This window comes from Gadus macrocephalus, chromosome 2 (assembly GCF_031168955.1).
Source record: "Gadus macrocephalus chromosome 2, ASM3116895v1".
NCBI lineage: Eukaryota > Metazoa > Chordata > Actinopteri > Gadiformes > Gadidae > Gadus > Gadus macrocephalus.
In genome coordinates, this window is record NC_082383.1 from 23084869 (window position 1) to 23142364 (window position 57496).

A 57496-nucleotide genomic window follows, 5' to 3' on the forward strand; every position below is an offset into this window, starting at 1 on the left:
ATCTAATCAAATCGGGGGAGGTATCGATTAACAAAGCAAGTTACAGCTATCAACATTAGAAAGCTCCATTAGCTAGCGTGTCAAGTGTGTACACACAAAGTAAGCTAGCCAACGTTAGCTTCAGAGGAACCAAAATGTGTTGTTCTTGCTTTCATGTGGTCAGACTAAGACGCAAAGACGATTTTAAACACGTGTAATCCTGAGGATATTGCTTTTTGTCACGTTTATGAATACACACATCTGCTAGCTGGACTGCAAATGCTAGATAACTTAGGACGCCTGTGGTAGCCTAACGTTAGCGTTCTAGGCAACTCAACGACAGCTAAACTGCTATGTATGAGTCAGGCTACGAGGCACGGGTTATTTGGTGTGAATGCACAGTGCACCATTACCTATTGATTTAAAATCTGTGTCTCACGATAGACATGAAAATAATAATACATTTTGACAACTACCTGAAAGTTGAAGACCTGCACAGGCAACGGCATCTCCGGGATTTGCGACTTTTGTCCACCAGGTGGCGTTGTGCTGCAGTATTATAATAAGGAGGCGGTCGTTGTGATTTATTGAAGCATATATGTAGCAACATTCAAATGGCAATGCAATTTACAATCACATTATGCAATTGACAATTCATTATGCAATTTGATAATGTAATTTGTAAATACGTTATTCAAAGTGTATTTTAATATGCAAAGGGACAATGCAATCCTCAATTAAATTTTCAAAAGTTATAACAATGAAAATATTATAACATTTCGTGAAATTCTTTGAGTTCCTTTATTCAAATTGAAAAGCTATAGCGTCCCCGTGATTGCAATCCACTTCGCCACGCTCCGTGGGGAGCGATATTCAAATGACATTTCAATCCGCAAAACGCTTTGCAAAAGATTTGGCAAAACGTAATCCAAAACGTAATCCAAAACGTTTTCCAAAAAGTAAATATGCAAAGTGGCAAACGTATCAGCCATCAGCGTCTGGGCGGGAACTACGTCACTTCCTATTGCCTCCAAGGGTATCTCCACGGGGCGTCTCCCGACCATAGATATATTATTTAAGCAATAGATCACGCCAGGCTGTGGTATGTGCTCATTATACCACTGTTAAGGGGCGTTGTCCGGCCCCGACGCGCAGCGGAGGGCCGGCGACCCCCTTCACAGTGGTATAATGTGAGCACATACCACTGACTGAAGTGATCTATTGCTTTTATACAATGGTTACTGTTATTGCGAAACGAAAGTCATAGACACACTACATTTAAAAAGAAACAAAGAAAGTCAAAGTAGCCGTTTTGTTAAAGAATCCAAAAAAGTAGTCCCTCCTGGCTGCCTTCAAAATGCACGACTGTCGCTATGCAACACACTTTAGCGTCCCTCCGAGAGAACGGTTGTAAATAACGGTTTCCACTTCAAGGCGCGGAGTGATACTATCACAAAATTATCGGGCGTCATCGCAGTTATGTATACGCTCATTATACAACAGTTAGGAACCAATCAGATCGCTGGATTTAGGCCCCGTTGTATAAATGTTAACCACGGTCTGCAGGAATACTCGATTCTGATTGGATGCAGGGTGTGCATTAACTCCTGATATACGGACACCTGAAGTAGTTCCGTCAAATTGTCTGTTTACCGTTCTCAATTAATGCGCTAGCTGGCGTATCGTCTCTAAAATAGTAGTAACCATAGCAACGGGAAACAAAACAAAGCTCAGCGGACTATAATACCTCCCGCTACCTCCCGTTCTAAAGTCGTAGCTATGGTCCGTCCTAATTACTGGAGGAGTGAACCACGTTTCCGTTGCATGAGAACCCAACGGGCGTGTAATGGTGGTTCCGGGTATTAGTCGGACCCTCAGGCGTAACCAGGGAAACAAATGTATGTTTTGTGGAAAACTTTATATTCAGATTGCAAAACGCATGAAAATGCGTCACGCCTCCACGTCGTCCATTAATTCCTGATAATGGACACCTCGTCGGGCATTATCCCTTACTTATACAACGGGGGACCTAAATCCAGCGATCTGATTGGTTCCCAACTGTTGTATAATGAGCGTATACATAACTGCTATGACGCCCGATCATTTTGTGAAAGTTTGCATATCACTCCGCGCCTGGAAGTAGAAACAGTTACAAAGTAAAACATATGTTGGATGATGGAGAGGGTGTAAATGTTGTTACTCCGGGAGTGAGCAAGGCGATGGAGAGACTAACGAAAGCTTAGGCACACGGCGAGTGAACTGCTGCATAGGATAAATTGCCGGCGAACCGCTCTATCGGAGCCTTCTCTCGGAGGGACGCTAAAGTGTGTTGCATAGCGACCGTCGATGCATAGCGGCAGCCAGGAGGGACTACTTTTTGGTAGTCTTTAATAAAACGGCTACTTTGACTTTCTTGGTTTCTTTTTAAATGTAGTGTGTCCATGACTTTCGTTTCGCCATAACAGTAACCGTTGTATAAAAGCAATAGATCACTTCAGTCAGTGGCATGTGCTCATTATACCACTGTGAAGGAGTGACTTCCCCTCCCTGGGTAGTCTTTGTAGACACTGCTGTGATACTCAATCATGTATGAAAAGGCAGGCCAGAATACTGGGTGTGAATCCCCTGGGTCGCCCTCTAGTGGACGGGTGTTAGGAGAGAGTGAAGGGAGTGTCTGACGCTGCATCTCTAGATCCGTGTTGTAGACGTTCACTCCTCTCCTCCTTGTTTCTTCAGGTTCAGTGATGCCCACAGAGGAGGAGGAGGAGGAGGCCCCCAGCATCACAGAGTTCCACTCCTCTACCCACGTGTTGCCCGTGGGCCAAACGGCCCGCTACACCTGCCACGCCGGCGGCACGCCGGAGCCCACAGTAGAGTGGCTCCACAACGGCAGGCCCCTGGAGAGGGACGGCACAGACGACCAATCAGAGGCCTGGGTGGAGAGGGGCTTCCTCTTCGTCAGAGGTGGGAGGTACGGCGTGAACACGGTCTGCTGCGTGGCGAGTAACAGCGCTGGCACGGCCAATCACAGCGCTGAGCTGCTTGTCTTTGGTAAGTCCTGGATCCAAGGAGAGACGTTTGTTGATGTATTCATCCTATTTTTAATTGATCACTTATGTCCCTGCTTGTTTATATTGTGTTATATATCTATCACTGTTTGTTCATTGTTCATTGTTATTGTCTTAATGTATGCACCTTACTCACCAAGCCAGATTCCTGGTTGGTGTAAAACCCTTCTATAAACGATGAAAAGGCTTTTAAGATCTCCCATAGTTAGATAAGCACATTTATTACTTTAAATGTACATAAAATACCTATTGATGGTCAATCTTTATATATTTTCAGACTTCACCAGTTTAAGTCTTAAGGGCTCTTATATCATCATTTTTGTCATAATCCTGATTCGCGACCTGATTTAAAGCAGATCTTATGTTTTATTCATAATAATGGGATAATGTTGCATGTTGTAAATTACTTTAAACTGAATCTTGATTTTTTGTGTTCTGTTGGGAACCAAGCGGTCGCAGAACATGTTCAGTTATTAAAGATACGTGCTCACCTGTTGATGATTTGTAAAGTCTGCTGCTTCTATTGTTTTAGTCCTCGTGTTTATTGTGTACATGTAAGGGACTATTTTTTGTCTTTTTTGTTAATGAAGCATAATTGTAATAAACAACTCAGTGGATCCAACTGAATGTTCTCGTGTGTTCAGCCAATGATTTCTTGTTTTATAAGTGAATAATGCTTCCATAAGTGCCTTAATAATAATATATTAATCAGAAATTCTAAAAAAAACAATAAATGTTATTCCGATTTTATTCTGGGACCTCCTCCCTGGGTTTTGGTTGGGGGGGGGGGGGTGCCTCAGTGTCTCTGTGTCGGATGTAGAAAGAAACCACAGACAGACGGCCGGACACTCTCTCACTGCCCTTCTTCCTCTTCTGTTGGGTAATATCCTACCCATGATGCTTTGCGCGAAAATATAGACCTGATTGGATGAGGCTATCCTCTGTGAAATGAACAAGAATGCTAAAATCAATACATATCAAAATAATTTCACACAAAGAAAAACGCAAAAGGCATATCCATATTTGACTGTCAAATGTTTTTTGGCTTTCAGACTGACCCTCTGTCTATCTGACCCCGGATCTGCCGGTACCAGAACATTACATCGCAGCAGCCAGGGACTATGGAAGCATATGGAGCAAAATACAAATGGCAATACAATGTGCAATTACATTATGCAATTGACAATTCATTATGCAATTTGATAATGTAATTTGTAAACACGTGATTCAAAGTGTATTTTAATATGCAAAGGGAACCTGCAATCCTCAATTAAATTTGCAAAAGTTATAACAATGAAAATAGAATAACACTTCAAATTCAAAAGCTATAGCGTCCCCGTGATTGCAATCCACTTCGCCACGCTCCGTGGGGAGCGATATTCAAATGACATTTCAATCCGCAAAACGCTTTGCAAAAGATTTGGCAAAACGTAATCCAAAACGTTTTCCAAAAAGTCAATATGCAAAGTGGCAAACGTATCAGCCAATCAGCGTCTGGGCGGGAACTACGTCACTTCCTATTGCCTCCAAGGGTATCTCCACGGAGGGTCTCCCGACCCTATGTTTTGCACCCAGTGCCTGTAGCACTTGGGAAATCTTTGTGTTTACCACACTGGCCTCAAAACGTACCAGTGAGGATAAGTCGTCTATCCTATCTCCCAGAACACGCCCTCTATCGACTGCATCTGTGTCTTCAACACGATTGTTCTCCACATCATCGGCCAAACAAACTTCGGAGCGTATCAATAATCTCCTCCATTGGTGACCACGGACCAGGGGTCCCGTTTCCCGATATCGATGGATCTTCGATCGTAAGATCATTCTCTCGATGGATCTTTCGAACCATCGATAATTTCTTTGGAGCGTTTTCCGAAACTCCTCTTAACGTGAACGCGGATTCGCTGCACTCACGACGATCGTAGGATTGTACCTGTCCACTGACATGGTGCTGAAACGGGCTATGACGCAGGGGGAGACGCAGGAATGTCGCAGGAAAATGGGGTTAAAAAGGGTTCAAATATCTCCCCATCAAGGCCAACCGCAGAGTAGCCTACGAAAAGAATAGATTGCAATAATATGAATACTAAAGATATTAAAACACAATTGATTGAGCCTAGGCCGACATATATATCAGTCCTAATGCGTGACGGTACAATCCGGCCCCAACATGAACCCGGCCGACTCAGATTCTTTCCAGAAGGAACTACAGGCGCAAGGCAGCGTCCTGCGACGCCATGACCAACAACTGACCTCCATGGCGGAGGGTCTGCAGACGCTGGTCGCTCGCCACCAGAGCAGCATGGCATCGGTCCGGGATCACTTGCGGAGGTTACCCGTCGCCGCTCCTCATCCCGGGTCCTCTTCGACGTCTGAGGCTCGTGTGCCTCCTCCGGAGCGCTGCCCCGGGGCTCCTGGTTCTTGCCGCCCCTTCCTGGTGCAGTGCTCCCTCTCCTTTGAGCTCCAACCCTCAGCCTTTCCCTCTGAGCGGTCCCGGGTGGCTTACATTGTCTCTCTGCTCACCGGAAGAGCCAGGGACTGGGGAACCGCCGAACGGGAGAGGGACTCGCCTGTCTGCGCTTGGGTTAGTGCTTTCTCTACGGAGCTCCGTAAGGTTTTTGATCATGAGACTCCGGGTAGGGAGGCAGCTCGGGGGTTGCTGAATCTGACCCAGGGTGGGAGAACCGACGCGGACTACGCTATCGAGTTCCGCACCATCGCGGCTGATAGTAGCTGGAACGCCCCCTCCCTCCTTGACGCTTTCTACCATGGGCTCTCCGGCCGCATCAAGGATGAGCTGTTAACCCGGGACCTCCCTGCTGACCTGGACCACCTGGTAGCCCTTGCCGTTCGCATCGACGGATGTCTCAGGGAACGGTGGAGGGAGAGAGCCCAGGTTTCAGTCTCTCTGCCGACACACCTGGAGGCAGGCTCGTTTGGTTCTTCTCCGCACCTCCGACCGCTACCGGCGGTCCGCCAACCGACGTCGCACTCCGGCCCCCCGTTATACCCCAGGACAACGTGTCTGGCTGTCCACTCGTGATCTCCCCCGCTCCGTGTGGAGTCCAGGAAGTTGGCGCCAAGGTCTGTGGGCCCGTTTCCCGTCTCCAGAATAATCAATCCTGTGGCCGTCCGTCTACGCCTACCACGATCCATGAAGATTCACCCCACATTTCATGTCTCCAAGCTGAAACCTGTTTGTGAAAGCCCGCTTCAGCCCTCCTCCAGACCCCCTCCACCCCCCCCGGCTCATCGACGGGGCGCCAGCCTACACCGTCCGTAGACTCATCAGGTCCCGACGCCGTGGAAGAGGCTTTCAGTATCTTGTGGACTGGAGGGGCTATGGCATCGAGGAGCGCTCCTGGGTGGCCGCCCGCAACATCTTAGACCCGTCCCTTATCAGGGACTTCCACCGGGCCCATCCTGACCAACCTGGTGGGACGTCAGGAGCCGTCCCTTGAGGGGGGGGGGTCCTGTCACGGTCTGTCCGCCACGCACCCTTTCACCCTCGCAGCTGGGCTGCGTCAGGTGGTTAGTGGAGCCTTTAAGTTGGCTGACCACTGTTCACCTGTCGCCAGATTGTCTTCGCTGTTGGGTTCATGCAAGTCTCTCCAGCTATTCGCCTGTCCCCTGTTCCCGGTTTACCGATCCTGCCTGTCCCCGACTACGTTCCCCGTCTCGTCCCTCTGGATCCTCGTTCGCCTGTCTCCTGTCCCGGCTTCCCGATCCTGCCTGCCCCCGACTACGTTCTCCGCCCCGTCCCCGTTGATTTGCTTGACGAAGTAAAGATCGGAATTTCATTGTGTTTGCTTGTCTCTGAGGCGTGCTTTTGGGTTCCAATCTGCCAGTCTCCTCAGTGGAGCGTGACACATTTCCTGGACTGTCTCTCTCAAACTAAGAACATAATGGCCCACATTAGGCTCAGACGCACGTGATATAATAAAACGCATCCAATACTAGGAATGTCCGCTGGTTACGCCACTGAGGCTATAGTAGGCTAACGAGGCTCTTAGCGTCCTACGAGTACCCTGGAGCACTCGTTAGCTACGAGCGTTTTCAAGACGTTCGTTACCAAAGATGCTTTCGGGAAACGGTGTGAAAACTGTACGATGCTCGTACGACCCACTCTGCGATCCACTTAGGCTAAAGATGCTTTCGGGAAACGGGGCTGACACATATCGTTAGTTATTTTTATTTTTTTAATAAATTTTATTGACAATTAGCAGCCAGGGGGTACAGAAATGGCAGACATAAAATACGGACACAAAAAATACAAAATGCAGCATTAAATAAAATAAAAATATTATAAAGAGCACACACACTAAGTGTTTTAATAGCTTTCCCATTTCTAGAACATAGAATATTCCCCATGTATTGCCTGGTTTCATTCTCAAACACAACAAAAGGGGTTTCTGATTCGAGTATTTACATTTATGAACATGCCATTTAGCTAATAAAATAATAAGGTTTATAATAAAATATTGGTTTGCTTGACTAGAGGTGTAATTGAAGAAACCAAACAATACATGTTCAATACAACAAACAATACATGTTCAATACAAAAACAATACATGTTCAATACAAGACACATACGACGTGAACAAGGAAATTACGAGCAAGTGACGTAGTTCACGCCCAGACACTGATTGGCTGATACGTTTGCCACTTTGCAAATTGACTTTTTGTCAGAAATAGAATGACAAAATGTCATTCTATTTTTATTGTAATAACTTTTGCAAATTTAATTGAGGATTGTATTGTCCCTTTGCATATTAAAATACACTTTGAATAACGTATTTACAAATTACATTATAAAATTGCATAATGAATTGCCAATTGCATTGCCATTTGAATTTTGCTACATATATGCTTCCATAGTTGTCTTCTTTTAAGCAGTCAAGTGCACCACATCAGTTTGTTTATTTAAAAAAACATTTCTGACTGCAAACATGGAAGATAATGATTCAATAGCCAAACTCAGACATTTCTCAAACATTTCTCTGATAAGAGTGTCAACTGTCACTTCCTGACACTGATGATATCAGATTTGCAGGCTGACGACTGCTCAGAATTAAAACATGCAACGTGTTTTTTCCAGCTGATATAGCTGATATATAAAATAATATTTTTTGTGTTTGCATGCGTGAGTCTGTGTGTCAACTGAAGACATCTGATAAGAGTGTCTTCACTCTAATAAGAGTGTCAACTGTCACTTCCTGACACTGATGATATCAGATTTGCAGGCTGACGACTGCTCGGAATTAAAACATGCGACGTGTTTTTTCCAGCTGATATATCAGAGCCGACTCCTGAGAGCAGACGTATCTGAAGCTGTCAGGGAGGAACCATGGCGACCATCTCTGAACCGGACCCTGGACTCTCTGAGGAACCTGGGGACGCGTCTTTGGACCGGAGGGAGCGCAGGAAGAGAAGATTTGGTAGGTGCCCTTTAGAGAGGATTTAAAATAAATAATCCAGTAAAAAAAAAATCTTTTCATCTGCATACGTTTAAAATGTACTTTTAGAAAAAGTTTTAAGTCAAATAGGCCGATCTGATGAACCAGTGACCATATAGACAGATTTATTCTCCTAAATAACGACATGTGTGTGTTTGAGACAAAAAGCTCGTATTTACCTTACTAGACGTGAGATTACGCCCATGAGTTACGGACTATTGATAGGCATCTCAAGTAGTTGTGTGTTTCCTGTTATATGTCCGTTATATACGTGGAACAGAGTGCAGAGTAACTTTAGGGAGCAGAACACAAGTTTAGTTGTTTCATTACTTATTATTAATGGTAGTGCAGCGTGACATTAGATTGACAATGGTTTATTTAATCAACAATTTTGTGTTTTAATAATGGCTGCTCATTTAACTGAAGCGATATCAGGTGAACTTATGAATTTAACATAATTCTATAACGTTTGTCATTAATATGACCATATCTCAAATTATCCCACAATAAATGTCCTCATATTTTCTGCGTGGGCCGATGTGAAAGACCCTGGTGACACGCAGGCCACATGTTGTCCCCCCTCCATTACTGTGTGTGTACGTATGTGATTCTGTGTGTATTACTGTATGCCTATGTGTGCGTATATGATAATAATGAGGGAATAATAACATGTATGCTAGAGACCAATACTTGCTCTGCTTAAGTGTGTTCTAAACACGAGAGCCACAGTACCAGTCATCACTTACTGAGGTGTTCTCAGTAGAGGTCTTCAGGTGTTTCTTCAAGACGGGGAGGGATTCTGCAGACCGTAGGGAGTCTGGACTGTGAATGACAGCCACGCAGTATGAATATATCAGCGTGAAAATTACTCTGTGTGCGTGTGCTTGAGTGCGTTCGTGAGTCTGTGTGCAGTAGAAGAAAAACATTTCCTTACAATGATGGTATCGGAGTGCACGCTGATAATTGGCCAGAATGAAATCAAGTGACGTTGTTTTTCAGCTGGTAGAGCAAAGAAGAAGGCTAAGTCCAGACGCCGTGGAAGCCATCAGAGAGTAACAATGGTCACTGAGGACATGTCTTTGGACCGGGAGGAGACCAGGAAGAGAAGATTTGGTAGGTGCCCCTTTATACAGAATTTAAAAGAAAAAATCCAGTCCAAAACAATGATCCAAAAAAGTATGATTTCCTCCAAATACATTTAAGATTTATGTTTATAAAACTTTTTTAGCCGAAGTGACCGTATGTGTGTGTGTGTGTGTGTGTGTGTGTGTGTGTGTGTGTGTGTGTGTGTGTGTGTGTGTGTGTGTGTGTGTGTGTGTGTGTGTGTGTGTGTGTGCGTGTGTGTGTCCTACTCCTGAACAGCCCTATGGTTTCACATCACTGTCATTGTGAGCATCGGACTGCTGAGTATTCTCCTCATCTCCCTGCGCTTCAGTGAGTCTCAATCATATCCTCCTAAATAGAATTACAATACAGTATAATCATATCATTGATTGTATTAATAGCAATGATAATGTTAGATATTGTTTTTGTTAGATTTAGTGATAATAATAGGGTTAGCAGCACACATACACCGCACGCACACACATAAGCACAGCATACACACACACAAACAATCCACACGCACTTGCATGAACACACACGCACATGCACACACACTGCACACACGGGCGTGCTGATGCAGACGTTTCAAGACAAGGGCAGCGCAGGACACCGCATACACACACACACCACACACACGCACGCACACACATGCACGTGCATACACACACTGCACACACGCGGATGCAGATGTTTCAAGACAACGGCAAGATTGAGATAACAGCCCCGCCGTCGACACACTCTCCCACCTGAGCCTTATGTCCATCATAGACACTTTTTTGCAAAACGTTATTTTTCTTTAAACATTATCCACCACATTGAGCCTCCCGAAATGTCGTGAAATCCCCCCTGCCCCCTGCCGACTGTATCAGTTGTTTTATTTTTCTTATGTTTTATGTGTAGGCTATGTGTGACTGTAGGCTACTGCTAACTCTCTTGGCCAGATCACTTGAAGAGATGTTTAATCTCAATGACGCATTCTTCTGTTAACCAATGTACAATCTGCAATCTTGCCCTCACAATCTTGCCAATCAGTGTTCAGGAGCGTGGCCACTGAGGGACGTAACGTAACGTAACAGCCAATCGGCGTTCTTCAGCGTGGCCACTGAGGGACGTAACGTAACAGCCAATCAGCGTTCATCAGCGTGGCCACTGAGTGACGTAACAGCCAATCAGCGTTCAACCGGCCAACCGTTCCCCGCAGTGCCGTCCGGGGTGAACCGCAGCATGGAGGAAAAAGGGATTGTTGCCGTTTGCACTCCCGGAGCTCTATATCTAATAGTGTATAATATTATATAATTTAATGTGTTATATTACGACCAAAAGCTGCGTGAGCCTCCGGACGGCCGTAGCGCGTAGGGACTGGGCTTCGAGGGGTTTGTTTACTGGCGTTGCTATGGTTACCGGTCTTGTGCGTTCCAACGGTTTAGCGGTTGGTATCTAATAAATCGCTGTCTGATCAATACTTCATTCACTGCCTCTTCCGTGGTCGTTACGATATTATGGACCGACTGCGTCTGGTTCTCCGCCGTCCCTCCCTCTTCCACAACAGGTAGAGACATGCTACGGTTGTTATCTCGGCCGTGGTTGAGAATGAATTGGCATGAAGCTCCGTTGGCGGGCAAAAGATGCTTGCTTCATGACGCAGAGAGGAAATTATTATGCTTGCTTCATTACGTCATAGCTGAACTTAAATGTTATACGTTGTAACATTACAGGCAAAAGTTATTGCTATTTTAATTAGTATTAATATTATGGACTTTGTGTTTGGTTGGCTGTGGGTCCTGTGATGCTTAGAGACGATGTCGTTCTGTTTTAGAGCTCATATCTTCTGTATTCCTCTGTCCTGTCCTAGACTCACCGTCAACCTGGATAGAGGGGAGAGAGAACTTACTGGATGAACTCGGTGAGGGTTTTATCAAAGTTATTAAATCAATCGCGTCATCAACATTCATTTCAAAAACACCCTCTGCTTCTGTGATTCATATTGTGGTCTACTAAGGTCAGGTTTCTATTGTCGTCTATTAAGGTCATGCATCTATGTGGTCTGTTAAGGTCAGGTCTCAGGGTTGTGTGTCCGTAACCAAGACCGTAAGATAAGCAGTTCTCTGTTTGTTCAGGATGTTCTTTTACATTCAACAGATGAATTGACACTTCAGGGCTGGATGCTTCACGACAAGAGTCTCTACCGTGTTTCTACTACTAAGAAGGGCTGGAGGGCCAGTAGAGAAGACTGTCAGAAGAGAAAGGCAGACCTGGTGGTCATCAACAGCAGAGAAGAACTGGTGTGTGTGTGTGTGTGTGTGTGTGTGTGTGTGTGTGTGTGTGTGTGTGTGTGTGTGTGTGTGTGTGTGTGTGTGTGTGTGTGTGTGTGTGTGTGTGTGTGTGTGTGTGTGTGTGTGTGTGTGTGTGTGTTGTCATAACAACAGATGCTATTACCTTTGGAAACAGGCGTTTGTCAGCAGATTGATGGATACTTCCTGGATTGGACTGAGTGATCGAGAGAAGGAGGGGACCCACAAGTGGGTGGATGGTACCCCCATGACCTCAAGGTAAGACTGAAGACTCTGTTCAGCAGCATCTCTTCTCTGAGAGTGACAGACTGACCTCCACTGTCTCCTCCTCGTGGTTCTCAGTTGGAGACACGTTAAACCACGCGATGACGGCGGAGCAAGAGACTGCGTCGTAGCAGGGGAGGACGGCTGGTCTGAAGAGCCGTGTAACAGACTGCACCACTGGATCTGTGAGAAGGTCCTAGACCTGGATCATCTGGAGGCTGAGCGGAACAAAGAGGGTCCGTAGACTTTGTTTGTGTTCATGAGTGGAGAACGGTTCCTCCTTTCTGTTCTCTGTGCCGTAGATACAGTAAATACACTCTTTAAGAGTTGAAAGGTTGTTGGATGTGCTTAGGTCTACCAAGGTCTGGGTTTATATTGTGGTCTACTAAATTCAGGTTTCTATGGTGGTCTACTGAGGTCAGGTTTCTATTGTGGTCTACTGAGGTCAGGTCACAAGGGTCAACCCTTTCTGGGTTCACCTGCACTAGTTTCTATTGGAGCTGCTGAACGGTTTTGCGTTCTCCTCCACAAGCTCCGCCCCCGACTCGTTAATCTCTTCGTGGAGTGACTTCCCCTCCCTGGGTAATCTTTGTAGACACTGCTGTGATACTCAATCATGTATGAAAAGGCAGGCCAGAATACTGGGTGTGAATCCCCTGGGTCGCCCTCTAGTGGACGGGTGTTAGGAGAGAGTGAAGGGAGTGTCTGACGCTGCATCTCTAGATCCGTGTTGTAGACGTTCACTCCTCTCCTCCTGGTTTCTTCAGGTTCAGTGATGCCCACGGAGGAGGAGGAGGAGGCCCCCAGCATCACAGAGTTCCACTCCTCTACCCACGTGTTGCCCGTGGGCCAAACGGCCCGCTACACCTGCCACGCCGGCGGCACGCCGGAGCCCACAGTAGAGTGGCTCCACAACGGCAGGCCCCTGGAGAGGGACGGCACAGACGACCAATCAGAGGCCTGGGTGGAGAGGGGCTTCCTCTTCGTCAGAGGTGGGAGGTACGGCGTGAACACGGTCTGCTGCATGGCGAGCAACAGCGCTGGCACGGCCAATCACAGCGCTGAGCTGCTTGTCTTTGGTAAGTCCTGGATCCAAGGAGAGACGTTTGTTGATATATTCATCCTATTTTTAATTGATCACTTATGTCCCTGCTTGTTTATATTGTGTTATATATCTATCACTGTTTGTTCATTGTTCATTGTTATTGTCTTAATGTATGCACCTTACTCACCAAGCCAAATTCCTGGTTGGTGTAAAACCCTTCTTGGCAATTAAATCCTTTCTGATTCTGATTCTGATTGTTTTCATAACAGTGTTGTTGATGTATTCATAATATTGTTGTTGATGTTTTCATAACGTTATTGTTGAGGTGTGTGTATCTATGAATGTGTACATATGTATATGTATGTATGTGTTCATATCTATGTATATGTACACAGAGCGCAGGAGAACAGTACTAGTGATGATGATGATGATGAGGATGAAGAGCGGTTCAGCAGCTCATCATGTCTGGTTCTCCCTCAGATGCCTGTGACCTCACACTGGACCCCAACACGGCCAACCGATACCTCTCTCTGTCTGAGGACAACAGGAAGGTGACGCGGGTTAGAGAGGACCAGTCGTATCCGGATCACCCAGACAGATTTGACTCCCAGTACCAGGTGTTGGGTAGAGAGGCTCTGACTGGCCGCTGTTACTGGGAGGTAGAGTGGGGAGGAGTGGTTGATATAGGAGTGACATACAGAGGAATCACAAGGAGAGGACGGGGTGGTGACAGCCTGCTTGGACGGAACAACAAGTCCTGGAGTCTTCTTTGTTATGATGATCATTACTCTGCCTGGTACAACGGTATAGAGACAGCCCTCCGTCTCCGCCCCGCTGGCTCCACCAGAGTAGGAGTGTATCTGGACCGGCCTGCTGGCTCTCTGTCCTTCTACAGAGTGTCCCCAGGTGGAGGAGGGTCCTCAGACACACTGACACACATCCACACCTTCTGGTCCTCCTTCACCCAGGAGGACCTCCTCCCGGGGGTGGGGCTCTGGCGGTGGCGGGCCCCAGGGGGGTCCCCAGGGCGGTCCTCAGCCTCTCTGTGTCGGTTGTAGAAAGAGAGCGGGGGCAGCAGGAGCCTCCCGGGGCTCTGGGGGGCGTCTCGGTGGTCCCTCAGTTGTAGAGAAATGGGGGACGGGGGGACGGGGGGACGGGGGGGGGGGAGGACGGGAGGACGGGAGGACGGGGGGACGGGGGGACGGAGGGACGGGAGGACGGGAGGACGGGGGGACGGGAGGACGGGAGGACGGGGGGACGGGAGGACGGGAGGACGGGGGGACGGGAGGACGGGAGGACGGGAGGACGGGAGGCCTCAGCGGCCGCAGAACATGTTCAGTTATTAAAGATACATGCTCACCTGTTGATGAGTTGTAAAGTCTGCTGCTTCTATTGTTTTAGTCCTCGTGTTTATTGTGTTCATGTAAGGGACTATTTTTCTGTCTTTTTTGTTAATGAAGCATAATTGTAATAAACAACTCAGTGGATCCAACTGAATGTTCTCGTGTGTTCAGCCGATGATTTCTTGTTTTATTAGTGAATAATGCTTCCTTAAGCGCCTTATTATAAATAAAATAATAAATGTTATTCCGATTTTATTCTGGGACCTCCTCCCTGGGTTTTGGTTGGGTGGGGGGGGGGGGTGCCTCAGTGTCGGTTGTAGAAAGAAACCACAGACAGACGGCCGGACACACTCTCACTGCCCTTCTTCCTCTTCTGTTGGGTAATATCCTACCCATGATGCTTTGCGCGAGAATATAGACCTGATTGGATGAGGCTATTCTATTCTATTGCAAATTTAATTGAGGATTGCATTGTCCCTCTGCATATTAAAACCCACTTTGAATAACGTATTTACAAATTACATTTTGAAATTGCATAATGCATTGTCAATTGCATAATGTAATTACTTATTGAATTGCATTGCCATTTTAATTTTGCTCCATATATGCTTCCATCGTGATTTTCCATCGTGAGTCCTTCCCAGTGTCAGCGACCATCGCCACAAGGGTTCCTAAAGAGGCAACATATGATATTGCAAATAGTAGAAGCACCTTGCATCTGAATGCTTCTACTGTGTGTGTGTGTGTGTGTGTGTGTGTGTGTGTGTGTGTGTGTGTGTGTATATAGATATTAATGTATTATTATTTATATATATGTATCAATGAGTTTCATTACTATTATTACTATACAAAGTAGGCTACATGGGCCACAAACAATATTGCGTACTGCCTCCTCCTGGTAGAATTAGGATCAGATTAGGCCCCTGCAGAACGTTTCTTTGTTTTAAAGCTGCTTATATCACTGATATTCCAGTATGTGAAAACCCTACCTTAACCGCTGGTTTGAATGACAGTGCTCTAAAGATGGAAACAGAGCGGCTCTTGCAAATCAGAGACTTTCTTAGAAAGCTTAAGCCACATTTTGAAAATATATCTATAAATGCCACCCTTAGAGGCACGTGGTGGGGGTCAGACTCTTATTGGTAATGATTGTATGCTTCCAACAAGCGTGTGCAAGTGAACAGGATTACATGATAAATGATGGGCTGCCAAGAGCTTTCAAATGAAATACATAAGTTATATACGTACGTAACTTCAAACCTTTGATGTTGTTGGATGCTTCCTTCAATATGTAAGCATGTCCTTTCCTCTTCCGTTCCTAGTCAATGTTTCTGTGATGCTTCTGAAGGATTCGCTGATATAACGTTCCCTCCAGCTGGCTGCGTTATAAACCCTCTTTTAATGGATATTATCATACAAACATGAATCCTGAGTGATTGCTGGGCCTGATCGTCATCTTGACACAATTCACCACCGGGTTTGTAGGAAATTTAAAATGATAGTGTCTGTAGTATATTCTGAATCTAACAGAAACTAGGCAGTGGGAGGTATCTTTAACAAAAATAATTTTGCTGAATTATTAATTCTACATTGGAAATTGATCAATTGACATGTTAACAGCGGTTTATTAAGTGACACAGCTAGCCCAACATTATGGCGAGGGAAAATAAACAAATGTACAAGTATTCCACACAAAGTAAAACCAAAGACGCCTGGTAACATAATAAAATATTTAATGATTTAATTTAGTAGGATAATCTTTGCTGATATTAGATTTTACAGAAACATAATGTGTTTAATAGAAGAAGACAGAATGTTCCTAAACCACTTCATCATCCCGCACCAACTGTTACAAAAGAGAAGGTCGACTGGTTAGGGTTGAAAACAGAATACACCAAATAGATGACATATTTGAAATTGTTCCTTCAAAGTCCGTAACGATGTCCACGGGGACAGACCTATTTGGCCATGCCAGAGAGCCAGCTGAGCTTGAATAAGGAAGGGGCGGCGGGCTCCTCCTCTTGGTGGGCCAGCTGTCTGAAGAGGTTGCCCGGGCGGAAGCTGTGGTCTATGGCTGAGTTGGTGGGCGTCGCCTGGAGATGGACAGGGAGAAATAAACATCATGGATCCTTGAAGAGTTATCTTAACTAAGCATTGCCCTTTCAATAGTGTTCATGATTCAGACACCCAATCAGCCAAACATCTAAGAGTAAATACTAACATTTATATGATTGGTTCTTTAAACTACTATACTACGAATTTGTATTAAAACGTTGAAAAATAGTGGAATGACGGATAAATCAGACTCAAAATGGCCGTTGGTTTCTTGAACGTCTCACCATAAACACCTCAACAAGTGTGAAGTAGTGAAGAAACAACAACATCATGAGGTAAGTAGCTAAACACAGCAAATTGTTGATTGGCACCAAAAATGTTAATTGTTAAATGAATATTTGACCCATTTTGCATGTATGCTGTGGGGGGGAAAGATGTTACCGCGCTTGGTAAGGAATCAACCGAAGCAATTCTGATGATGCATGAAAAACTGAAAAATAAATCTTTTACTCAGAATAAAAAGGGACTTTCTGCATGATTTCACGACCCTCTGTTCATTAATTCACAATCATTTTAGACTTTTTCTCATTCTTGTGCATCGAAACAGAGTACAAACTTATAAAGAAGTTTGAGGGAACCAGGCATACCCCCGGCCACACGCGGTCATAGAGTGCATGCAACACAGGGCTCACTCCATCCGTTTCATGACTCTGGTTCGACTAGCTGGTCCACCCACCAGCTTGCTCACACAAGTTGCTAGGAAATGGTTGCTAATCACTCACAGCCTTTTCTTATTAGCCTCATTTTTCAAGAGAGAAGTTCCAACAATCATGCAATTATTGTTGCAAGTCCATGGGTGGTAAAACATGTACTGCTTCATATTCAACGGGGGGTCAAAATAATTTGGTCATTTTTGCACGGGGTTGATGGTGCGTATGGATATATGCAAAAGTAGGTGAAATATTAAACCGTTAACTTATGCACCCATTCAAAATGTAAGGAGGATGAAGAAAACTAACTAGTCACACTGCATGTTAAAATACATCCCGCAGGGTAGGGAGACCAGCACAGCACACCAAGAACGAGAAACACAGACAAACACAACGTCACTGCAACGACACAGGGCACAGATGAACTTGCCTTGGTCTCCGGCTATTCAAAATACTGGAAAGGCAGAGTGCAACAGACAGTGTTTACCCAGGGTGAGGCAACAAGACGTGAAAACAAAAAAAGAATGAAGGCAGCAATGTCGACATGTCAATTGAGAACACTTTGAATCCCACCACACAAACGCACACTTAAACCTTTTCTGCAACTCACCCGTGACACTGGATCGACGGCCTGTCGGCCCGACTTGGTGAGCCTCGTGTTGGACATGCTCAGAGGCAGCAGACCAAACCTGAAGAGGACAACAGAGACGCTTAGACCCACACTCACACCCACTGACTGTGCTTCTGGGTAGCTTAGATTGAAGTTATTATGCATACATTTCCATTCGTTTCTTTTAATTAATTAAGCTGTGATGCTGATTTCCTTTCCAACTACATAACATATATTCATAATGAGGAGAAAACGGGGCAGGTTAGAACAGGTCCCAAAAGCATTTTTTTTCCCATCAGTCAATACACCTGTATTCAGAATCCCAGTAATACACTTCTTTGATAGATACCTGCCATTTGTTCTATGTTAACTCATTCTAGCATGTCTTTCATAACAAGGATTGCGCAAACACACACACACACACACACCCCTTTGTGCTTAGTCATTCTACCATGGCTTTCGTAATAAGGACCCTTTGCAGACAATGCTTCCAGTATTACCTGATCTGGCTGCTGGCCAGAGGCAGGATGTTGTATTGCTCCTGGGAGCTCGCAGCGCTGTTTCGCTGCACAAATTGTTTCTCTGTGTCTGTTAAGAACCCCAAAAGCACCTGCGAATAAAAAATACAATTTCCGGTTCAATTTGTGAAGAATATTAACATATTTCTGCAAGGCCAAAGCCAGTAATGCACGGACAAAAGTGCACGTCCACAATGCTTCACAATCAAAGGCCGAATTGATCTCATACAACAAGACACTAGCAAGGATCTCGATCGCCCTTTCACAGGTTCCCTCCGTTCTGTGGGCCATGTTGGGTCCGTACCGAGGTCCTCTGGGACAGGCGGTTGAGGTGGGTGCTGAGTGGTGCCGTGAACACGTCAAGATCAAAGGGATCTATGAAGCCCTCCAACCAATCGCAGACCTGTTGGATCCTGGAAGACCAGAGGGAACAGAGACGTCCATTTGGGGGGTGAGACCGTCGGCAGAAGAGGAGATGTTTACAGACACGCTGCGGTAAGACACTCGAGAGCTTTGAATGCAACAGACAACCAAAGTGTTGCAATTCTATTTCAGCAGTATTAATATAAAACACCTGAAGCACACAACAACGTTGACACACTGATCGCTTCTTGGTAAAACAAATCTATTTTATTTTTTGTGGTACTGCAGGACAGTAGGTGCTCGAATACCACTTCTGACCCGTTATGTACAACACCTTTTCTTTAACGATTTACTTAAGGACTTCAAGCTCTGCAATTTGTTGTCCTGGTGCCTTTAGTTTTCAACGGTGGTTCTGCAGTAATGGGCCGGAATGTCCTCAGACCGATATATGATCACTCATCCTCTCATGACCTCGTGCGTTCATTTACAAACCGGTGGAATGCAGCTTTGTACACGCAGCATTAAGGAACCTTTCCTGTACTTTGGTTTCTCATTTGACCAACGTGCATGAGATGCACGCACGCACAAAACATCAAGTTGGAGGAGAATATGCAAATGTGTTTGCACGAGGCTCTGATGATCTATCGCCATGGTAACATTTAAAAAAAAGTCTTGGTAAGAAGACATCTTTTATTTTGCCCAATATGTACACAACCATGGTTCTTGCACCATTTTTAAAGTCAAATTTAAGACTTTTTAAGACTTTTTAAGACCAACACATACATAAATTAAGACCCAAAAAATTTCTGAAAAATTATTTGATAGAAAAGGTGTGTATAATTGAGTCACTTATACACATCAACCGTAGCCGTAGTACTAGCAGTAGTAGTACTCTTACAAAGTTATCGCGGAAGCGCGCAGACACGACGATACGCGAACACATTAACCCACCCGTGTCACCCATAGTCACCCATGACCCGTCGCTTAGCAACCGGACATGCTGGGGTTGATATGTTACCGGACTACTGTAACTACTACGGAGTGATAACCAAGACATGAATCAGGCAATAAATCCACCGTCCTTGACAGCGGTCAAGTTTGGAGTGCGGAGTGGACCAAATGCGAACTACTGCAGCTTTCCTAAGTTAAACCCCAAACTATCGGAATAAGTGTATGCATGTCGATTATAGCAGACTACACCACCTCTTCTGTAGCTGAATAGAATTATATTACGAACAGATAATTGTATTCCGATTGAGGCGTATTATATGATCCTTTTCTATTCTGATTGAGCTGTTCTTCCACATCTATGCGGATCAGATGTGTCCATGTAAACACGGCTGACAGTTATGGAGTTAGATTCATGCCAAAACCCCTCACACACGCAAAACGTGTTTTGCTCACGCAAAACGTGTTTTGCTCACGCATAACGTGTTTTGCTCACGCATAACGATTCACACGCACACAAAACGTGTTTTACTCACGCAAAATGATTCACACACACGCTCAGTGTGGTTTGCAAATGCAAAACATCATTCACAAACTAAAGCATTTTGCTTCAGAAACAAATACAGTATGTTTTACACAAAGTACAAAAAAAAATCCTTCAAGTACACAAAACAATTCTACAAGTACGGAACACGAAAGCTGCGCGTGGATCGGAATGCATTTGCGCACGGATCGGATTGCATTTGTGTGAGGAACAGCAAGGCGGAAAATTAGTGCCAAAAGTCACGTGACAAATAAATGTCCTGTTATTCACACTACACAACAGCAGGTGGCGGTGTTGAGTCAGTTTAAGGCCGCCAGGACGATCTTTTTTCTCCCCAAAATCTTTATTTGATTCCAAAACAGAGTGGCGACAATTCCATTGGACTCACCTGTTGGCCGCTCATTTTGTTCAATTTAATCTCCCAAACTAGCTTTTCTCCGTGTCGTACGATTCCGTGACAAAGGGGCGGCAAGTCGCATAGTATGGAGTTGAATCCACACACGTTTGGCCGGCATCAAATAAAGATTTTGGGGAGAAAAAAGATCGTCCTGGCGTCCTTAAACTGACTCAACACCGCCACCTGCTGTTGTGTAGTGTGAATAACAGGACATTTATTTGTCACGTGACTTTTGGCACTAATTTTCCGCCTTGCTGTTCCTCACACAAATGCAATCCGATCCGTGCGCAAATGCATTCCGATCCACGCGCAGCTTTCGTGTTCCGTACTTGTAGAATTGTTTTGTGTACTTGAAGGATTTTTTTTTGTACTTTGTGTAAAACATACTGTATTTGTTTCTGAAGCAAAATGCTTTAGTTTGTGAATGATGTTTTGCATTTGCAAACCACACTGAGCGTGTGTGTGAATCATTTTGCGTGAGTAAAACACGTTTTGTGTGCGTGTGAATCGTTATGCGTGAGCAAAAACACGTTTTGCGTGTGTGAGGGGTTTTGGCATGAATCTAACTCCATAATTAAATTGAACAAAATGAGCGGCCAACAGGTGAGTCCAATGGAAGTGTCGCCACTCTGTTTTGGAATCAAATAAAGATTTTGGGGAGAAAAAAGATCGTCCTGGCGGCCTTAAACTGACTCAACACCGCCACCTGCTGTTGTGTAGTGTGAATAACAGGACATTTATTTGTCACGTGACTTTTGGCACTAATTTTCCGCCTTGCTGTTCCTCACACAAATGCAATCCGATCCGTGCGCAAATGCATTCCGATCCACGCGCAGCTTTCGTGTTCCGTACTTGTAGAATTGTTTTTCTGAAGCAAAATGCTTTAGTTTGTGAATGATGTTTTGCATTTGCAAACCACACTGAGCGTGTGTGTGAATCATTTTCCGTGAGTAAAACACGTTTTGTGTGCGGGTGAATCGTTATGCGAGCAAAACACGTTTTGCGTGTGTGAGGGGTTTTGGCATGAATCTAACTCCATAGACAGTGAACACACACACACACACACACACACACACACACACACACACACACACACACACACACACACACACACACACACACACACACACACACACACACACACACACACACACACACACACACACACACACACACACACACACACACTTTGAAGCCGAACTTCCTTATTCGAATATAATGCGAATATCAAAAAATAAATCAAAATTCAAACAAATATTAGGCAGCCCTTAATATTCGAACCTGTTATGGCAGGCCAAGAGGGAGAGCGTCGGAGAACCCGACGCAGTCTACTCATAATATTGTAATGACCACGGAAGAGGCATTGAATGAAGTATTGATTAGACAGCGATTTATTAGATACCAAATAAACCGTCGGAACACGCAGGACCGGTAACCATAGCAACGCCGGTAAACAAACCCCTCAAAGCCCAAAAATTAAGGAATTGAATGGTCATAATAAAATTTTCACCGCAGGTGAACGACTTCGCAAACTCAGAATCTGGGAACATAGCAGCCAAGACGTTACTAATGTCCTCGTTCGATTTGAAGGAATTATGTCTGCTCACCGTGTGGAGAACCCACAATACCTCCGCCTTCTGGGTTTCTGGTGGCGACACAAAGCCGGTTAACGCCGTCTGATGTGAACTACTAGCCACGGATGCTGAACTTTTCAGTCCACTTCTTTCAAATAATACGGGCATCGCTGTAGTCCCGCTAGCTGCCACAGAGTATCGGATATATTTCTGCGACCTCATGTGGGACTCAAGAGCTTTTGCTCCCATGGTCCCTAGTATGAATGCCTTTCGGGATAAACAACACCTTGCCTCGTAGTCACCTTCTCCAACCACCCCCGAAACGTATCTTCCTCAAACCATTTCTCATTGAACCGTCACTAGCTAAAAGTAGCGCCAGCAAGTTAGCCTACAGACGCGGCTGCAGGCTGCAGATGCAACCGGCCCCCCGATGACTGATGTCAACGTTAACGTAACGTAAAACTCCTGAAAATGCCGTAATTAAAAGACGCACTAGGTGATTTGTTGTGCGCGACAATTTCCCATAGTCTTAAAAAACCCTCTGCAAAATTTAATACCTAGAGCAAATTTACAGTAAACATAAGACAATTAATGGCCTTCATTTTACACAAAAAAAATTAAGACTTTTTAAGACTTTTTAAGGACCCGCGGGAACCATGACAACAGAGGAATGAGACCGAAGCCAGTCTCCAACAGAGGAGCCGGGTGCTGACCTGGGGTCCTGAGACCAGCGCCCGCCCTGGCCCCCCTCCGCCCGGGGGGTCAGCGTGGTGCAGAGGTACCGCAGGTCGAACAGCAGCTGCAGCGCTCTGGTCTGGGTCACGGGGAAGTCGTGGTCCTGGGAGGCAGACGCACACAAGCAGGACACGGTTACGGCCCCGTGTCGCTCTGGTTCCTTCCCCCACCACCCGATGCGTGCACGTTCACCCCCTGCCCTGCCCATCACCACGGCAAGGCCCTTCACCTGGCGTTGGTTCCCGGAGCTACCCAGCTCCCACGTTCAGCAGCTCTTCAGCCATCAGATACAGAGTGCTCAATGATTAGATTATTTAAAAATAATAGAATCACAACACACCATGTGCTCTACTCTCACACATTTTAGCCCGCTCATGTGCGGGTGCACACGACGTGTGCGGTGGTGTGTCCCGCCCTCACCTTGTCCTGGGTCTGCTGCGTGATGCTGTGGTAGTGATGGAGGACCTGGTCCAGGCAGGACTTCAGCAGCTCATGCAAGGTGGGTCTCGGCAAGGCGTGGCCACCGACTCTGTTCACCTCCAGGCACAGCTGGAACAGCAGAGCCTGGACGAACCAGGAGGGCTGGAGGAGACCCGGCCACAAAGGGATTCACACACAATGGTCAACTGAACACCTGTTTGCTTGGAAAGAGTTCCAGAACGTTGGCGGCGAGTGACTCACCTGCACAGGAAGTCTTATTTTGGACGTGACGCTGCTGCCCGACTCCGCCTCCTCCTGGATCTCTAGCTCCTCCCAGCTCGTGGCCGTTTTCAGGATGGCACCCGGAGTATCGGCATTGAGCGCCGTTGCAAAATTATCCACCAGTGCCTGTACAGAACATCATCGCCCCCAGTCAGACGGTACCTGGAACGCCGATAATCCCCGGCCCGTCCTTATAGGGATCAAAGGTGACCTATTATACCACCTCTAGGTGGACACGCCCGATCGAGATGTCAGAAGAGGGAGATTTCAAAACGGCTTGTAACGGCCAATCCCCCTCACACCTGGTGGTAGAATACGACACCTTTAACGATTTAAGGCCCCAACAAACGGAATAAAGACCACAGGGACCACACGGAGGTTTCTGTGGTCTGTGCTCCTGAACCCTAAACGTAATGATCCGACCCGTGTGAGGGGGCTCTACCTTGGACAGGGCGCTGCTCCAGATGCGGTAGGCGTCCATGCTGCAGGCCCCGAGGTCCTGCCTCAGGCCGACCCACCTGGCCTGGGCGGGCCCCACCTGGGCCGGAGCCTTGGCCTTGCCCAGCTTCCTCCCCGGTCTGGGGGTCTCCCTGGGGGCCTCTGAGCTGCCCTCCCTCCCCAAGACGCAGTGCCTGAGGTTCGTGCACAGGTCCCCCATGGACTGGCACAGGCGGGCCACAAAGAGGACCGTGCCGAGGTCGGGGTGGGGCTCGCCGGAGGACAGCTCGGCGCGGATGTGAGACAGGATCTGTTGGACGCAGGCCAAGCAGGAGTCCCGTAAGCTCTGCTCCACGTCGGCGGCGTCTTTGAAGCGATCGAAGGCTGATGCGGCGAGGCCATTGGCCGGCCTGGTGCCTTGGAGAGCCGGGCTGGGGTAGGAGGTCCCTGGCGATCGGGGAAGGGAGAGACGTTCGTCATGAGGGGGGGACAGAGGTTCAGGAAGCCTTGCTGAGGCTGACATGTACTGCACTTGAGAGGGTTGGTTCATCCTATAGACAATAATACATGCAAGCGTTGCGTGCTCTCTAGTGTTGAATGATTTCAGAATATGTTTATATTCAACTGTACAAGTTTACAAATGCCTAACATTGACATTCAGCATACTTGAGCCACGCGTTAGGGCTGGGCGATTAATCGAAATTTGCTCGCGATTAGAGTCAAACGATCACAAAATTAACAGTCGAGTTTTTTTATTTTTATTAATATTTCTTTTAAATGATTTATAGAAAGGGCAGAACAACTGGATACATATCTGTATATTATTTTAGATCGGAACATTTTCTTTTTGACCATTTTGTGTATTTTTGAAATCGTATTAATCAAAGTTATTTTTGGGAGGGACATTGAATAACGGTGATTCTGATTGGTCCCACAATGCAGCAGCCCGACCACGCACCTGGTTCCTGTACGGGGAGGTAGTGCTGCAGGTCGTCCAGCCGGGTGCGGAGCTTGGCGTCCAGAGCGGTGCAGAAGCTCTGCACGCAGGGCGTGAGCGCCAGCGTCTTCATGGCCAGCCCGCTGTGGTGCTGCGGGTCGCGCTGGGCCACGCTCACCCAGGCGCTGTCGCTCAGCAGGTCCCCCGGCGCCTCGGACCACAGGAAGGAGGCGACGTCCGACTCAAAGCGCCCGCCGTGGCCTTTAGGGGGCGCTGCGGCCTGGGGGGCGGGGCTCTCTAGATCCCGGAGGGCCGAGGTGAGGAGCTGGGTGGAGCTGTCGGAGATGGTGTCCATTTCGTCTTTAGTGATGGCCTTGAGAGAGAACGGGCCGATGGAAAGCAGACGGGAGGATCTACAGCGACCTGCCAACACCCGACTACTACTTCTGATGGACTGTGTGTAAAACGACAGCACCCTCCCCTGAGGAAAGGCTACAGCTCACCTGCAGGCGCTGGAGGAAGAGACGCTGCAGGAAGTCCTCCCAAACATCCAGGGGGCGCTCCAGCAGGCACTGACACACACTGCCCCAGTGCAGGCTGATGGAGTCAGTGGAGAGGAGGTCCCAGATAGCGTCTCTGATGGCCGCCAGGGCCTTCAGGCTGGTCACATACACCAGCAAGCTACTGATGCCGCTGCAGATGTCCTCCTTACACCTTGAGAAGACGAAGAGACGTTTTGGTCACAAAGTGGGGAAACACCCAACAAGCAATCTGGATTAATTGGCAACATCCAAATCAATCTAAATCGTCACAAAGAATTGTAAAGAAATTCAATAAATAGATGATAAAACTAATCTGTTAAATATGTTTTTTACAAGTCGAGAAGAGTGTGCCCTTCTAGTTCCATCACACACAGCTCAGCAAAATCATGTCAAGAATGATTGGCTGCCATTCGACAACATATATTTAAAAACCTCACAATGTTGTAAAATAAAAGAGACACACCCGAGCTTGGCTCGCATTTCTAAGCCGATCCCCAACTCGTTCTTCAGTCCGCTCCTAAACACCTCCTAATGCTCTCACTGTGGACCCCACTGCCCCTGCCCCATAGGGGGGGCCTAAAGCCCTTCTGAAGAGTCGTGCAGAGTGGTAACGCCGTACGTGGTGATCCACTGCTGCAGCGTGTCGCGGAGCTGCTCCCTCTGGATGGGACGCGCCAGCGTCCGCAGCACCGGCTGGAACTCAGAGACCGACGACGGGAGGTACTTGAACACGCTTCCTGTGCTTATCTCCTCCTGCAATATCCTTTTTTCTTTACCTGTAAGATCAAAAGGGGTTTACATGGACATGTTGAACACGCCTTACTCAAACGGTACCACACTGACACGCCATTCTTTCCTCTTTTAATCGGACTCTCACCTGCGGGGACCGTGGAGGTGACGTTCTCCAGGGTGGAGAAGAGTATGCCGCAGGTCAGTGCACCCTCCCCAGGCCTATGGCCTCCTTCAGGGGGCATGTAGAAGACAGCGTAGGCCTGGAAGAGAGTGGTAACCAGCAGCTCCACCAAGCTGCACACCTGGGCTTTGATCCCTGCCCCTGAGGAACAACATCCTTTATTACATCTGCTTGGCTGTTAATTCCCCTGTCAATGTAAAATAATATTAAAAACAGGTGTTCTGTGATAAAAGGTGAAATGACATTTGCGCCGTGAATCCCTCAGGCATACCTTGCTGTGGCTGGTTCAGCAGCTGGTAGATGCTGGACTTCCTGGCCAGCAGGAAGTCAGCGAGCGCCTGGCGAGGTGAGCTGTCCTCCAGCAGCATGGTGGACACCAAGGCCTCGGCGATGGCCTGGTCCGACACGGCCCGGCCCCGGAGCAGAGACCTACTGTGGAGCAGGATGGCCGACCTGCGCGCGTGTGTGTGTGTGTGTGTGTGTGTGTGTGTGTGTGTGTGTGTGTGTGTGTGTGTGTGTGTGTGTGTGTGTGTGTGTGTGTGTGTGTGTGTGTGTGTGTGTGTGTGTGTGTGTGACAGAGAGAAAGAGTAGGGAGAAATCTTTGTTCACATCTTTGTTGAAAGTTGAGCTTTCAACAAAGATCACAATAATATCACAACACCTTTTAGCATCCGATTTACTGCGCAATAAAACCATGTAATTAGTAGCTTAATAAAGTTCATGGACCTTCAAACAATTACCTCTCTATCTATAATCCCTTTTTATGTTCATAATATGAATATTTTATATACCAGGACACACGTTCCAAGGTCAGTGTGTTCTGGTTTAGACTTCTACCCCATGCCCTGGCTGGTACATCCAAATAATGTTCCGTCTTATATTAATGCCTTTGTTATTAAGAGTCTATAACTCAATTCTAACCTTCTGTCCAATAGCATTATTATTGGCTGTCGTTTGGGGAATCCCTCCCGGAGTTTTCCCTGCCCCTTTGTGATCCACGAGCCGTGGCACTAACACACAGCTGTAGGCTGCTGGGAAATGGCTGGACCGAAATGGGCTAATGCTCGTCGCAGCTGGTAGCTTTGAGTTTACTCATCTTGCACATAAATGATGCAAGAATGTGAAATCAAACATGTATGTTCTTGAAAACCACGGTTAACTTACCACAGCTCACTTTCTATAAGAATCCATCTTAATTCATATCAATGATGGTGTAAGTATTCTATGGTAAACAAATAATCAATGATAATGACGTGGGGTTACCTGAAGTGTCCCGTTGTTGCCACTTGACGAACGAGTATGGGGAAGCGGGCGAGGATGGGGCTGCAGTGAGGGCCGGCGGCGGTCTCCAGCTTCAGCATCCCGTGTAGGTGGCAGCAGAGCAGGTAGAGCTGGGTGGCCCTGAGGTACTGCAGCGTCTCCATGGCGCCCCAGATACACTCGGGGATCTCCAGGAGGAGCCGGATCTGTGCTGCCATGTTGTAGAACTTTCCCTGACATTTCAACTGGGTCTGAAACATTCGTTTTGGGGTAACAATAAAAAAAGGTAAAACGATTACAACGTGGATACCAGCTATGCAAATGCTAGACAGATACACAGATCTCTCACATACAAATACAGCCATTTTCGTGACATGAACAATTTAATATATGGGTACAAGTTGTGAAAGTTTGACGTTCCCCACTATTTACATGTCATGTAAATGTAATAACCCCATTCTGAGCCACACTTTTGACACCCCACTTAGTGGGGCGTGTTTGCATCTACATAGAAGCTTGCACATGAAGGGCATGAACGCAACAGCAAATATAAAGAAACGTACCTCCTGTTTAGCTATTGTTTCTCTATTGGGCTTCCCTTGTTTCAACTTTTGACAGTAGTGGTTCATATCCTGGATAGACAGGACGACGCTCTGCGAGCACTGTCTCATCTCTCCGATAGTGTCCGCCGCGTCGATCAGATCCCGGTAGCGCTCGCCTACCATCTGCCTGAGCTCTTCCTTCTTCTGTTCAATTTCGCCGCGGACCTTGCGCTCTATTCGGCGAATTTCTTCAGTGTTGTAGCGCTCAAACAAGACCCAAGGGTCTTTAATCTCCGAGACACGGAGGGACTCCGCCGTACTGACAGTCATCTTGGTAGCAGGCTCATTGACGCCACTGAATCCCATTGGCTGACACAACCCGGAAAACAGTAGAAATAAACTTCCGGACACAACCACGTAAGCAGGTTTATGGCCATGTTATTTTTTTTTATTTAAATATTATTTATAGTATTGTTTTGGTAATAGAATGAAATACGTTGTTTTTTTCTATTTTACATCCGCCTCATATTTACCTTTTTAAATTAAATACCGCACAGTTTGCGTGAGCGATTGACTGCGCACGCGCGCGTGCGTCCAAGACACCGACGTGCAAGCAAGCATGCGTGCGACACCAAGTAGCGCACGTTGACGAGCAATACTCGTCTTTCATTAATCTTTCTTATAGTTTTCGTGAAATCAAAGTTCTGGAGTTTTGCAGATCTGATCTGGTCACCAGTACAAGGATCACAAATACCCTTGTTTGCAAGTAATAAATAGGCCTAATAGCGCTTTACTGATCAATGAGGCTATCATCAATGTTACATTCATTATAATAATAATAATAATAATAATAATAATAATAATAATACATTTAATTTAGAGGCGCCTTTCAAGAAACCCAAGGTCACCTTACAGATCATATAGTCATCATAAATCGAAAAAAAAAAAACATTGTGGAAAAAATAAATAAATAAACATAATAAATTATAAATAAATAAAACAAAAACAAGACAAAACAAAACAAACAATCAAAACAGTGATCAGTTAGACGTTGTTAGGCCTATATCCAAAACTATTCGATTAAGTGATACTTTTCTTTCTGCGTTATCTTTATTACATATTTGTAACCATGTACCAGAGTTTCGAAACCGTAAGCCAGTTTGTTTATTTTACTTAATTACGTATTTAAATAATATAAACTAGAATTTAAGCACTACACAAGTCACACCAACAGGCATCAATAAAAAGGGAAATGCATTAGGATATGAATGTGTGAACTGATATATCCAACATTAGGAAGGGCCGAAGCTGTTGCAGGCGGTCGCAGTTTAATTAAATTAGATAAGTAAAATTGTTTTTGCTTTTACCTGTTCAATTTTTTTTTTATTAAATGTTATGCATCGTAAATGGTGTTTGTATTTTATCTTAGAATATAATTTTTTTCTTCACCATGTTTTCTGAACAGGGCTTTGCTGAACAATAACTCAACTGAAACAATTGAGTAGTAGTACAGTACTCTGAATTGGAAAATGCTTAAATTCATTCTAAATGTAATGAACGTGTCCCTGTGTTGGTTATTGTAAGCTATGTAACAACTTGAAATGTTGTTACTAAAATAACCTTCAATTTTACAAATGATTTGGATATTTTCCAAGTTAACCAATTCAACTTTCAAAGTTTGGATCATCAAAGACTAAAGTATACTAAAGAATGATTAGGCTTATAGGACCAAGCTAAAGGTCAATTACTAAATCTCGTGTGTTAAGACTTTTAAGAAGCTTTTCTAAGCATACTTAAAAGTTAGAATGTCTAGCCCTTTCTTAATCATGACTCACAGGCCTATACCCTACAGCCCATAGCTACAGCACCGCGCAGTCATGCAGTCCACTCGCCCCCATATACATTAGCGCAATCGCGCCCCGCCCGTCAGTGCGAGACGCGAGAACGAGCCTCCCTGCCGCCTGTATCGATGAAGTTGTTTCAAAAATGGCGGATTTCCTGCCGTCCCGGTCCCTTTTATCGCTATGTTTTCCTAACTGTCTCCTCACGAGTAGCGAAGCGGAACAAGTACGAAAATCGAAGGAAATAGACAAGTGTCTCAACCGAGACAAAACGTATGTGAAGCGCCTGGTGAAGATTCTGCTGCTCGGAGCGGGCGAGAGTGGCAAGTCCACTTTCCTCAAGCAGATGCGCATCATCCACGGACAAGACTTCGATCAGAGGGCCAAGGAGGAGTTCAGAGGAACCATTTTTAGCAACGTGATAAAAGGTAAAGTCGAACCCTGCACGGCTCACTGTCTTATCAAGTCGTTTGGTAGTATTTATACGTGATTGTGTATATTGGGTAAGGGGCAAGTGGACTGTTAGCTCGGGAGTAGGAAGTTGCTAGCCGTGCTAGCCGTCTCACCATGACGCCGCAGCGCCGAGTGGAGGAGCACTTTCTCACTTTTCGCCCCAGCCGGGCGTCGGGCTGTAGCGCGCAGAGCTAGCCGACTAGCCGCTGAGAAACGCCCATGTTATTTGTGCTTGCCTGCCCGTGGGACCCAGTAAGACTGTTCAGCCTCAGCACAAACACCGTTCATTCTTTTGTGCGAAACTCGAAGCTTTGTTGGTAATAGTCAATGTTTAAATCGCAATTTTCACAAGGATCTGAGGGGTTTTCCCTAAAACTACAATCACACTAAAAGAGTCATGTTGTATTTACGTTGTTTTACCACCTTAGCATTGTGTCTTAAGAACCAGTTTTGCATAAGTGTAAAATGTTTTCTAACTAATTGTCCACCACACGCCCAATAGCGCAATGATTCAAAGGGATAATTACTGTTATCAATTCATTTACTGGTTTAGTCAGTAGCTGTCCTCCTATGAGGACATTTATGATGTCCTAATGCACATCTTGAAGTTTGACTGAATGTTAATTATAGACACGATTATTTGTTGTACCCATTAACAGTTTGGGCTCCTTAGCAACCGGCACACATATTAGATGCATACTACAATACATTAGACAAAATAAACCAAAGGGTGTTTTCACATTGAGACTTGGACCCATGTAAAGGAGCAGGCCCTCTCTCTTCCGACCATGGCCATTAGGACCAGTTTTAAGATCTCTCCATTAGTAAGCTAAACAAAGAAATGCCAGCCTATTCTTGTTTTTCTCCTGAACACAATTTATCCCCCTTGGTCATATGATCTGTAATTACAGCCTTCGTTGGTTTTGGTGGTATCTATAGTTATTAATACCATTTATCTTAATATTATTTAATTAAAAGCTGGTTGATGCGCTAAAACACCTGCAGCGGAAACACACAGATGTCTTCTTGATGATGAAACGACAGAAAAGGCAAAAACACCCAATTGTATTTTCTTCAGGATATCTTAAAGACATAATCGCTCTTTTGCCTGGGTGTGTTCAAGGTCGAGTTCATTTTCTACATACAAAGTCATGCATGTAGTCCTACAACTAGCCGTGTGTGTGTGTGTGTGTGTGTGTGTGTGTGTGTGGGCCAAGGCTCCAGATCACACAGAACGCCGCTGTCTAGAGAGTTCCCCCACGGTGCCACAATGACCCCCTGCTCCTCTCTCCAGGTGTCCGTGTGTTGGTGGACGCCCGGGAGAAGCTCCACATCCCTTGGAGCGACCATGCCAACCAGCGGCACGGGAGCACCATGATGGCCTTCGACACCCGCTCGGCCATGACCAGCGGCCACGGCACGGTGGAGACCAAGGTGTTCCAGCACTACCTTCCCTCCATCAGAGCCCTCTGGGCCGACGCCGCCATCCAGCAGGCCTACGACCGGCGCAGAGAGTTCCAGCTGGTACGTGTGGACCATCCATACCAAACAACAAGTGGGGCCATACAGTACGGCCCCTCTTGTTTTGGGATCTACAAGAGAGGACCTTAGAAAGCGGAACCCTCGCTACGACGAGACCCGTCTCCGTGGCCCTCGTCTTTGTCTGCCCTCCATTGTTCTATTTGGACCTGAAAGGGGAACGGGCGTGACGTTACTGGGTTACCACCAGTAGGGATGACGGCATTCGGGGCTTTCTAAATGACAACCGAATCACGCCTTTAAACATGGTATCGGGTTTTGTCGTTCTGCGGCCGGGTTTCACTAAGCCGAGCAGGGGTTTGTCACGTCAACGCTTGCTCAGCGGGTGACAGGGTGACCATATAAGCCTGTGAGAGGTAGTTGCATGCAATAGCATATGGTTAACCCAGGGAGGGAGTCAGTTAATGGAAGGGGTGATAGGGTTTGGTTGTTGATTACAGCAGAAAACGTGTCCTTGGTTTAGTTACACATAAATAAATACATCTCGCATAGATTTTACTTGCATGCATTATTCATTTGTAGAGTGTGCAGTGTTATAATGTTCAGCGTACATGATAAATGCATTTGAATGCGCCACAAACCACGGCGTTTTACTATAAGTGTATGAGAAATGTAAACCTCTCTGGGACACATTAACCGCTGGCCAGACGACCACGTATCCAAACTAGGGATGCACCGAAAGGAAAGCTCTTGGCCGAAACCGAAACCGAATATACTGAAACAGTTGGCCGACAGTGATACCGAATGTGGCTTTTGCTGTTTTTCCTTCATTTCATCATTCATTTGAACAGGTGCGCGCCTCTTTCTTCACCTCCGTGTATCATCATTTAGTTGTCTACCAACTTGCGTTCGGCTCTTTTTAAATCTCTCTTTTGATGAAGTACGCTCGGCTCATTTCACACCGGTTGCTTTTTTTTTTCTCACATCAAAAATAGAAATGTTCGGTATTTTTCTTCTGCCTTCTTACGCCTTCGGCCGAAACCGCAAATAATGTTTTGGGCCATTTTCGGCGTTGCATCCCTAATCCAAACACACCATGGCCAATGCATACCCTGTCGGGTTCTGTGCCGCTGTATTAGTTAAGTCAAAGTGCCTCCGATAAGTCGACGTCCGGAAAATAACTGGACCAGATTTAGAAAAACATTCACAAACGGGCTGTAGGAGACTGGATAATACATAGGATGTTTTTATCTGAATTAGTCTATGCTAATGATAAAATGAGTACTGTGTTGAAGTTCATAGAACACATTCTAAGAAGTTGAAAACAAAAGTACGATTTTAGGTTCACAGGCGCTTTACCATCACATGCGTGTGCTTGACCAGGGAAACTCTTCTCTATTCCTTAGGGGGAGTCGGTCAAGTATTTCCTGGACAATTTGGAAAAGCTTGGCAAGTCGGTAAGTTTCATCTGCCCGAACCACAAGGCCTTGAATGCCTTGTTTTCAATATTGTTTAAATATAATCAATATATATTATGTTTATATATTGAATGTATTTATCAGCTATTTCTGTGCTTAAACGAGGCCAAAATAACAAAAAATGCTCCACCTATAAATAATGATGGGTTGGTAATTATTAGATCACGTAGCGATATCTTGTTCCTTTAATGCCGATCTGTCCCCCACAATAGCACCTGTGTGGTCTCTTTGCGTGAATAGAGCTGGTCCTGTCTATGAACAATGTTCAAACCACCCAACCTATTGGTGGCCTGTGCGGAGATAGACAGGTGCTTGAAGTAAAGGGGAACACAGGACAGGCCGTTCTGAATTCAAAATGAGGCTCAGCAAAACCTGCACACTGCAGCTTTAACAGCCTTAGAATGTTACGTTGATGTGGAATGATCAATGTTTAGATGGCATGATGGAAGCTCTCCATTTACACTTTAAACCGCTGCAACTGTAGCATAAATGTAGTATAAACTCTATTTATATTCTCGTATACCCTCCCAACTCGCTTCATCTACTTTCTCTCTCATTCTGCCTGTCCCCTTTAGGACTACCTTCCCAGCCAGCAAGACATCCTCTTGGCCAGGAAACCCACGAAAGGCATCCACGAGTACGACTTTGAGATCAAGAACGTGCCCTTCAAGATGGTGGACGTGGGCGGGCAGCGCTCTGAGCGCCGGCGCTGGTTTGAGTGCTTTGACTCGGTGACCTCCATCCTGTTCCTGGTGTCGTCGTCGGAGTACGACCAGGTGAGGCCTGGTTACCGATATAGAGGGCTGATCAATGCTTTTCTGCAGTATTGAAGGGTGGGCTGGTGTCTTCTCTTTGCTGGTGTAATCGGTCCAGGTACTGCAGACATTGATACCGATGTTGTGTTTGGTAATTGCGTACCCATTACGCCCAGAGAGCAGCCGATGGTTGACGTCGAGCGTTGACAAATATCCTTTTACCGCCATCCATCTATGATGCTGACAAAAACGTGCATCCTTTATTTGATTTGTTATCCCAAAACCTTAAGTTACAGGTTAATAACAGTTTGGAGTCTATCCACATTTTTTTACAATATAATTGAAAAGCTGACCAAAGCAGTCAATGTGTCCTCCTGAATGTTTGATTTTGTTCTCATTTTTAATAATAAACGAAGCCCAATATTTGAATTGGAAATTCGATGCACCTCACCCTATAGGGAGGAGGAGGAGCGGTGAACCTCGCCTCCTTTATCTCCTAGCGTGACACACACACAATGCAGACGGCGTGTGTGTGTGTGTGTGTGTAACGCGTCTCCCCCCCCCCCCCCAGGTGCTGATGGAGGACCGGCAGACCAACCGCCTGAGCGAGTCGCTCAACATCTTCGAGACGATCGTGAACAACCGCGTGTTCAGCAACGTCTCCATCATCCTCTTCCTCAACAAGTTCGACCTGCTGGAGCGCAAGGTGGCGGCGCGAGTGTCGATCCGGGACTACTTCCCCGAGTTCCCGGGCGACCCCGGCAGCCTGGCCGACGTGCAGCGCTTCCTGGTCGACTGCTTCCGGGGCAAGCGGCGCGAGCAGCCGCCGGCGCAGCAGGCCCAGAAGCCCCTGTACCACCACTTCACCACGGCCATCAACACGGAGAACATCCGCCTGGTGTTCCGCGACGTCAAGGACACCATCCTCCACGACAACCTCAAGCAGCTGATGCTGCAGTGAGGAGGGGCGACGCGGGGGGGGGGGGGGGCAGAGGGGGGACCCTATGGACCGCGGAGAGCGGACGAGGACGACGGGAGGTCTGAGGTCAGCCTGCACGTCTGCCGGGTGTTCTTGGAGAACCTGCCGGTCACCCCTACTGCCACACCGTCGCTCCCTCTGAACTCTGACAGACACGGTGTACACTACCGGGCTGGGCGACCCCCTGCCCCCCGCCCCCCCGCTCTCCACCTCCACCTGCTCACTGTGACGTTGAACATAACCTTCCTGGGGGGTCGATCCCTCGCTCCCCACCGTTCTTTAAAACCACTGTAAAGGCTTCCTCTGATGCCTCTCAACCTGCCCCCGGCCCGTCATGGCTTTCTTTCTGGGGCCTTTCTGCGAGGCGTCGGTGCGGGTTCGTATTATCTGTTGCGAAGTGTTGCGGTCCGACGAGAGGCAGGGCCGGTGACATGTGGCGCAGGATCGGTCCAGTTGTCGTATGATTGTGAATTGGCCTTTTGTGAAAGTAACTTTTTAGGGGAGTAAAATTATTCTTTTATTTTTTAAAACCACTTCTGTACCTTCCATCTGCACTTTGATCACACGATTTGGCTGTGAGGCAGCAGAGATTCTCCTGAAGGCGATGTGTCGAGGCGCATGAGAGCCATGTAGATGATGTGATGATGTTTGTTAACATCGCTCAAAAACTTAGACAGTTTTACTTCTAGGTTTCAACCTTTTTTTTTTCTTCTCTTAAACCTAAACGGATAGATTTGTTTGCACGTCATTTTGTTATATTAACAGGTCTATAAAAATACGTAGCTATGAGTCCATCTTTAACTTATGTATTTCTTGTGGGTGTTCATACTTATGATTGTGACTGTAGATTATACTGTTGCAGTTTGACCATGGAGGTGTTTGTGAGAGGCTAAACAAACAGGAGCGAGCTTGTAGCAGTCCGGCACGTTCAATAAACGTAGAGATGTCTTTATTGGCTGCTCACGCTGGCTACGAAGAGGTAACGGTGAACGCTAATTCTCAGGGCACGTTTTGACCACTTTTTGTTGTTTGTGACGACATTAACGCAAACAAATTAGAGGTTTGATTGAACCTCTTTTCCTCCAAAAAAGACCCCTGTTTTGTCACCCGATGGCCACGCCTCTCCTATGTATAGCTCATCCTGGTGACCATTGAAAAGAAACAGCGTGTCTTCTTGCCTTTCCTTCCACACGGCTTGGGGGAAAGGGCTCTGCCTTTGTTCCTCTGATGAAGCCCTAGCTGGTCGCCGGCCCTTAAGTTTCCCATATTGGGTGAACGGCTGGTGGACAGGAGGCCCGGTTCCCCGTCCGTACCAAGTGCCCTCTCCTCGGCACAGCTTTGAAACCAAAAGGGATCAAGCTGGTGGCTCTGAACATGTGTGAGCTGAACGTTGTGCTTGTACAAACACCATTGGCTTGTGTGCATGTTATCACTCAGCCCGTTATGTATTTTCCACTCACGACTCTTCTCTCGTTGACAGGGACCAATGTCAGTCCAAGGTGTAATACAACACCTTTTTTATAATCGTTTTCTCGTCCCCGTCGGTGTGCAATGAAACCACAGCGCCCGCTTGCAGTATTCTCTAACCGTCAGTCTCGTGTATTCTCTCTGACCGTTGGTCTCTCTGTTTGCACATGAGAGCTGTTTGAATGCCACACTCTGTCTTGTTCCGTACAAATCTTAAACCAAGTGTGGGCCTGGGCACAGAGGCCTTTTGTACCGACCCAGAGGACGAGTGCACGCCCGTAGCCGCCTTCGTTGGGAGGTTTGGCTCGGGCCGGAACGCAAGCTACGGTCGCATGCATGACCCCGCTGCGGATCCCCGAGGGTGTAACATGTCTCAGCAGAGTGTTCCTGCGGACCTTGGGACCGACCTGGTCCGTGTAGAACAGACGGCTGTTTAGAGGAGGAAACGCATTCATCCAAGGCATCAGTGAGCACACTTGGCAGCATGTCCTCCCATGCGAACGGGATGAGGAACGTATCCTACTGCGAGTCCTGGTACCTTGTATTACCTGATTCTGAATGGGATGTTGAGCCTCAGGAGTAGGTGTTGGATGTCAGGTTCTTATTGAATCAGGATAAGGTGTGGCCTCTCCATCCTTGGGCTCCAGTGTTAAGTAGAGCCAAAGCTGTACGCGTCGGTGACCAACACATTGTTTAACGAGAAGTGCCACCACCCAAGACACACGTGTTCTTCTGAATGTGTTTTATTCTGGGTACCCCTGCCTTTTCGTCCTCTGTACTGATAAATGCCATTTTACTGTACTGTGCTCTAAAGTGTTCATATTTGCGATTCCATTGGTGTCAAGTAGCTATAGTGCCACTCATCTTCCCTACCTAGCAGGCCACCGTATTGATTTCCAGCAATGTTTGATGTGTCAGAAGTGGTTGTTTTTCTTCACAATGACAGGGGGCCAAAATGCTAATAAGAGTTGAGAGTTGCTCTATTTTCATTGGAAAAGTGTGCGAAAACGCAACCATTTCAGCCTGCAGGCGACCATTATTTATTAGAATTTAAAGTGGCAGCAACCGGTGATTTGAGAAATGATGTCACCACTGGCCCAACTCTCTTAACGCTACCTTTTTAAATTGACTGGAAAAGGAACTTATGTAAATCTCAACCATTGTGTCCACTACAAATCCACCTGATGTTCTCTAAACAAATAGTGAAATTCTGAAGCAATAGCTGGATGAATATCACTAATGATTTACAAGATACTAAAATACTTATTTTGAATTTTGAAAGTGGATCTGGATATTCAGACTTCTGAAGGAAGAGAATTCTGTTACTTGCACTCATGAGTGCGTTGCTTGCGGCCAGAGAGGGCTGTGGTTGGATCCATGTAGAGCCCATCATTATAATAGTAAATGGTTTGGACATTAGGCGAAGACTCAAAACATAGTGCATCCAATGTTTGAAATGCATGTTTGACCCTAACATTGAAACATTCAGACTGATCTGAAAGTAGGCTCTTCTCTCGACAAGCAGAATACAGGCGTTGAAATCGCTTTTGACGGTTGTAATCCAAGCCTGGTGCCTTCAACTAGAGCGACAGTCGTGCAATAAAACATCAATTTGTGTGGCTGTTGTATTCGGATGATATAAAGTGAATTTAACTGTATGGTGGTTGCGCACTTTCAACTCCACGCCTATTTATTTACCATGAGTAATTGTTATTGATCTACACTGAGATGTGTATCATGCTAATCCTTTACCCGTCGCTCTGCATCACTGCATCACCAGGCAGTAGGGCTTTGCTTTCTCTGTCGACCAGTACCGCCAAACAGAAGAATGCCTCAAGTTATTAAAATTGTCTGTCAATGTGATTCATCATTAATCATGTTCCAACCTGAGCCTTTTACGGGCCCCGTTTGAATCAACACCGGAGTTTCTGTTAGAATTGTTTGGCCACTGAGTACAAGCTATGCAACACTAGTCCACGATGGTATAATATGTGCATATTGTAAAATGGATATACTAAAATGATCGGTGTTGATATTTGTTGCCAATATTTTGGCCTAATGTAATCAACTCATTTTAATCAAGTAGCAGAGAAAAAAGAACCAATCTGCCAATTACGTTTTCAAGTGCCACTTGTTACAAGCTATGCCTTTTTTTTTTACAATCTTTTAAAAAGATTTTATACACTAGGTTTTTTTTCATGGGCAATATGAGTCTGATAAAGAATGCAAATATTCCTTGTCATTTGCTTCTGGTTTGATAACTTTGTTTCACTGTACATTCTAACTTATCCTGTTTTCCCAGTTAGTCTCAATAAAAACAAAGTACAAAAGTCATGGTTTGTGTATTTAAATGCTGATGCGTTTACTGTGTTCATTAAAATAATGATGAATCGATTCACAAAGTAGGGGCAAAGCAGAGTGTACAATAAGAAGGCCAAACATCTGTGACCGTGGTTTGGGAGTTGGTCTTCAGTAATGTGGACGGGTCAGATTCTGGATGTGAATTCCTGTCTCGTGACAGTGGACCTGCTTATCTCTGCTGTACAACGGCAACCTAACCCAAACACACATATTTGTTGTTGGCAAAATACTCATCTTGCTCAGCCTTTGTTAACGTTATTGCACATATCTAATATATCTACCTTTTATCTTTGTCTATCTATACAACACAATGTTACTCCAAAGTCCCCTCACAATATATGATGAATACGTCTAATCTCACCATTTAGCACTTTGAGATTCTTGAATATAAAGTGCATTATAAATAAAATGTATTATTTAAAGATGAACAGTAGCACCAATAGAGTTGCATATCAAAAGTAGATTTTTGGTAGGAATCGACTATATGTGCTCGTGTGTTACCTGCCAGCGCCATTGCCAGACGAAGTTCGTCTTTCAGAAGTGTCAGAACGTCGATCACTCCCTTCTCTCCCTAAAAAAAACATTCAAACACCAAACAGCAGCGGTAAATGTGTGTTTTATTGTTACCAGTTATTCCTGATAAGAAGGAATTCCCCGGACGTCAACCTGAGAGTTATATTCCAAAAGAACCTGTTTAAAAACACAACAAGGACACAGGCCGCTCGGGGAGAGCATTCACAAAGCGAGCTGCCGGGCCACATTCTGTGTCTCTCAGCAGGTCACTACGAGACTCCCCCCCCTGCCTCACCTCACACGCCAGCCCCCACAGGACCGGCCTTCCCACGAACACCGTCCTGGCCCCTAAAGCCAGCGCCTTCAGGACGTCCGTGCCCCTCCTCACGCCTCCGTCCAGGTACACCTCACAGCGGCCCTGCACGGCCTGCACCACCTCCTCCAACGCGTCCAACTGTTGTGTACACCCCACACACCAACACTATCCTCACCCCCATCTGACAGCTCACCCTCCAGCCAGACACCCAAGGGCTGGTTATGGTTCAACATCGTCGCAACGCAAGGAACCATAACTGAGCCCTAAGTCAAGGATAGGAGTATCATGCACTCGATGCATTATGCCTTCAGAATAATGCTGAAACCTCTGTCCTCATGTGATACTTGATGTGCTGCGTTGTGTGTACTGCGGTGTGTGTACTGCGGTGTGTGTACTGCGTTGTGTGTACTGCGTAACAACAAGACTTGAACGGACCGTTGCGGACACACCGTCCAGCTGTCGACCGCCGTGGTTGGACACCAGTATGCCGTCGACTCCATGGGACAAAGCCTGCCTGGCGTCTTCACCTTCGCACACACACACACACACACACACACACACACACACACACACACACACACACACACACACACACACACACACACACACACACACACACACACACACACACACACACACACACACACACACACACACACACACACACACACAGAAAGGTCAGATATTTTTGGACAGGTTTCCAAAATATTTCTTCCGTTTGAGAAGCAGGCAGTGGAAGTTGCGCGCTGTGTGTTTGCGTCTACCTGTTAATATTCCTTTGACCACCACTGGAAGTCTCGTGTGCTCTTTAAGCCAGGCGATGTCATCCCAAGAAAGGGTTGGGTCTATCGCCTTGGCTACATAGACCGCCAGTCCACTGTCGTTGCCATAGCTACCCTCAGAGAAGGCCAAGGATTCTGTGGAGAAATTAGACATACTACACACAAACCAACAAATGTAACATGAGTACTACTTCAATATCTACCTATTACAGAGTGCCTTTTATTGGAATTATATCAAAGCATTGTTTCCTCCACCTAAAAAAGGAATGCTTGAAAAAACTAATGTTCAGGTATATTATGAATACATTATTTTAAATATATGACAATAACACAGTGGCACCATATCCATATGCTTCAACTTGAAATTGTACTCCTCCTTTGAGTTTTTTGGTTCCTACCTGAGGTGTGGTTCCTACCTGAGGTGCGAGGGAAGCTTGAAGCGGTTGCGCACATCATCCCACCTCTTTCCAAGGTAGGGCGTGTCCACGGTAACGAAAATGGCCTTGTAGCCCGCCTCCTCTGCGCGGCGAACCAGGGACAGCGTCAGCTCTCGGTCCTTGTAGATGTAAAGCTGCATCCACAGCACGCCTCCATCGCTCGCCACGCTCACTTCCTCTATGGTGGACGTGGCCCAGGAGCTCAGCATCATCCCCGTTTGAGCTTGTTTACATGCTGAGAAGAAACAAAAATACGTTACAGAAGGTATCTCCTGCAAGTGGCCATCGTGTCCATCGCTATTCATGATCACCGTAAAGGGACAATACAGTCATTCTCCTAGGCATAGTTTACTTTAATTAATGAGGTGTAAGTTTACAGCTATGGACTGTGAAACGGTCAAACCTGGGATGGTTTGGCGGAGAGCATTCCACCTTATATATGAATATGCTTTAAAGGTGACATATTATACCACCAGGTGTGAATGTGATTACACAGACACTCAAAGCCCAACATATATTCCTACGGTTGCACCATTCCTCCATCGGTCTAACGTTGTTGCTCCGTCGGCCCTCTCTGTGTGAGCTTGGCCCCGCCGGCCCCTACCTCTGGCTGTGGCGGTCTCTCCGTCTGGGTGGGCCATCCGCTGCATGGCCGTGGCGGCCGCACTCAGAGGCGCGCTGAGCGGCTGGCCCAGGACGGAGCAGGACGTGTCCACCTCGGAGACGTCCCGCAGCACCCGCGGCCGCAGACGCCACCTGGGGACGTCATCAACAGAAAACGTCTTTGAACCAACCGGAATAAACGAACAAATCGGTTTGTTTATGACAAACTGCGGTCATAAACAAGCACGGATCACGCACTTGCTCGCTTGGAAAATTGCAAAGAATGTAGACATCATAATTATAGTTTCCTACATGGCAGCACTTTGTGCGTTCACGTTACATCAGTCGCCGCCATTCCAGCGCTCACTGCACACGTTTGTTGATCAAGCGGGCATGTTTTACCATTTGCATATGAAGTCATAAGGTCAGTATGGCCTCGATACTGCTGGTTCACCTAAGGTCAAAGGTTGGGAACCATTTGTATGTTTGTGGGTTAGTGTGTATGTCACAATTGAAGTTGTGTTTGTTTTGCCCCTAGGGGATGTGCTTTACCAGAGTTTAGTACTTGGTATATTGGTGTATATATATATATTATTGTTCATGTGGTGTAGTTAGAGCTAGGCCATTTTTAGAAGCACAACTGGTATCTGTGGCAGTCGCAGGCCTGTAGGTCGCCTGTCCAATCAGGCTAATCTGCACCTCTGTCCTTAATTCTGGGTTTTACTCAATAGTGATCATCTGGGTTCAGACCAGTGTCTTCCATCTAACTATAGGTATCCTTGGGCCAGAAATAAAATGAAAGTTGGCATGGTTTGACATTAATCATGTGAAATCTCTCCCCATGGAACATTTCTTCCTCTTTACCATGTCCAACTCAGTCCCAGTGGTCTGCTTGACCCTGGGAAGGGTATTTATGCTGTGATAAGGGGGGTTTCCTATCTGTTTTGACATTAGAGTTTTGGCCTGGATGTTTGTACTCTCTCAGAGTACGGCAGTGGGTACAGTGGTTCCCCTGGCGCCCTGTTCTCATTATTATACTCTCATTAAACATCCCTCAGATATCCCCCAGTGCCTCCTCTTGGCCCTGAGGTTAGGAGGAGTGAACAGCGCGGAGGGTTTGAACGGCCGTGGCTGAAGTCGTCAGCCATGGCGAGAGAGATCCAGTACAATACACTGTGGGTGAAGTCAGCCATGGCGAGAGAGATCCAGTACAATACACTGTGGGTGAAGTGGACATGGCTGCAGGGCTGCAGGACAGGTAAAGGAACCTGCACAGCAGAGAGGTCAGCAGATTGGCATGGCCTCAGTGTCAGACTCTGTGGCTACAGCGGCTGTGCAAATGCAAGAACTATCTTAACACCTTTTAATAAGAGGGAGAGGAAGGGAGTCACCTCTTCGCCCAAGAAGAATGTACACAAATTCCTTTTGAATTGTTGCAATATGAACTCTTTAAGATAGGAAAGGCAATGTTTTGTCCAATAAATACCTTTAAATGTAATATTGGTTTCGGGTTTTCTATTATAATTGTATAGTTATGATTGATACTCCTCCATCAGTTAGACACCAGATTGGCTCCTTGTCGGAGGCAGTCGAGGGTGTAGACAGAGCTGACCTGTGCCTCCAGTGCTCTGTACCTGTTGAAGGCAGCTGTGTTGTCCTCTAGTGTCTGCTGCTGGTCCGCCCCGGAGCGGTAGTAGTCGTAGACCGCCTTAGGGAGGATCCTCTTAGCGTCCACCTCGTAGTCACTCACACAAACGCGATGCTCGGACATCTCGGACACACTTGTAGGAACCTAACTACTACAGACACCTGAGCTAAGGCCACGAGCTCTGCTGTGTGTGTGAGGAAGGGGGGACCGACTGGGGGGAAAGGGGTGAACCAATGGTGGCCTCTTTAATCATTAAACTGCTGGCTTTGACCTTTACCCTGTTCGCCTCACGAGTGTCCACACCACCCCCACATGTGCCCATACTGTATGTGTGTAAACGGTGTGTATGCAACAAATCATACAATGTTTGCCGTTTCATTTATATAATGATTATTGTTATTCTATATTATATTACTATATATTATTGGTGTAATCCTGTAGTATACTTTAATGTACCCCCCCCCCCCCCTACTTTCTATCAGATGAATGCCCTTCGGGTCAGCCTTCCTCATCAATGAGTTCAACCGTCAATGAATTGAGAATATCTGTATCTGTTCAAAGGGGTTGGAGTGGAGCTGTTGAGAGTGAAAGGCGGTTGTAAGGACATTTGACTTGAGATGAAAAACAAGTCTTTTATTTGAATTGATAAATTAATTCAAATAAAATATTTTATGGAAATTATGTATCCTTTTAATCTCAGAGTATATTTATTTAAAATTCAAGATGTTGTATTTGCCAAACATTTGCGACATAGTGCAGGGGCCTTTTTTAAGTGCAGAAATAATGTGAAAAATAGATAACATAAATGATCAATTTAATCAACAAAACTTGATCCGTTTTTTGAAGACGTCCTTTGGTCCATAAACGATACCACACGCACTCTCATCCCAACACAATCATGTTGAGATCCAACAGTAGGAGAGTAGGCCAACGGTAACGACCGAACTAAGGTCCCGTCCACACGAAGCCGAAACCGTTACGGTTTCGATCTATCCGGTTTCGGAGTATCTCCGTAAAGACGGAGTCAAGCGAAACCGGGTAGATCTGTAGAAACGCTGTAGTACACATTCCAGGCCCATAAGGGGCGCTGCTTCTGCTACAAAAATAAATAGTAAGAAGAGGCGAGCATGCGCATAAAGGGTGAGACTCCGCGGGCTTAACAGTCATTGGCTAGAGGGTCGAGGGGTGGGGCGATGACGTCATGGTTTACGGTTTCAGTCGGTTTCAGGCGTCCACACGAATCCAAAACGAAACCGGGTAGATTTGAAACCACCTCCGAGGGCGGTTTCAGAAGTTTAAGGTTTCGGTCAGCGGATTCGCCGGCTTCGTGTGGACGGAAGGCCGAACCGTACAAGACCTTTGCGGTTTCGCCATGAAATCGGCTTCGTGTGGACGGGGCCTAACGCCTCGTTTCCACATACGTATGTTTTTCGTATCCGTGCTTCCGTAAATTTACGGAAGGAGTCGCTAGTGTTTTACGTACGGACATGAATTTATTTACGGACAAAAGATGGGGGAGCGTATGATAATGGCCGTTTTTAGGAGACCGGTACTTTGGAACATGAGGATCGACATATACAGAGATAAAAACAAAACCAACCAGGCTTGGAAAGAGATCGTGAGGAGTTTGGCCTGCCAGGTACTTACATGTTTTGTGAAAAACATAAAAACGTTCATACGGTATCTCCGTAAAACGACGGCGAAAGTTACATTTTTTGAACGTATATTACGGACATACCGGACAGAAATTTTACAGAGGGGAGGAGTCTCGGAGGAAAAACGGACATTACGGAGAATCACATAGGAATGAATGGACTTTCGGTCGGAGACGGTTGGATCGCATACGAGAATGTACGTATGTGGAAACGAGGCGTAAGTGGATGGAACCAAGCGGTCCATTTAAAGTTTCGGGTCCGAGGGTATTATTTCACAGTAAACTAAAGATCAAAATGTAGATCAACTTGAAATCTAGGCTAGCCTTTTGGAAAGCTGTTATAACTGGTTCGTAACTACATAACCTGGGGATATTGAGCGAGAATTGGTAAACATGTGTCATACACACACAACCTTTTATCTGGTTCCGTTGTATGGTAGGCAGAGCTCCAATCTACCACCTTGTCGCAACTTGTATAGGCAGTGTAATTACTGCATATCAAGAGTTTCTTTTTTTTGTCAATTCTGTTGTATTTGTATATTTCTTGGTTTGATGACAGTTAGTCTCAAAGGGCTTATCAGGCCACATTTATTTTTTGTCTTGAAGATAAAAAGTAAACATAGCAGTAGCCTAAAACTCAAATCATAGCTAAAGAAAATCTGTAGGCCTTATCAGTTTGACGAAGATAAACGCCTCATGCAACTATAACATACCTACAGTCGTCAACAAAGCTGCTTGTTAAAACTCACTTTATTTAAAACACTTATCTGAATCAAATTAGCATACTGCTGTAAAAAACAATGACCTGTCTGCTCCCGTTAGAGTACTTGCATGAACCATTTATATGTTGATCTGAGATGCATATTTTCCAGAACTTGTTCTAACCGGTAATCCGATATTGCATATTTGAAGTCGCTTTTTCAGGGTTTTTTTCTATAATGTCTCGCTGCGGCTTGTAGGACATGGACATCCAACGTCCAAGTGCTGTCACGTGATTCCACTTGCCACCCCCACTGACGTCACTGGCTAATGACTGAAACAACCTAATTGTGATTGCAAAAACATGCATTTGTGAAATGAGTTTTTGATGGGTCCACTCCTTAAGCCAGGGGTGTTTCTAGGCTTCATAAACATCCGGGGCTTAGCCCAGACGGAAAATGAAAATGCCAAAATGATTTCTATGCTTTATTTTGCATGAACATTTTTTCATAATGCTTCACCTAAATAAACAAAATGCGCAGTTTATTATAGCTTAAAATAGCTACCCAACTGCTTTGCTGCTTGTCCCCAAATGTCTAAAGTTCCATTCAAGTTATTTCAGAGTAAAATTAATACAAGTGAGACAGACTTTACACACACATCTGACTGGGGATAGGATAGGTTAATTCACTTGAGGTGATAAAAAGGTTATATTTTTTAACTGTTTATTCTCTTGCCAGAAGGACTATCTAGACTAGGCTAGTACTAATAAATAATGAAAAATATTTTTACTTTTATTTAATTTAACACAAAAATTATATTCGGGGCTAAGTAAACACAGGGTCTGTGATTAGGATGCCTGGGTTCAGGGTCTGCGTTCAAGGCCTAATCGACCAGGTAAACACGCGTCCTGCCGTGCTCCTCCGAGCTCAATATATTTATGATCCAAAATCTGACCGCAGCTGACCTCAGATCTGGTGAACTGGGCTTTTATTTCCTTCGCTTCATATGTTTCGACCAATCCTGTTGCTGGAGGCCGAGTTATTTGCAGACAATCTAGACCAGCCCATGAACATTTTAAATGTAAATACACAGACATTTCTGTATAATTAAGGTGCATGACAGCTCCCTCTGCTGGACAACAGTCTCACACCAAACTACATCTTCCGTTTGAACCAACGAAGCTATAGTACATTGATGTGAGACGGGTTGGTGGATTGAACGTGTTGTAGTAGCAGAGAATGGCCTGCGGGGGCAGTATGTACATTGTTAAATACATGAATAGGCTGGAATTTAGTAGTAATATGGAGGCATCATATTTTTACAAAATGGATTATGTGAACATTGCAGAATAACAATCATGTATATTAAATGTATTGCAGGAGTTTAGCTTGACATTAACCAAGTTACAGTAAACAGTAAAATTAAAGGAATACAAATCAACAACTCTCAACACAAAATTAGCATATATGCAGATGATCTATTATTATACCTACAAACCCCATCCCTCTCACTCAATGAAACCTTCAACATCATTAACAATTTCTCAAAAGTCTCTCACTATACAATCAACTGGAACAAATCAACCATACTCCCGCTATCTGGAGACGGTGGAACTCTGTAGCCCACGACCCTTCCCTCCCCCTCACCACAGGCAACATAAAATACCTAGGTATCACAATTTCCCCCAGGCTGTCAGAGCTATTCAACCTCAACTATGCCCCACTCATCAAGAAAATAGAAGATGATTATAAACGATGGAACAAGCTACCACTCACACTCATAGGCCGAATTGCTACAGTCAAAATGAAAACCCTCCCCCAGATTAATTACCTATTCTCAATGTTACCGACAACCCCAACAGACAATTGGTTAAAGAAATTAGACTCTCTCACCACCCACTTTTACTGGAAAGATAAAAAACCAAGGATAGCACTCTCAACACTCCAGAACTCAAAACACTTAGGCGGACTGGAAGCACCCAATTTCATGCACTATTTTCTGGCAAATCAATTACAATACCTATATAAATGGACTCAACAGACACATTCCAACCCATGGCTCGATCTTGAACAAAAATTATGCTCCCCCAACTCAATCACAGACCTCCCCTTTCTACCACAGTCAATCAAAAAATTGGACTTCTATCATAACATCAAAATATCCACAACTCTGACAGCCTGGTGGAAAGCCAACAAAATCACCAAATCATCACTAGCACCGTGCAGGCATACACCCATCTGGCACAACCCGGACTTCCGTCTGCACAATACACCGATCTATCTCCCCAAATGGCAGCAAAAGGGCATTACCCACCTCCATCACGTTTTTGAAAATCACGAATTTATGTCATTCAAAGCAATAATCCAAAAATTTGGGATTGGGACAGACCAATTTCTTCACTACCAACAGCTTAAAGCCCTAATCAAATGCAAATTAAAATTAACCAACACCCTACAACCTTCCAAAACCAGCGAACAGTTACTGGACATACCCAACAACCCCAAAAAACTTATATCAAAACTCTACAGAATCATCGCCTCATCTAACCCCACAATAACGCTTCCGAAAAACAAATGGGAGGGGACTTAACTCTGTCTCCCGACCCCGATTTCTGGACCCAAATCTGCAGAAACGTCTTCACTATGACCACCAACACTAACTTACAACTCATACAATATAAAACTATCCACAGAACACACATCACTCAAGAGTAAAATGTTTAAAATGGGATTATCTGACACAGACACTTGCTCACAGTGCACTTCGGGGAGCATTGACACCTATTTCCATGCAACTTGGCTCTGTCAACCTGTTCACTCTCTCTGGACCACAGTAACTAACACACTATCTTCGGTCCTGGACTGCAGAGTCCCACTGTCTCCAGCACTCTGTCTTCTAGGAGACACCTCAGATTCCCCCTTCCCCTCAAAATACAAAACCCCAGTCCTTGTCTCTCTAGCTATCACCAAGAAAACAGTCTTTCAAAACTGGAAATCTAAATCATCTTGCCACTTGCCACAACCATTGGACCAACTTAATCACAGAATTCATCCTGACGGAAGAAACTGCTGCATATAAAAAGAACAATATCTCCGCCTTTAAAGAAATCTGGAATCCCCTCATAACATTTCTACAAATTCAACAGTTAAGGTAAGCCATGTACATTCAACAGTTAAGGTAAGCCATGTACATTCGAAGCCCCCCCCCCCCCCACTCTCTCTAGTCCCCCCCCCCCCCCCCCCCCCCCACACACACACGTTCCCTTTCCCCAAACACCTTATAGCTACACACTTGCATATACCTACCCTACACACATAGCACCATACTCCTCCTTTCAGACCACATCTACCACTCCACATTTCTCCACCATTTGTCTCTGTCTGCCTGTCTGACTGTGCGTCCCTGTGTCTGTCTGTCAGTATGTATGTTAAAGCTTGTTTCTGTGTTTTTCTTTCTTTGTGTCTGTTATTTTACTTTTTGTGTGTGTGTCTTGCGCACTTGGGTATATGGGTTCGGAGCCACTTCAATCTCCTTTTATTTTCTTTCATTATTATCATTATCATTATTCTCTATTTTACTTTTGTAAATCAAATTTTGTTGAATAAAAATAAAGTTGTCCTCTGAAGAGGGGTGGTGGGATATAAAAAAAAAAAAAGGTTAAAGGACAATTAAATGAACCGCATCAAACATGTAGAAGTCAATGTGGGATTTTAATATATAAACAAAAACACTTGACAGAAGTTTAATACAATTTTGTAAAGGAAAGCAGAGGAAAACATTTTCCCAAATGAATCTTTTCAAAATGTCACCACCATTCCGAAAGCAAGTGAAGAGGTTTGTGTAAAGCAGTCCTCCCTGACCAGCTCTGTCCCTGACTCTAAACCCTGACTCTCAACCCTAACGCTGAACCCTCTGAGGGCATGGAGACGCGCCTCCAGTGTAAAGGTTCGAACCACAGAGAAGGAAGAAAAGAGGAAGCAGTAGAGAGTAGTGAAGTAGTGAGGTTAGTGACAGACGTGAGGGAAAGGCGTGTGGAAGCACACGGTTACATGTGGGGTCAAGAAGATCACTCCCACTGGAGGTCATTGATCCATCAGCCTCAGACTGCTGAGCTCAGCAGGTCTTCTGGAGGACGAGGCTCAGATGAACTGAGGAGACGGGACCAGCAGGATGTCAGGATCAGGGCGGGTTTAGCTCAGGTGCGTCTACCCCCGACCAAACAGGATCAGGTGAGGTTCAGCTCAGCTGTGTCTGCCCGGACAAAACAAGGACATTGATTAGGTTCAATATTCAAAAGATGCAACATTATCTGAACCAAAGATAAGTCATTATGGAGCAGGTAGGCTTTAGGGCGCCTTGCTCAAGGACGCATCCCTGTATTCTGAGGACTTGAACCCGGCACCATTGGTTTGAGAGTTGAACCCCCAACCCCTTACCTTGTCCACTATATCCAGATGATGCACACTTATGAGGAATCCTTGATGGTAGAGTTCTGGTGGTCCTCAGGATTGTACGGCTTCTCCATCAGTCCTCCAGATTCCTGGTCTGGTTACGAACGTAATTTGGCTCTAATGTAAGGTAACAAACACAGTAGTAGTTGGGCTCTAATGTAAGGTAACAAACACAGTAGTAGTTGGGCTCTAATGGCGCGTAACAAAGTAGCAGCTGTAGTTTGTCTGGTAAACAACCACAATAGTATGCCGTAACTTGTACTGGGCAAACTAATCCTGCGTTACAACAAGTCCACTGTTTACTTTATGCAAACTTACGAGGATCCTGGTTGGTGGAGTGATGTCGTCCTCCAGAGTCTTGGCTCCTCCATCAGCTCTCCTCAGCCAGAGTCCTGGTCTGGAACAAACAGCGCGAGTCTGGCCCTAAAGTCTGGTAACAAACATGTAGTTGGTCTTATTTTTAAGCCCTTTATTTCCAGTTTGTTTGGTTAATACAAACTTACAATCCTTGTTGGTAGAGTGATGGTCATCCTCCAGATTCACGGCTCCCCTACCAGCTCGCCTCCGCTCCAGAAACACGTTCTAGTAAGAAAACACAGCGGTAGTTGGTTAACGCTTGTCAAAGTAACAGCTGTATTTTGCCCTTTAAGTCAACCATATAGGTAAATACAAACTTACGAGGAATCCTTGTTGGTCGATTCCTAGTCGTCCTCCAGCAGCTCTCCTCAGACAGAGTCCTGGTCTGGAACAAACAGCGGAAGTCTTGCTTCAACATGTGGTAAAACAGATGTAGTTGTCTGGTATATATGGTACAAACGCCGGTAGTTTGTGGTAGCAGTATTCTACGAGAAGTGGCAGTGAGTGTGAAGATCACTTCAGAGTCAAGCTCCATCTACCCCACGACAGACGTCCTCCACCAGGCAGGGCCTCCACCAGCTCCTCCACCAGGCAGGGCCTTCAGCACGACTCCTCCATCAGCTCCTCCATCAGCTCCTTCAGCACGACTCCTCCATCAGCTCCTTCAGCCATGGATTCCTGGTCTGGTTTCAAACACAGTTGGTCTCAGCAGTAAATCATCTGGGGACGCAACACACCCCACCTCCTGCATCTGAGGTTCACTTGTAAAAGTGAAGACAAAGTTAAACCTATTTAAACACTTAAATTAGACAACGTCTGCAGATTGTCGCGTTCAGTAATTCATCCACTACGGTCGTAGCAGCACTAGTAACATTAATGGCTCATATGACTCTTGCATAACCCCCGTATGAATTAACTCACAGCTTGGCACAGATTTAAAGTCATGAGATGATCAAAACCAGACCTAAACTAGAGTGGATTTTAGTGTTTCAGATGAGCTTGGTGATGGTTACCCTCTGGTCCGGTGCTGCAGGCCCCTGGTCTCCAGCCTCAGTCTCTGGTCCATCCTGGCACCACAAGCCTCCGGTCCCCAGTCTCTCAGCCTCGCCTTTCAGCTACAGCAGCAGGGTTATATCAGAATTTGCCCAACAATAAACTTAGACTCATCCGAAACCGAGTTACACAATTAATTGCACTATTATTTCATAACTCAAGGCCAGAAAAGACTTGAGACCAGACATGAGCATCCCGTTTTCGGGAATGAAGACAGAGCAGTCCACAAGTTTAAAGAAGTGGTTCAAGCCATGCATTGAAACTGACCTGAGAAGACTCTACTCACACAGAGCACTGGCCTGTTCTGGAGGACTTCTGACCGGAGCTGGAGGTCTGGCTCTGGGTGAGGAGGTGGAGGTCTGGCTCTGGGTGAGGAGGTGGAGGTCTGGCTCTGGCTGAGGAGGTGGAGGTCTGGCTCCGGCTGAGGAGGTGGAGGTCTGGCTCTGGCTGAGGAGGTGGAGGTCTGGCTCTGGGTGAGGAGGTGGAGGTCTGGCTCTGGGTGAGGAGGTGGAGGTCTACCTCTGGTGGAGGAGGCAGACCTTGGGACAAACTACATGTTACCTTTTTAACCTTGTACAGTTCTAGAGTATCTTCTACTGTAACATGTGGGAATGACGGCCATTGTTTTAGCTTTGATATTATCCAGTTGGTAACTCTGCACCAAAGTCGTTGTTTAACGTCATTCCATTGGGTAGGGTTTAACTTCTGTGGCAATTAATGATAGCAGATATTTAGAACGTACAAAAGCTGAAGTAACAAAGAACACTAAGCAGTATTGATATTAAATCAAATATACTCAGCCATATTCAGGTGCTGGGTTCCGTTGAAGAAATGTCAAATTATCTTCCACCTTGAAATGATTTTCAGCCTTCCGATGTCAAAAATGGGCCCGCAAGTAGAACGCCGTTTTGAACGCAGTGAGAGTCCCGCAACGTCGTCGTGGTTAAAAGTACGGCGCAACCATCGGAAATTATCAACATATTGTACGACGTACGTCTCAGTATGTATTTAATATCAAACTTTAGTTGTTTAAGATAGGGGGCAACAATTCCCAATGGAAACCGACTACAACGTTCTATGCTAACCATTGGGACTAAATCAAGTGACCGCACTCAGAACCTTCCACGGCGGGAAGCACAAACCGTCCGACCGGAATCCGAACATTCCGGCCGGAACCAACCAAAGAAAAAACATAACCAGCGCCTCACCTTGAGCTGAACGGAGGAAGATCCTGAAGTCCAGCGATGGTCTTCATTAAAACACAGCCAACAGACTTACCTTGAGGAGATCTGTTTGTTGCCGTTGGTCATTAATACTATTCAGTGTACCTTTACATTATTATGCACCCAGTGTGTACAAGTTATATCACTCAAAACCATACGAAGAACCAAACTACCATGTACGTCCCACAACAACTTTAAACCTAAAATCATTCAATACAAAACCGTGTCTACATTTTACAATTATCTAGATTATTCAGGGTACAAATCATACAGAGCAAATCTAAACGTTGAGCTCACAGAGAGCCGACCATAGCCCTGCAACATCACCCTGACCGCCTCATGACCAACAGCAAATCATGCCAGCCAACACTGCCCATAATAAAAAGAAGCCCAATTCCTGAACTATCCAACCATCTTCATGGCTTAAAGATTTACAGACTTCACATTCCATTGTGTTCTAATCACCTTAGTCTGCTCCCTCGTTACTTATAAAACTCTACATCTCCATCACTAGAGTGTTGCATCCTACTCATGGGGGTGTGGTCTGAGTGAACAGAGATGCATGCTGGGATACAGTGCTGTCTGATGTCTTCAGTTCCATAGACGCGCCCCTCAGGAGAAACCAAGTGTTTGAGAATCTGTCGTGAGTTCAGTTACATGAGCTGGAATATCCTTCAAGATGGCGCCAGGATTCTCAGAGGAGAAAGGCCAAGAGGAAGATGTGTGGGTTCTTCCTCGCAGCCAGTGGAACACAACAACGGTCTTCAGAGTACCATGGAACACTTTGAAACATCCTCCTCTTTACACCTTGAACTCCCAGTGAAGGTTTCCTTACCTCCTCAGCTGAAGAGCACAACTTCAGCTCGAAGAGCGCACTAGCTGGAGTTCCCGGGTTGGTTCTGATTTAAGGGAACCAATTGTTCAGCTAGTCCTGTCCGAAACAATTACAGTTCAGCCTGAGAAGACGAGCAAATGAGAGAAAGACAAGATCCACAGGGCTCTCCATCAATCCAGCCAGGTAGGAAGAGCCGTCTCATTACAGGTCTGAAGGACATCTTGAATATCCATTCAAGTCCCTTTCCAACGTCAGACTCTCCTTTGGGAATTTCTTTAGGTGTCCATCCTCCATTGATCCTGATTGGTGTAGTCCTAGTTTGAAGTCATTGATCTGAACACGCCGCTTGCATCCTTTTACACTTGAGTTGGACACTCTCCTTCCTGCCCAGTGTGTTGGATCTCGCTCCGGAGCATCGCTCAGGGCTCTTCATGTCTACTGGAGGCCCTTAAGTAAACGTGTGGCCGTCCATCAGGTATGATTTAGTTCACCATTCCAATATCCCAAGCCAATCACACAGACCTCCGTCTGAACATTATTACTGTCAAAGCAAGCCGGACACACACATAGAACCCAGGACAGGCACGTAGAACCCCAGGACAGGTGTGAGTGGGAGACACACACACACCCACACCCACACCCACACAGTATAACCCTAAAGATGCTCAAAAATCTTCCATCTCATGTCAAACCCAAACACACACACACACACACACACACACACCACTGAGCCATAAAAGGCCAAACAATCATGCAGGGTAAAAACCTCATAGCAAATAACATTCCATCATCCAACCCCAGCTCTCCTGCCAGGGCACCCAGAACAGAATAACCAATGTCTCCAGAGACGTAAATTATGTACAAAATTCTTCAGTGGCGTCCCACATTGGTGATGGATTATGCTTGGCGTCTCCAAAAATGTGTCCCAGGTTGATTCAACATCTCTGAAGTCATGTCTTTGTAGTCCATTGGTTTCCTGAATGAGGGGCCTTCACAGATGCAAACGGTGCAGCTTTAGTCAGCCTGAGGGCAGGGAGGAGGTCATCTGTTCAGAAGACCACCCAGTGGAGGGGGGGGGCTCTTGAGGAGCAGGATCCATATGGGGATGGCCCCAAATAAGACTCTTGGAAATGAAACTGTTCCTGAGGAGTCACGATGCCTGGAGGGGACTGTTGAATGTGTTCCATGGTTCTCTGTGTCAGACTGAAGTTGTGTTTTAGTCGTTGAGATGAGGAGCCCCCTCATCTCCCCCTGGTGTTTCTCCTTCTGAATCCCTGTCTCCATCTTTAAGAACATTCCAGCCCATGTAACTGATGTCACGACGGTTTCTCAAACACTCGGTTTCCCCTGAGGGGGCGTGTCTACAGACCTGTAGACTTCAGACAGCTCTGTATCCCAGTATGCACCTCCGCTCACTCAGACCACAGCCTCATCAGTAGAGAAACACTCATGTGATGAAGATGCAGAGCTCAGTAGAGTAGCTGGAAAGAAGACTGAAGATATCAGAACCAAACCCATTACTCCAGTTTACAACAATAACTTAGAACCTGAAACCATTTTAACAAATCATTAAAACCAACATAAACCAAACACCTAAGTAACCCATGAACCAATAAAAACATCCTTACTACCCAGATCAACCTTCAGGTAACAGGTTAACCCACCAGGAAGCCAAAATACATCAATGTGCCCAAGAGTAATGAGAAATTAATGACTTACAGTTTGCAGTTCATCTTCATGGTTAAGTTGGGATACTCACAGAACTGCGGTTAAATATCCATGATAGACCTTTGAAGGAAGGAACAGTTTACTCATGGTCCAAATTTCAAATGAGAGTTAAACCACCACAATCCCAGATTTCCTTCACACATTATCAGTGATTTATATTCAACATACAAGTCACGTCAGTTGTCCTTTGCCACACAATTCTACTCACATCAGGTTCAGATGAGATGCTCCTCTTTACTTCGAAAAGTCTTTAACCTGTGAAACTGGAAGAGATGTAAAATAAGTCACAACAGAGGACTTATTTCAAAACAGTACACAAACAAATGTACTGTCCGGTTCCCTTTTAAGTGAAACGCACCAGATGCAACCAATTAACTAATTAAGAAAACCACCTGGCAGGCGAGCTGCGGCAGGTGAGCTAATTAGTAAAACTGTACGCAGGTTCGGCACCCTGTGGTCTTCTTGGCAACAGCGTGAGGCTATTTCAGCTCTGTGTTTGATCTTAAATGAACTCCCTCATTTTAATTAAAGGGATGAGTCTGATTTGACTGATTAAGATTCAAAAGTCTTCATTCAATTCACCTTACTGTGTGCGCGAGTGGGTGTGTGAGAGAAGGAAGCTTTCATCAAAGAGACCAGAGAAACTCATTCACTGGTTAAACTGGAGTCAGCGCGCGCGCACACACACACACACACACACACACACACACACACACACACACACACACACACACACACACACACACACACACACACACACACACCGGTCCTCGATGTCGCCGGGTTCAACATATAAACCACGCTTGGCAGTGAGGGTTAAAGCCTCATTCGGCATTTATTGCATCTATCTGAGACAATACATTACACTCGCGGCCTCTAGGGCCTCCGTGGGCCTCCAGCTGCTCGCGGACCCGAGTGCTTCCTTCTTCCTCGCTCCCGTTCCTGGTCTCCCCAATGTCAGTCCTCGTGCTCCTTTTAACATGGCTCCTCGGCTTTCGGCCAGGTGTCCCCCAATCTCGCTGATTGGGGTTCGGTCGGTGCTCTCCGTCGCCGGCTGGTGGATGTATAATATTTGTCTTTTCTATATTTCTTTATTTTTTATTGGTTTATTTGAAGAGAAGAGCAGAAAATAAAATTGATAATAATGGATACCAATTCCAAGAAACATTATTTGAATCGAAATGAAATCATATATTGATGGTTATTAAGCACACAATATACACCGCAAGAAAATAAAAATGCTGACGTTTTTTGCAAAGCAAACAATTTCTGTTCCCTCTTTCTTCATTTGTCAAGTGAAGTCGTTCCCCGTTTTGTTATACTTTCCCATCATTGCTAGTACGTTTTTTTTTAATTATATCAATATTAATTTAAACAAAAATAAATAAATATAAAGAGAAAAGTCGACTCTCTCTAGATTTCAATTCAATCCTGTTATTTGTTAGTTTTAATCCGACTGTACATTACTTTGAAAGGATGAACCTCAGTTTTGTGATTTAGACCTCACTTGACCTCCCTCCCAGAGGTCCACGGTGCAATGTTTTTTTCACCACTGGGATGCTGACGGCTCCATTTTTTTCCTTTGGCGGCCCTCAGTCAAATTTTGGGATCCTAAATTGGCCCTCAGCTGTCAAAACTTTGAGAACCCCTGTTGTAGACCAACTTCGGAAAACTGTAGTTCCACCATAGAAACGCTAGAGGTCAGCAATACTCCCCGTCACGCAATGACGTCGGTTAGGAAAAGTGGAGTCGAATTCATTTTAAACAGCGCTGTCTTTTCCTATGTTTGAAAGGAAGCACATTTTCATCTCTCCTTGACCCGATGACGTTTTCCACAAAGGTTAAGTAAAGGATAGGAGATTTGACTATTCGTAGAGGAATATGGACACAGCTAAGGAGTCTCACCGCGTCCGCCATCTTGTCGTCACGTGACAGCACTTGGACGTTGGATGTCCATGTCCTACAGGCTGCAGCGAGACCTTACTCGTTTTTTTTCTTCAGACTTTCGCATGCAATCTGTTCCATCACCGATAGAGGGCGACATAA

The 57496-nt window shown here is 45.7% G+C and overlaps 5 protein-coding genes and 1 long non-coding RNA gene across 18 annotated transcripts in view; 2 read left to right on the forward strand and 4 right to left on the reverse strand.

The window, feature by feature from the left end:
* gps1 (G protein pathway suppressor 1) overlaps positions 1 to 606 on the reverse strand; it is an 8237-nt gene extending 7631 nt beyond the window's left edge. Inside the window, exon 1 of the mRNA XM_060045975.1 lies at positions 456 to 606. Within this exon, the coding sequence (XP_059901958.1) occupies positions 456 to 488 (33 nt within the window). The 5' untranslated portion in view covers positions 489 to 606. The remainder of the gene's footprint in view (positions 1 to 455) is intronic.
* Positions 607 to 2558: 1952 nt separating this feature from the next.
* Positions 2559 to 14265, forward strand: LOC132453069 (NKG2-D type II integral membrane protein-like). Of its 4 annotated transcripts, none has more exons than XM_060045970.1 (9): positions 8327 to 8482; positions 9500 to 9613; positions 9863 to 9934; positions 11457 to 11507; positions 11744 to 11886; positions 12053 to 12153; positions 12238 to 12395; positions 12927 to 13238; positions 13685 to 14265. In XM_060045970.1, the coding sequence occupies exons 1-9, from the start codon at positions 8392 to 8394 to the stop codon at positions 14260 to 14262; spliced, it is 1620 nt and encodes a 539-aa protein (XP_059901953.1). In that variant the 5' UTR covers positions 8327 to 8391; the 3' UTR covers positions 14263 to 14265. The 4 variants fall into 4 exon arrangements, with proteins under 4 accessions (XP_059901955.1, XP_059901953.1, XP_059901957.1 ...); XM_060045974.1 differs by having other exon boundaries at positions 8333 to 8482; positions 13600 to 13829; XM_060045973.1 differs by lacking the exon at positions 11457 to 11507 and having other exon boundaries at positions 8333 to 8482.
* A 1998-nt stretch (positions 14266 to 16263) lies between these two features.
* On the reverse strand, positions 16264 to 28879 carry cog1 (component of oligomeric golgi complex 1). 3 transcript variants are annotated; one of them, XM_060045965.1, is made up of 16 exons: positions 28357 to 28841; positions 27797 to 28044; positions 26805 to 26986; positions 26498 to 26674; positions 26240 to 26396; positions 25582 to 25792; positions 25100 to 25451; positions 24146 to 24588; positions 23683 to 23829; positions 23422 to 23583; positions 22980 to 23104; positions 18745 to 18853; positions 18423 to 18532; positions 17923 to 18001; positions 17743 to 17766; positions 16501 to 16640 (listed from the first exon to the last, which is right to left on the reverse strand). In XM_060045965.1, exons 1-15 carry the CDS (start codon positions 28699 to 28701, stop codon positions 17755 to 17757), a joined length of 2859 nt encoding a protein of 952 aa, XP_059901948.1. In that variant the 5' UTR covers positions 28702 to 28841; the 3' UTR covers positions 16501 to 16640; positions 17743 to 17754. The 3 variants fall into 3 exon arrangements, with proteins under 3 accessions (XP_059901947.1, XP_059901948.1, XP_059901949.1); XM_060045964.1 differs by lacking the exon at positions 17743 to 17766 and having other exon boundaries at positions 16264 to 16640; positions 28357 to 28833; XM_060045966.1 differs by lacking the exons at positions 16501 to 16640; positions 17743 to 17766; positions 17923 to 18001; positions 18423 to 18532; positions 18745 to 18853 and adding an exon at positions 18861 to 19522 and having other exon boundaries at positions 22935 to 23104; positions 28357 to 28879.
* A 1109-nt stretch (positions 28880 to 29988) lies between these two features.
* Positions 29989 to 39121, forward strand: gna13b (guanine nucleotide binding protein (G protein), alpha 13b). The gene is made up of 5 exons (XM_060045976.1): positions 29989 to 30604; positions 31924 to 32153; positions 33515 to 33565; positions 34162 to 34362; positions 34913 to 39121. Exons 1-5 carry the CDS (start codon positions 30322 to 30324, stop codon positions 35300 to 35302), a joined length of 1155 nt encoding a protein of 384 aa, XP_059901959.1. The 5' UTR covers positions 29989 to 30321; the 3' UTR covers positions 35303 to 39121.
* Positions 39122 to 39124: 3 nt separating this feature from the next.
* Positions 39125 to 43666, reverse strand: hao1 (hydroxyacid oxidase (glycolate oxidase) 1). 2 transcript variants are annotated; one of them, XM_060045977.1, is made up of 8 exons: positions 43434 to 43666; positions 41801 to 41952; positions 41176 to 41431; positions 40742 to 40914; positions 40413 to 40504; positions 39957 to 40115; positions 39650 to 39719; positions 39125 to 39341 (listed from the first exon to the last, which is right to left on the reverse strand). In XM_060045977.1, exons 1-8 carry the CDS (start codon positions 43568 to 43570, stop codon positions 39274 to 39276), a joined length of 1107 nt encoding a protein of 368 aa, XP_059901960.1. In that variant the 5' UTR covers positions 43571 to 43666; the 3' UTR covers positions 39125 to 39273. The 2 variants fall into 2 exon arrangements, with proteins under 2 accessions (XP_059901960.1, XP_059901961.1); XM_060045978.1 differs by lacking the exon at positions 39957 to 40115 and having other exon boundaries at positions 43434 to 43665.
* Positions 43667 to 49494: 5828 nt separating this feature from the next.
* LOC132453076 (uncharacterized) lies at positions 49495 to 51728 on the reverse strand. Of its 7 annotated transcripts, none has more exons than XR_009524572.1 (7): positions 51625 to 51728; positions 51151 to 51294; positions 50933 to 50996; positions 50758 to 50836; positions 50573 to 50684; positions 50267 to 50348; positions 49495 to 50048 (listed from the first exon to the last, which is right to left on the reverse strand). It is a non-coding gene; the product is annotated as an uncharacterized LOC132453076 (long non-coding RNA). The 7 variants fall into 7 exon arrangements; XR_009524570.1 differs by having other exon boundaries at positions 49495 to 50054; positions 50240 to 50348; XR_009524573.1 differs by having other exon boundaries at positions 49495 to 50054; positions 50240 to 50371.
* Positions 51729 to 57496: the final 5768 nt, after the last annotated feature.

What these genes read in the sequence shown, in the direction of transcription:
- LOC132453069 (XM_060045970.1), top strand. Translation starts at nt 8,392, where the DNA reads ATGGCGACCATCTCTGAACCGGACCCTGGACTCTCTGAGGAACCTGGG. An exon ending in GAACTTACTGGATGAACTCG is followed by an intron (nt 11,508 to 11,743) that starts GTGAGGGTTTTA and finishes TACATTCAACAG; the next exon opens with ATGAATTGACACTTCAGGGC. An exon ending in GGTACCCCCATGACCTCAAG is followed by an intron (nt 12,154 to 12,237) that starts GTAAGACTGAAG and finishes CGTGGTTCTCAG; the next exon opens with TTGGAGACACGTTAAACCAC.
- cog1 (XM_060045964.1), bottom strand. Translation starts at nt 28,701, where the DNA reads ATGGGATTCAGTGGCGTCAATGAGCCTGCTACCAAGATGACTGTCAGT. An exon ending in AAACAATAGCTAAACAGGAG is followed by an intron (nt 28,045 to 28,356) that starts GTACGTTTCTTT and finishes CGAATGTTTCAG; the next exon opens with ACCCAGTTGAAATGTCAGGG. An exon ending in GCTGAACCAGCCACAGCAAG is followed by an intron (nt 26,675 to 26,804) that starts GTATGCCTGAGG and finishes GTTGTTCCTCAG; the next exon opens with GGGCAGGGATCAAAGCCCAG.
- gna13b (XM_060045976.1), top strand. Translation starts at nt 30,322, where the DNA reads ATGGCGGATTTCCTGCCGTCCCGGTCCCTTTTATCGCTATGTTTTCCT. An exon ending in GGCGCAGAGAGTTCCAGCTG is followed by an intron (nt 32,154 to 33,514) that starts GTACGTGTGGAC and finishes TCTATTCCTTAG; the next exon opens with GGGGAGTCGGTCAAGTATTT. An exon ending in CGTCGTCGGAGTACGACCAG is followed by an intron (nt 34,363 to 34,912) that starts GTGAGGCCTGGT and finishes CCCCCCCCCCAG; the next exon opens with GTGCTGATGGAGGACCGGCA.
- hao1 (XM_060045977.1), bottom strand. Translation starts at nt 43,570, where the DNA reads ATGTCCGAGCATCGCGTTTGTGTGAGTGACTACGAGGTGGACGCTAAG. An exon ending in AAGCTTCCCTCGCACCTCAG is followed by an intron (nt 40,915 to 41,175) that starts GTAGGAACCACA and finishes GTTTGTGTGTAG; the next exon opens with TATGTCTAATTTCTCCACAG. An exon ending in TGTGGGGGCTGGCGTGTGAG is followed by an intron (nt 39,720 to 39,956) that starts GTGAGGCAGGGG and finishes TGTTTTTTTTAG; the next exon opens with GGAGAGAAGGGAGTGATCGA.